The sequence below is a fragment of the Ixodes scapularis genome, unplaced genomic scaffold (genome assembly GCF_016920785.2).
Source record: "Ixodes scapularis isolate PalLabHiFi unplaced genomic scaffold, ASM1692078v2 PGA_scaffold10__122_contigs__length_95168666, whole genome shotgun sequence".
Lineage (NCBI taxonomy): Eukaryota > Metazoa > Arthropoda > Arachnida > Ixodida > Ixodidae > Ixodes > Ixodes scapularis.
The window spans coordinates 74,445,251-74,517,339 of record NW_024609836.1 but is presented as its reverse complement, the minus strand read 5'-3'; the positions used below and the strand labels follow the sequence as shown (position 1 = coordinate 74,517,339).

Genomic DNA, 72,089 nt, shown 5'->3' with positions numbered 1-72,089 from the left:
AGCCGCTCCGCGTGTCGGTCTATACACTGACCGACATTCAACTTGAATCCGTAAACTCATTCCGGCGTCTAGGTGCTACTATACATACCATCGACTTTAACCTTGAAACCTCAAATCTGTATAATAATCGCCAGCGCTAACCGAAAGTTAGGATACCTACGACGAAACTTTTATACCGGCCCCAGTTAACTTAAAACTTCTTCTTGATAACACTCTCCTACGTTCAAAATGAGAATATGCAGCCTCCATTTGGGATTCTAACCACGCCGTGATCTACATAACGCTCTCGAACTAGTTCAAAATAACGCCGTTCGTTTCATTTTGTCTAATTAGTATCGCGCAGCCAGCAAATCCTCAATAAAGTCCAGTTTGTTGTTACCCTGTTTGTCATTGCTCAGAAAGCTTTTCGGCTTTGCTTCTTTCATGAAGTGTATCATCATCAGTCGTTACAAGACCATTTATTTACATTGTGGGGACCATCAGTGCAATGTTGGATTAGCACGTTGCCATACGAACACCTTTCTTTTTCATTTGTACAGAATACATAAAACTACTGGAACCACCTCCCAGCAGATATCGCTACTAATCCGACTATTTTTCTTTTTCGCCAATCACTGTGCGCATTTCTGTTTGAAGAGCCAACATTAGACATTTCATTTTCTTTATTTTGTCGTAGCAGATGTTGCTTTCAGCTTCTGCAAATCAGTGTATTTTTGATGGTTGCATTTCTGGCCGCATCGTTTTGTTTTGTCGCTTTTTCATTATTTTTGTTTGCTTTACCCCTCCCGTCTACAAAGCCTCGGCGCTCGAGGGTATGAACAAAAAATAAATAAATAGGTAATTTTCGTGGAACCAAGAAGCGTTCATCATGTGTTCGTAAAGAGATGTGTACATATAGGCTCGATGTTAAAGATAACTATTCCACTTAGTTTTGTTGAATGACCACGCCAATGCAAAATAATTAAAGGAAAATTTGTTGATGTAAAATGAGTGAAAGCTAGCGCGCAAAATCCGTCGCCGGTTTTTCTGCCCTCCCACACTAGAAAATTACCATCAATGTTATTATCGAAATAAAATTTGCTTATCAACGCCACAGAAGAAGACGGTAAAAATTTATATATGTCAATAACTCGCCTAGCGAAACCCTAAACGCGCTCATTTCCGGTTAGCGGTCACTTTATTGCTCGGTTTACTTACAACTAAGGTATACCTATAAAATTTGACTAAACAAATTGCAACAATAATTCAACCCTCATGCGCATCATTAGAGGCGAAACTGCTTGATACGATTTAGTCCTATTTAGGCAAGGTCTGCTGAATTTGAGCTCACTAGATTTTTTTAATTGGAAGTGGAATCGGAACATTTGTGAACTGTTTTAGCTCCAAATAAGGAGTAACTTTGATACATAATGTTACAGGAAAATGTATACACACCCAATTAATGCCTTCCCAAAACAAGCACGCACCACAAGGAACGCACACGGCAGTGGCGTACGCTGGGGGGAGGGGGGGGGGGGAGTTGCTAGAGATCAATTAATATACTATTAAATTATAGTTTATTTGTATATATTAATCATCATCGTAGCACAGATCGCCGCCTTGTTTCGGAGTAAGTGGCGCAATATTTGTTCAGCGTCCTGGTATCTGGAAGAAAATTATGCGAGTAGTTAATGAAACCATGAATGCAAGTTATTAAACTATTTGATTGCTTCATTAACGAAGCTGTGTAGACCCTAGAAACCATTACACTCGATCATAACCCGTTTATCATTAGGTGCCTCTCAATTGAGCACGGAAGTAATAATTGACCGTCTTAACTCTTTTATTGATTTTATTACTCATTGGAATTGTAAAGAATGACTTTATTTAGCATTGCAGTTCAACATCTCAGTTAATTTAAGGTTGAACGCGATATTGAGAATATTTTATGAAGTTATTTTAAATCAGTTTACGAAGGTGTTTAAATTCTTCAAGGATAGTGGCGGCTCCCTTTGTTCTCTCGAAGAAATATAAAAGAGAAGGATAATTCTTGCTGGTCTGATTAATACACCTTGCTACCCTAAAGCATTTTGCTCACAATTTGCGTCTACAGCCCTTCTCCTAAAAGCTGGGGAAAGGCGTTATTTAAAATGAATGATCAACTCCTCAAACGTTGCTGAGAAGTTTCTTTAAGGCCTTAGAATCACAGCATTAAAGCGCGTTTCTAGCCGATTAACTAAAGTAAAACATAGTCTAGCAATTTGTTTATATCTTACAAAATTATCTTACGCAAAATACGTTTGTACGCACATAAAGTTGAATAGACTTGTCTACGTATCAAGAATCATACGGCCAGTTCCTACGAGAACGTCATTGGTAGTCGGTTAGGTAACATGGTCGCTTACGGTAGTCAATAGGATTAAAGCAACACTTCGAAGAAGCCCTGTTTGGCGGTGACTACAAGCGTCACATTTATGTTAAAACGTTATCTGCTATCCCCAATCTTATTTTAAATACAATTCGCAAACCGGTAACTATATAATATTACCGCCATTTCAAACCACGGTTTCAAGTTTTATGCATAAAACAATCCTAATAATGAAAGCTCGGAAATTATATTTGTGCTAATAAAAGTGTCTACTCTTTCATAAACAAATATTTTATGTAAAATTTATTTTTTTATCAACAATATTTAAATCTTAGCATATCAGGTTTAAACAGGCGACCTTGCTATAAATGATATGAATGATGTCGGCGCTATATTTTGAAGATAATCTTACCTAATTTGCAACAAGTCTCCTCCCACCTGGGTTTGTTGGTCGTCCAGGAAATGGGAATCTGAACCCTAAAGAATAAATATGGTTGTGACTTTCGTGCAGTACACCCCTTTTTAAATTTTTTTTCTTATAGTTTCACGTAGTGACATATTCACAATATATGTAGCTGCGTGTAAGCGGTAAAATAATACAATGTTGCTTTTAAACTTTCTCCTAGAAATTGCACCCCAGGCAATTCCACCAAATTTGCTTATTCTTGTTGCTTGCTTTTTTAAATCTCGAATTGTCCTGCGTAACTATCCAACAGCGGTCCAAAGAGATCGTCCACCAAATAATAAAGACAAACCAAATAAAAAAAATTTTAATTTAACGATTGTTTAGTAATCGCGAGTGAGTGACCAGCAAAATGCTACTTCGATTAAGCTTCGTCGTATATTTACCTTCAGCATCACAAACGTTATTCCTGTTCACTTCATGTTATTACTGAAGTCTTTTTCGGGCCCGATTCCACCCGGCGCTTATAAAACACACAAAATAATGGACATTTCTTACAAGTTGAAGTTCTATATGGAAATAATGTAATATTTTTCCTCTCTATAAATATTCTCGGTTGTGCTTATGCAGTGAAATCGGATACCCATTATTTGATAGGGTTACAAAAATATCAGCACCGTAACGTATCAAAACTCTCTAGACCTCTCATTATTACGTGGGGCGGTTTGATCTGAAAATAATGTTGTGTGACTTGCGTAAATGACGTTCAAAGAAGTGGATAATCACACATCTACCACCTAAAGCTCCTACAAAGAAAAAAAAAAAAGAACAAAGATAGAGGTAAACATAACAGCCGTCTCTCGCACACCGACTTAAGCTGGAAGTATAAAATGTTTTCATTGCTTAGAACGCTCCATGGCATCGCAAGCTGATGCGACTACAGTCAGAACGTCTTTTATACTGCGAGACAGCTAATGACAGGATATATTGTTTTGAGAACGCAGCAATTGGTATCGCAGCGAGTCGCCGCACTCACCGTTGCAGAATCGTTGACATTGCTCCATGGTACGATAGCCACCACCGTCAGGACCGCAGCCTCCGTAAATATACTGCAGGCAGCGACCCCCCTCGCATCTGTAGCGCCGGAACAAAGCCTTGCAAGGGCCGGGCCCTGGCATTCCTGACCAACGAAGTCCTAAAAGGCACCGGGAATAAATACGAAATTACGGAGACTGCATTAGAACTGTTTTAATGCTTCAGATTTCTTCCGGGACCCTCCATGGACCTTTCCTACCCGCCAATTGGTCTTACCGCTTAACGTTACAAATTCGTCCCGTAATTTGAGGTCGTATGGCCCCGTCACGTTACTTGACATAACGTGACTTCAGGTCAAGTGACTTCAATTTCCCTGAGAAATTTAGCGACGAAATAATTATGACGACTCGTGACCTGATATCATCACGTCATGTGACGTCAAAGTGTCTCGCTACGCTATCGTGTCGCGTGTCCCACGTCACAATCTGGCCGTTAAGTTTAATCCAGGCGATTTTTTTTATCACTGGTCCAACAGAAAAACAATGGGAAGTTTAAGTTAACTCTCTTGGTTGTAACCTCTCAGTTCTTATGAACCGGTGTCGTTCTTACTGCTCATGCCCTCAGGGATCCTCAGTTTATCTCAGTCACGGTGAGACCCTTTTGTTCAACGCTGAAGAATAAGCGTAATGCGTTGCGCTTCACTTAGCGGGTACGGAACACCATGCTCAGTAGCTTCTCTTACTTTACCAGTAGGTGGTTTTTAACTAAAACCATGTCAGCAGCCTTAAATAGTTTCGTCTGAAATAAATTGTATGGTCCAAGTGACGCCAAGGAAGCTACATCGAAATCAATTTGATTCGCAAAAAAATGCGGGACGTTCAGTAGATAGGAGGGGGAGGTAGCCTGCAGAAATGAAAACGCAATTACATTCCACAGAAGGGCCAATGACTAAAAATTGCAATGACTATAATGCCACAAAAGTATAAAAATATAAAATAACTCACAATAAACAGTAACAATGAAAGCGCGTTATTATTGAAACAGACTTTGCTTCCAGTCTTGCCCCACCATTCCACGAACACTGCAGTTGGTGTTACAGAACAAGGTTTCGAAGAGCCCGATTTTCTTTTCGGGAATAAGATTGTTGTTTTTAAAGCATGTTCTAGAAGCCTGGAGGGTTTAAAATTAGTCAAAATGTTAACAATCAGATGTCAGCTCTGATCTGAATAATGTCTACTTAAGGAGTAGTGAAGTGCCTAGTATTCTTCATTAATACAAAATCCATATTCACATGACCAAAGAACGATCATCTAAAAAAAATGCCTGAAACTTAGCGTAAATATTAAAAGTTACTGAGCCCGTCAGCCGTATTGTGATATTAGCTTAGCTCTTCATTTCTCCTAATTACCAGTTCTGAAGCACGAGAAATAATATTCCTTCACTCTAAAAAATGTTTGTGCGTCTACTTTCACGCACAACACTCAGAGAGCCAATCACCGCAACTTACGGACGCAGCTCAGCGAATGACAATGCCGAAATATATGTTTAGACCGAAAAACGCAGTCTGAGTTGTGACATTAAGCAATGCAAGCGTAACGTTTTGCATTGCTTAATGTCACAACTCAGTCTGCGTTTTTTGGTCTAAACAGATGTTTCGGCATCGTCATTCGCTGAGCTGCCTCCGAAAGTTGCGCTGATTGGTTCTCCGAGTGTTGTGCGGGAAAGCACAAGCACAGACGTTTTTTAGAGTGTTGATTGATGCACACAGTTTATATCAGCACTGGCTAAAGACAATGGCAAACGAATAAACTACGAAACCTTGAACATGCGAAAATAGTGCTTCACGAGATATTTTCTAGATTGAGAAGCTTACCTTCAGAAGCCACTACAAGAATCATTAGTGCAAATGTCAACAAGAGAACCTTCATTTTGGCTCGAGTTAAGCGAACACTGGGAGCTCTTCTCCAATTATGGCTGGATGGATTCGTGTGATGTCTATTTATTCAAGCGTGTTGCCACGGATGGAAAGAGGTTATACCAAGATTCAGAGTAATTCGCTGACGTCAAGTGCTCGTGCATTTCTATTCGAAGGAGATAAAAAGACAATTGTGTAAACCTAGAGATACATCATCTTTGCAGTTCAATATACGCGGCCGACCAGATAACAAACGCGCCTGGGAAATACCCATTATAGATATAAGGCAATAACACGACGTAAGTTTTGTGCTCTACGTTTTTGTTGGTCGAGATAAATATATAGGAAAACCATAATTGCAATAACCTCAGTGATCTTGTCCACGCTCAGTGAGAGCCGTTCTCAGAAAATGCAATTCTAAACATTAAAAAGGAAGTGCAGAAAATAAAATCATAGGCAGATGGGTTTTTAGTTGCTGTAATATGTCCCAGAAGACGCCATGTCTTGTGAGACATTATATTTTAGGAATTAAAAAGAAATGTAGGTGAGCCTAGCTAAACCTGAATAAAAATGAAAGAAACGTATAATTAACCACACCAACATGTACAGTCGCTGACCGATTTCTTGAACTTGGAGGGGACCACAAAATTTTACGAAACATCAAGCGGTAAGAAAAATCGATTTCAGTCGAAATAGCGAATTTCCGCGCGTATTCCGCTGCGTATTGACCACTTTCCAATTGCTACATGTGAATTTTAAGTCCTCGTGCATCGTCTGCTTTATATTATGCACTTTTCACTTTTTTTTCGATGTGTTTGATCACAGTGCTGCGCTTTGTCGGCGTCTTTGTTGGCACCAACAACGAAGTTAAAGTGTGTGCAATCTGGCACTATTATGAAACAACGTTTAGGCCACTGAGCTCACTTCAATACTGAGCCTATCGAAAAAAAAAAAAAAAAAAAGAAACCTTCTTGCTCAAGGACCAAGACAACGGGAGACGGCGGCCATGTTGGCTACAGCGGAACCGGAAAACCAGACAATAGCCTACAGCCGGCTTGTTTATTACGTAGGACGTGGTATCCAGGCTACAGGGCAATATTAAAACCAAAATGGCGACGACTAAGCTCAAGGCGCTATTGCGGCGGCTGTTTTGTAACTGTAAACTGCGGAAATCACGGAAATTATGTCCGAAATATTGAGCAATAAGCTTTATGGAGTCCGAGATTTTGAACAATATTATACATTAACTGTATGGGCTGGGTGACGGTTCGGCGAAAACGTCCGAATAATCGGACGTATCTGAATAATTGGCGTCTGAAAAATCGGTCGGCGACTGCATACCGGCTCTAAGCAGCCCTCAATATCTGGCATTACTTCATACGTAGCTCACTCGACACTGCGGAGCGATATCGGGAACACATGTCCGAAGGAAGGAGAAGGAGGAGGAGGAGGAAGGAACATTTATTGTCTGACGGAATTGTCATTCTCCCTCCCCCCTCGGCACCAGGCCGGGGAGGCAGGAGGCACCGCTTTAAGGCCCGTTCACACTCTTGCGACTGCTTGCGACCTCTTAAACCTTGGTTCCTTAAAACTTCTTAAACCAGAGAACACACTGGCGCCATCTATTGGGAAGCAGTGTAAACTCGGCGGTCCGGCATATTTTTTTTTTATTTCTCGCGCAATATCCTTTCTTTTTTTGCTCGAAAAACTTTTGTCAATGTTATAAACGAGCCTTTCTATGAGTATTACGCACATTTGACCTCGGAAATCCCGCAAAACCTTCGCTTTTGTGAAATGCAGTTCTAGGGTCAGCGCATAGATGGCGCCGCAATGTCAGTGTGTCCCCTCATTCTAGAAACATTTAAGAAGTTGTAAGAGATCTCGTCTCTCTCAGTCGTACTCGGTCGCAAGAGTGTGAACGGGCCTTTAGATGCTGGCCAGGAGGTCTTGTGTCCCGGCGGCCTCTTCAGCCAGCTTCAGCCTCGTAAGCATTTCTGCGTTCGAGCCAATTACGCCTTTTTTTCGAACAGTGTTTGACATTTATACAAGCAAAACACATTTAGTTGCCTCTCGGTGGTCGTAGGCAATTGAGCAGCAAACTTGGAGACAGTGAGCATTAAAGAGATTAACATTAACAAGGAAAGTTTTAAATACTACTGTACTCTTCATAATTATTTCACTGGTCATAGAAAACGTGACCCCAAAAATTTTGTCAAAATGGGCTCTGCATAAAGTTGCAACTTTTCTCTTCATACAAAAAATAGACGCATATTGAAATATAGAGAAAGAGATCCACATTCTCGCTTTAAAAAAAATAAAGAAAACGCCACACTGCTATTTAACGCGCAGAAATCTTAAATATGCTCTTAACGAAACTATATATTTTATTTACGTTCAGTAATACCCTTTTTCTTAAAAGTAGCATGAAACGGCTTTCGTTTGAGCCTTCACTGAGGGATTCCCCCGTTAAACTTTTGTCGCCGCCTTTCCGGCAGGGTTGCCAGGTTGGGCTATTAATAGCCAAATTGGGCTACTCTGTCATGCATTTGGCGTCGAAATTCGGCGGTTGGCTATGTGACTATTTTTGGGCTATTTCAAATCCTAACGCGGCACTTTTTTTTTTTTTACTTGGTTTAGAGTAGTTGTACAAAAGACACTTCAGCATGGACACAAAGCGACAGTCCACCCTTTTTGGATTCCCGCTTTCAGAGATTTTCTGCGTGAAGATTCGTGGGCGTGATGCCAGAACCTGTTAGCTCCAGTGAGTTACCATGACCTAGATTCAGCTCCGACGACATCGCTTTTGTAGTAATTATAGCTTATTTTATGCTCCTAAGTTCTTTCTGCTTCCTACTGGCGTCTCTTATTTCCTTGAGTTTCCACCATCATCCTACAGGAAGCACGTCATCTGAGGAAAAGTGATACTAAAGGCAACTCAAAACGTCCTGCACAATTTGAAGTCGCCCGAAAACGTGTGCTGTACCGGATATAACGAAGGAGGTTTTTCCATGAAACATAAATGAGCCATAACAAAAGACAACAAATATGGTACAAAGGATATTCCGAACAATGCCAAGATCAATGCGCAGGAGCAGCCCTGTTTCCGTTGGTATCCGAGCTTGCCATCGTGCTCCCGACACTACCCATGTCGAATGCCGCCATGGAAAGAGTAGAGTATTCAGTCACGTGTCCCTCACAAAGTCAGTCCTAAGGTAAAACATGTCCCTTCCAACTCTTCAAAACGTCCTCTATGTAAAGTTTGCTTTCCTTAGGAGGATCGACTTCTGTAAGGACATCAACCCTACTGAAGAAGTTTTTGCCCGTTTTAACACGGAAATCATGTATGAGTCGGGTAAGCCGGGCACGAGGGTGTGCTTCATAACTATGTGACTTCAAAAACGTGTGTGGAAAATTTTAGTACTTTTGTCTTTAAAATAAAACGTTCAATACATTTCAAGCTGCTCCTAAACCCTAGATATGTAGACGCAGTGCCATCGAATTGAGCTCGTACATTCAAGCGCAAAATATTTTGGGCTCTGCAGAATATGGCTACTTTTGGGCTACATAAATTTCTTGCATTTGGCTACTTTTGGGCTACACCGTCTGGCTTTTGGCGGTTTCACCTAGAAACTACGTGGCAACCCTGCTTTCCGGTCGCTTTTCTTCTTGCCACGCAGGAGCGCAACGTACTCGTTCTGGCAAACGCTTGCTATGGTTTCGGTGGTTCCCTCCCTTTATTCCAATCTCTCTTAATACGTGCCGTGTCTACGTTGTCTGCATCGGGTGCTTCCGTCCGTTTTGCATTTGGCGATCGGCGTGGTGTGCCTGCGCTTCGCCGCAAAGATTTGTGAAAATGGCCTACCGTTGTGTGCCCCATATGCATGTTGAAATTGTGGCATATATTGACGTAAATTACGTTTAGGGTCCAGAAAAATTTTAATGGTTTGTAAAATAATGCTTTTTTAATATTAAAATATTAATTCCCCGAATTAGCGCGAAAAAGAGCCCATGAAGCTCTGCCCGCAATGACAATTAAAAGAGTGACTTGGGTGTTTCAGTCACGACGTCAACATCTCCGCAGTCAGTCGTCGGCGAATGCAACAAGAACGTGTGGCACGTAGTAAGGACGTATAGTCTTCAGGTTTTTCAATTTGGCATGAACGACTTCTATATCTCTTTTACAGTTGTTTCTCAACGTTGTTGCCTAAACCTAAATTATTTAGAAGCGTCACTCCATACCTAGACATTATAAAGTATGTATTCTCCCTTTTACTGTGTAGAATGCTGTTGCTTCTCCTTAAATTATATTAAAAGGTTTTCATTGTGTTAAGGACCATGCTCACGTAGTACGTACTCACGTAGTACCTAGTACGTAGGTCCAGTGCAATCTGTAGTTTACCCAGCGTGTTTTTTTTTGTTGCGAATGATGTGTCATCTTTGGTGCTGTCAGTTGGTTTGTTGGTTTGACTCCATCGTTAGTGGTCCGATGTCGTGTCTTTTCTGGAGAGAGGTGTTGGTAAACAGAGCCGCTCCGCGTGTCGGTCTATACACCTTTCCGAAAATCGCTCCTAGGCCGCCGCCGTGTTGCTGATGTTGCTGATGCTGATGCGGCTTGTGCGACTCTCGCGCTCTCTAGCAGCTAGAAATTTTCTGCCACTCTCTCGGACTGTGAAGACCCGCTCAGCGCGGTAATCTGTCTACGTTTTTCCGGTTTTGCATTTGACGTTTTCTCGCCCCTCTTGAAAGTTTCCACATAATTCTTTTTATGCGTGCTGCGTACCCTTTTTGTGTTATCTTCCATTGTGAGAAATAAGGCTGAAAATGCCTACCATTCAAGTTTTTCTGCTTTACATTCACGGGAAACGAAGGAAGGGAAGGACGTCGAACGACCCTCGACGCGATTTTGCGAACATTGTTCTCCCCCCTCCCAGAGATAATCCGCGTAGAATCCTCAGTCCTCTCGAAAAATACTTGTCCGGGTTGGGGTGGGAAACGGGTCAGTCGCGTTCGTTCCTTTGCCTTGGTGCGGTTGTGAAAAAGGGAAGCTTTCCCCAAAACGTGCCCCAAAACGAAGTCATCTCGGATTCCGTCCGATCGTCAAGATGTGACTGTCGTCGACTGTGACATTTTTATTTGAGATCTTTCTCAAATAAATTCTTTTCGGATAACGCTGCATCGTCTGGTACGTACGATATATTGTTCGAATTTTAACACTTCCTCAATTGTATGTCTGTGTCCTGTCCAACGGTAAACACGTTATTTGTGAGCGTGAAAAATGCATGCCTTTCGGCTCTCTTCTGTTGCAATTTATTTTTGACAGCAAAGCGCTTTGTCGTTTCACATGCGGCGAATCTCGCGGCGCCTTCAAAACTTATCGTAAGAAACAAACACAAACAACTAGAACTATACATTTTAGTCGCTTTCGTTCTGTCGCGCGCGTACCCAACAAAAATAGTTCACAGTTTTTTAGCTTTTTTTTGTTTCTTTCAAATGTGGCACAATGCTTTCTCGAAGTCCTCGGGAAAATACATGTACCATGAAACACAAAATATAGCGGGAAAAGACGAGAATTTAGCCACCAGCAGCGTTTGACACTGAGCCTACACAGGCTGCGCCTATTGAAATCAGAGTCCAGTCGGTTAGGGTTAGGAGGGACGCCGATGAGAGTCTAGCCTCAAACTCAGTGACTGGGCTCGAATATGCTTTATTGCCACTGCGGTCGAGTATTTTTTGGAAAGGTGTATACACTGACCAACATTAAAATTGAATCCGTAAACTAATTCCGCCATCTAGGTGCTACTATATCATCGACTTAACATTGAAACCTCATATCTGTATAATAATCGCCAGCGCTAACCGAATGTTAGGATACCTACGACGGAACTTCATACCGGCCCCAGTTAACTTAAACCTTCTTGATTACACTCTCCTACAGTCAAAATGAGAATACGCAGCCTCCATTGGGGATCCTAACCACGCCGTGTTCTACATAACGCTCTCGAACTAGTTCAAAATAACGTCGTTCGTTTCATTCCGTCTAATTAGAATCGCACAGCCAGCAAATCATCAATGAAGTCCAGTTTGTTGTTACCCTGTTTGTCATCGCGCAGAAAGTTTTTTCGGCTTTGCTTGTTCTATAAATGTATCGTCATCAACCGTTACAGGACCATTTCTTTACATTGCTTATCTATTAATTTTCTCGTGGGGACCGTCAGTGTAATGTTGGATTAGCGCGTTGCCATACAAACACCTTTTTTTCTCTCATTTATACCAAATACACGAAACCACTGGAATTACCTCCCAGCAGATATGGCAACTAATCCGATTTTTTTTTTCGCCAATCAGTGCACAGTTTTGTTTAAAGAGCCAACATTAGTCATTTGCTTTTCTTTATTTTGCCGTAGCAGATGTTGCTTTCAGCTTCTCCAAATCAGAGTGTATTTTTGATGGTTGTACTTCTGGCCAAATCTTTTTGTTGTGTCGTTGTTTTATTTTTGTTTGTTTCACCCCTCCCATCTACAAAGATTCGGCGCTTGAGGGTATGAACATTAAATAAATAAATAAATAAGATTCTTGGAACCAAGGCGCGGTTATCATGTGTTCCTAAAGAGATGTTTACATATAGTGCCCGTTGTTATAGATAACTATTTCACTTAGTTTTATTGACTCACCGCGCCAAAGCAAAGTAATTAAAGAAAAAAATTTTCATTTTAAAATGTGTGAAAGCGAGCGCGCAAAATCTGTCGCCGTTTTTCTGCTCTCCAACACTAGAAACATTACCATCAAAGTTGCTATCGAAATAAAATTTGCTTATCAACGCCAACGACGAAGACGGTAAAAATTTATATATGTCAATAACCCGCCTAGCGGAACCCTAAAAGCGCTCATTTCCGGTTAGTGGTCACTTTATAGCTCGGTTTACTTACAACTAAGGTATACCTATAAAATTTGACTAAACAAATGGCAAAAATAATTTACCCCTCAAGCGCATCATTAGAGGCGAAACTGCTTGATACGATTGAGTTTTATTTAGGCAAGGTCTGTTGAATTTGAGCTCACTAGATTTTTTGAATTCAAAGTGGAAACGGAATATTCGTGTACCGTCTTAGATCTAAATAAGGAGTAACTTTGATATATATTGTTACAGAAAAATGTATACACACCCAATTAATGCCTTCCCAGAACAAGCACACACCACAACGAACGCTTACGGCAGTGCAGTACGCAGGGAGGAGGGAGGAGGGGGGGGGGGAGTAGCTAGAGATCAATCAATATACTATTCAATTATAGTTTATTTGTATTTATTAATCATCGTCGTCGTCACAGATCGCCGCCTTGTTTTGGAGTAAATGGCGCAATATTTGTTCAGCGTCCTGGTATCTGGAAAGAAATGATGCGAGTAGTTAATAAAACCATGAATGCAAGTTGTTAAAGTGTTTACTGCTTCTATAACGAAGCTGTGTGCACCTACAAACCATTACACTGGATCATGTCCTGTTTATCATTAGGTGCGTCTCAATTGAGCACGCAAGTAATAATTGACCTTTGGAATCGTAAAGAATGACCTTATTTAGTATTGCAGTTCAACATCTTAGTTAATTTAATGTCCAAGGGGATATTGACAATTTTTAATGAAGTTATTTAAAATCAGTTTACGAACGTATTTAAATCGTTCAAGGATAGTGGCGGCTCCCTTTGTTCTCTCGAAGAAGTATAAAAGAAGAGGATAATTCATGCTGGTCTGATTGATACACCTTGCTACCCTGTAGCATTTTGCTCATAATTTGCATCTACAGCCCTTCACCTCTAAAAGCTGGGGAAAGGCGTTATTTAAAATGAATGATCACCTCCTCAGACGTTTCTGAGATGTTTTTTAAGGCCTTAGCATCACAGCATTCAAACGCGTTTCTAGCCGATTAACTAAAATAAAACAGAGGCTAGCAATTTGTTCATATCTAAAAAAATCATCTTACGCAGAATGCGTTCGTACGTACATAAAATTGAATAGATTTGTCTACGAATAAAAAATTATACCGTGAGTTTCTACGAGAACGTCATTAATAGTCGGTTAGGTAACATGGTCGCTTACGGTAGTCAATAAAATTCAGGGGATACTTGGAAGGAAGCCCTTTTCGGCGGTGACTACAAGGGTCATATTTATGTTAAAACGTTACCTGCTGTGCCCAATCTTATTTTAAATACAATCCTCAAACCGGAAACTATGTAATAATACCGTCCATTTCAAACTACGGTTTCCACTTTTAATCATAAAAAAAATCCGAATATTGAAAACTCAGCAATTTTATTTGTTCGATTATATGTGTCTACTCTTTCATACACAAATATTGAATGTAAAACTACTTTTTTATCAACAAAATTTAAATCTTAGTATATCAGGTTTAAACAGGCGACCGTGCTATGAATGATATGAATGATGTAGGCGCTATATTGCGAAGATCATCTTACTTAATTTGCAACAGGTCTCCTCTCATGTGGGTTTCTTGGGCGTCCAGGAAATGGGGATCTGGACCCTAAAAAAAGAATATGGTTGTGAGTTTCGTGCAAATAGACCTTTGTTAAACTTTTCTAAATAATTTCACGTAGTGACGTATTTACAATATACAGAGCTGCGTGAAAGCGGTAAAATAATAATATATTGCGTCTAAATATTCACCCAGAAATTGCGTCCGAGGCAATTCCCCCAAACTCGCGTATTCTTGTTGCTTGTTTCTTTAAATTTCGTATTGTCCTGCGTGATTATCCAACAGCGGTCAGATAGTGCATCGGATAATTGAAACAAACCCAATGAAAACAAACACGTTTCATCTACCGATTGTTTAGTAGGCGCGAGTGTGTGAACAGCAAAATTTTATTTCGGTTAAGCTTCGTCATGTATGCATGCATGAACATCGTTTTCTAGTTGAAGTTGTACATGGAAATAAAGTAATATTTTTTCTGTCTGTATACAATTGTCTTGGTTGTGTTTGCGCAGTGCAATCAAATAAACACTATTTGATAAGGTTACAAAAATATCAGTGCCATAAAGTATCAAAACACTCTAGACCTGTCATTATTACGAGGGGTGTTTGCTTTCAAAATAATGTAGCGCGACTCGCGTAAATGACGTGGAAAGCAGTGCATAATCACATACATACAAGTTAAAGCCCATACAAAAACAACAACAACAAAAATATCGGTAAACGTTACAGCCCTCTCTTGTACACCGACTTAAGCTGAAACTATAAAATGTTTACATAAATTAGAACGCTGTCTTGCATCGCAAGCTGATGCGACTACAGTAGCAACTCTTTTTATACTTCTAGACAGCAAATAACTGGTTATATTGTTCTGAGAACGCAGCAGTTGATATTGCAGTGAGTCACCGCACCCACCGTGGCAGCGTTGCCTACATTTGGCCATGGTACGATAGCCACCACCGTCAGGACCGCAGCCTCCGTAAATGTACGGCAGGCAGCGACCCCCCACGCATTTGTAGCGCCGGAACATGGCCTTGCAAGGCCCGGGCCCTGGCATTCCTGGCCAACGACGTCCTGCAAGGCACCCGGTGATAAATACGCAATTACGGACAGTGCATTAGAGCCGTTTTAAGGTTAAGCTTTGCTCCGGATCCCTTCACGGTTTTTTATTACCCGCCTTGATCTGAACGCTTAACGTTCCAAATTCGTCCCGTAACTTGAGGTCACATGACCTGGTCACGTGACGTGAAATTATGGTGTCACGTGACCCGACATCACGTGACTTCAGGTCACGAGACGTTAATTATCCTGATAAATTTAGCAAGGTAATAATTATGATGCCACGTGACCTGATGTCATCACGTCTTGTGACGTCAAAGGGTCTCGCCACGCTATAGTGTCGCGTGTCCGACGTCACAACAGCCAGGTGATTTTTCTTTCAATCACTGGTCTTACAGAAACACGATAGTAACTTGATGTTCACTCCCTTGGTTGTAACATCTCCGTTCTTGTGAGCCGGCGTCGTTAGTACTGTTCATGCGCTCAGGGCTTGACAGCTGATCGTAGTCACGGTGACGACCCTTATGCTGAACGCTCAAGGGTAAGGCTAAACACTGCGCTTCACTTAGCGGGTACGGGACACCAGGCTCAGTAGCTTTTCTTACTTTAGCAGTACGTGGTGCTTAACTAAAACCGCGTCAGTATGCTTAAATATTTCCTTCTGGAATAAATTGTACGCTCCAGGTGATGCCAAGGAATCTACATCGAACTTAATTTGATTAGCAGATGAATTGGGACGTTCAGTAGATGGGAGGAGTAGATAACCTGCAGAAATGAATACTCAATTACATACCACAGAAGGGCCAATAACTAAAAACGGAAATACCTATAATGCCAGAAAAGTGTATCAAAATAAGATAACTCACAATTTACACCTATAATGAAAGCGAGTTATTGTTGAAACAGACTTTGCTTCCAGTCTTGCCGCACCATGCCATGAACACTGCAGTTGGTGTTACAGAACACGGTTTCGAAGAGCCTAATTTTATTTTTGGAAAATAAAATTATTATTTCTAAAGAATGTCCTAGAAGCCTAGAGGGTTTAACATTGTTCGAAGTGTTACGAATCAAATGTGAGCTCTGATCTGAATTATGTCTATTTAAGGAGTATAGTGAACTGCCGACTATTCTTTATCAATACAGAATTCATATCCACATGACAAAAAAAGAATCATTTCAAAAATGCCTGCAGCTTAGCGTGAATATTAAAATTACTGAGCCCGTCAAGCGTAGTCTCGTATTAGAATAACTTTTAACTTTTTATAATTAACAGTTCTGAGAAACAAGTAACAATATTACTTGATTTATGCACACACTTTATATCAGCACTGGCTAAAGACAATGTCAAAACAATGAACTACAAAACCTTGAACACGGGAAAATGTAGCTTCACGAGATATTTTCTAGATTGGGAAGTTTACCTTCAGAAGCCACAACAAGAATCATTACTATAAGTGCTAACACGAGAACCTTCATTTTGGCTCGAGTTAAGCGAACACTGGGAGCTGTTCGCCAATTATGGCTGGATGGATCCGTGTGTTGTCTATTTATTCAAGCGTGTTACCACGGATGGAAAAGGGTTATCTCAAGATTCAAAGTAATTTGCTGACGTCAAGTGCTCGTGCACTTCTATTCGAAGGAGATAAAAAGACAATTGTGTCGACGTAGAGATACATTATCTTTGCAGTTCAATATACGCAGCCGAGCAGATAACACACGTGTGGGAAATACGCATTTGATATATAAGGCAGAAACAATATTTAATTATTGTGCTCTACGTTTTTGTTTTACAAGAAAAATGTATAGAAAAACTATCACTACAATAACCTCTGTGATCTGGTACACGCTAAGCCAAAACCGATCTCAGAAAATGCATTCCTAAGCAGTAACAAGAAAGCGGAGAAAAAAAAATTATACGTAGAAGGGTTTTTAATTGCAAAAATGTAAGGTCTCAGAAGGCGCGATGTCTTGTAAGACATTATATTTTAGGAATAGAAAAAAAATGTAAGTGAGCCAAAATTTTGTAAATCGTACACCTCGCTAAACGTGAACAGAAATGAACGAAACGTAAAATTAAGCGCACCAACATGTACAGTCGCCGACCAATTTTTCAGACTCGGAGTGGACCCCAAATTTTTCCCAATAATCAAGCGGTCCAAACAACCGATTTCAGCCAAAATATAAATTTCCGCGCATATTCCGCTGCGCATTGGCGCCATTCAAATTGCACCATATGAATTTTAAATCCTCGTGCATCGTCCGCTTTATATTGTGCCCTTTTCAAATTTTTGTTGATCTGTTTGATCAAAGTGCTGCGCTTTTTCGGCGCCCTCGTTGGCAGAAACAGCGAAGTTGATGTTAGTGCCATGTAACACTATTATGAGTCAACGTTTAGTCCACTGAACTGGCTTCAATACTGAGCCTATCGAAAAAAAAAAAAAAACCTTCTTGCTCAAAGACCAATACAACGGCAGACGGCGGCCATGTTGGCTACAGCGGAACCGGAAAACCAGACAATAGCCTACAGCCGGCTTGTTTATTACGTAGGGCGTGGTATCCAGGCTACAGGGCAAAATTAAAACCAAAAATGGCGGCGACTAAGCTCGCGGCGCTATTGCGGCGGCTGTTTTGTGGCTGTAAACTGAGGAAATCAGGCAAATTATGTCCGAAATATCAGGCAATAAGCTTTATGGAGTCCGAGATTTCGATCAATGTTATACAGTAATCTATGGGGTGAGTGGCGGTTCGGCGAAAACGTTCGAATAATCGGACGTGTCTGAATAATGGGCGTCTGAAAAATCGGTCGTCCGCTGTACATCGCCTCTAAGCAGCCCTCAATATTTGGCTTCACTTCATATAAAATATTTTTTCAAATTCTGAAATAAATTTTATTTCTAAAATAGGTTTTGGCAAATAGTGTATTTCTAAGTACTATTTCCAGTGCGAAGGATTGGGGTACAGGTGGCAACCGTGCAGGTCCTCAGAGGTCGTTGCATGATCAGATCAAACGAACTTTAATCTCATGGGCAAGTTGCTAGAGATCAATCAATATACTATTCAATTATAGTTTATTTGTATGCATTAATCACCGTCGTCGTCACAGATCGCCGCCTTGTTTTGGAGTGAATGGCGCGATATTTATTCAGCGTCTTGGTATCTGCAAAGAAATAATGTGAGTAGTTAATGAAACCATGAATGCAGGTTGTTAAACTGTTTCTGGGTCCTTTAACAAAACTGAGCAGACCCACAGACCGTTACACTCGTTCATATCCTGTTTACCATTTGGAGCCTGTGAATTGAGCACAGTAGTAACAATTTAGCGTCAGATTTATTTTATGGAATTTATGACCGCATGGAATTATAAAGAATGACCTCATTTAGTATGGCAGTTCAACATCTTAGTTAATTTAAAGTTCGACGCGATATTGAATCTCTTTCGATGTTATTCAAAATCAGTTTGCGAAGGTGTTCAATCGTTAAAGGATAGTGGCAGCTCCCTTTGTTTTTCGAACAAGTATAAAAAATAGGATAATTCATGCCGGTCCCAATTATATAACATACCTTGCTACCCCAAAACCTTTTGTTCATAATCTCAAAATGAGACGTCTATGAGAATATTTTGGATGGCGTTGGCAGAATAACATTCATGCGCCTGTCTAGACGATTAGCTAGAGTAAAACATACGCAATCCATTTGTTCATATCTGACAGAGTCACCTTATGTAGAATACGTTTGTGTGTTGATAAATTAGAGTAGAATTGTCAATGTACCACGAATCATACCGCGACGTTCTATAAGAACGGCATTGGAGTTTGTTACGTCATAAGATCGCTTACTATAGCCAATGGGATCGAGGTGACAGCTGAGCGTCAGATTAATGTGAGAAACGTTCATCTGCTACGACCAATCTTCTCTTAATTACAATACGCAAGCACGAAACTATATATTAACACCGCCCATTTCGAACAACGTTTCAACTTCTATTCTTAAATACCTTTTAATTTTATTTGAGAATTTGATATTGGGAATTTCAGAACTCTAAGAATTTTATTTTATTATGTCAGCTTCGAGTAGGCGACCTTGCTATAAATAATATGGATGATGTCAGCGCTATATCTTGAAGATCATCTTACCTAATTTACCACAAGTGTCCTCTCACGTCTCCTCTCAGTTGGTGGTCTAGGAATAGGGAATCTGAGCCCTAAAGAATAAATGAGGTTGTGAGTTTCGTGTAAATACACCATTTTTAATTATCTTTCATAATTTCACGTAGTGACATATTCTCGATATATGACGTCGCGCGTAGGCGGCAAAATAATAAAATATTGCGACTAAATCTCGTTCCAGAAATTAAACCCGAGCGAAGTCCACCAAACTTGCTTATTCTTTTTGCTTGCATGTTCTCATTTCGAACTGTCTCGCGTGACTCTCTAACGGCGGTCTAAAGACATGGTACACCGAATAATTGAGACAAACCCACAAAAAACAAATACTTTTCATTTAACGATTATTTAGTAGGCGCAAGTGTGTGAACAACAACATGCTATTTTAGTTAAGCTTCATCACGAATCAGTGTTCAGCACCATAAAGCTGATTTCTGCTCACTTCATGCTATAACTAACACTTTCTCGTGCCCGATTACGCCCGACGCTGCTTAGAAAACGCGAGTGCATGACAATTTTTTTCCTGTTGAAACAATATATTTAAATACAGTAATATTTTTTTTTGTCTGTATACACAAAGTGGCGTCCCTAGGGCCAGCGGCAGCTGAAGCGGTGGGCCGCTGCGTAGCCCCTGTAACCGCCCTCTCATTGCCCGGCCCGCCGCGACCGGGTGGTTATCATTTGAGCCCGTTCTCGTTTCGCCCTTCTCACTTCGCCCTTCTCAAAACAACCATTCTCAAAAAGACCTTCTCTCTTGAACCTGTCGCATTTGGCCCTTTCCCGTTTCGTCCTTCGCATTTCGACCCTCCTCATTTGAGTCCGTTCTCGGTTCGCCCTTCTTACTTGGCCCTTCTCAAAACAACCGTTCTCAAAAATATCTCGCTTTGACCCGTCGCGCTTGACTCTTTTCATACCAAAATCGTTTTTAGGGTAATATTAATAAATACATTGTAATATTTTGTGTGTGTGTGTGTGTGTGTGTGTGTGTGTGTGTGTGTGTGTGTGTGTGTGTGTGTGTGCCACGCAACAGGCATACTTTCTCTGCTAAGGATTTTAGCCGTGCGTCGAGTTCGTCGTGAAAAGCTAATAGCTGACAATGAAACAGACCAACTATTTATCGCAGCCAGATCATATTCCGAAATGTCACGTTGTTTGAGGTTTCTCGACTTGGGACAATGCCACCACTTCTATAATGTAATGGTTCTCAAATGGGGGTCTGCGAAGGCATCCTAGAAGTCCGCGAAGCCCTGTCTCAACAGTCAAGCACGCCAATATTAGTTGTCCTCACGTTGAGAAGAAACGTTCCAATTTTCCGGTGAGTACTGTCGTGTGTATGTCAATGAGATAAGCTTACTTCACACTAGCAATTAGTTATATTCATTTAATAAATCATTATCATGATAACCTATACCTTTCTATGTCCCTCACCCCGAACGGGGTCCTCCATCATCTCCGCCTTTCTACAAGGGGTCCGCGAAACATCAATGTTCAAAGTTTCCAAATTAAATGCTCATCGCTTTTTTTTTTCTCGTTTGCTTGAAGGGAAGCAAGCGTCATTGTACGATTCTCAGTGCGTACCTCTACACATAACATATATCTGATGGTATGTTGGGTGTCCAAGCAAGGTAAGGCTCATCAACAAAGCCGCGAAGGCATAACGACGTTAGAAGCATGCCGAACTAGTGCTATTCAGTCGTAGCGCGAACGGGCGAAATGAGAATGGGTCCAGTAGCGAAGAATACAATTTGGATCTTATGAGGAGGTTCGAACAAGGCGGACCAAATGAGAATGGGAGGAAATGCGCACGGTCAAAATCCGAATGGGACGTTTTCAGATAACGGGAAAACTGAGAATGGGCCCAGTTGCGAAAAACACGATTCGGACCTTATGAGAAGGTTCAAACGAGAAGGACCAAATGAGAATGGGACGAAATGTGCAAGGTTCAAATGCGAATGGGACGTTTTGAGATACACCCGCCGCGACTCCCTCCCCCTCCTCCCCGCCCTCTCCCCCCTTTCACTCCCCAGCTGCACCCCCCTGTGCGCTGTACCCAGGGAGGTTCCCCCCCCCCCCCCCCGCCTTGGTGACCCCAATTTGTAGACGATTGTCCGGGTCCTGTTTAGGCAGTGAAATCGCCTACTTATTATTCGACAATGTTGCATAAATACCAGCGCCGTGACGTGTGAAAACACCCTAGAGTTTGCTTTTAAAACACTGCAATGTGACTGGCGTAAACGACGTGGAAAGTGGTGCATAATCTCATATATATTATCTAACGCCCATACAAAAAGAAGATAAACGTCACTGCCCTCTCTCCTACACCGAGTTAAGACGAAAACATAAAATGCTTTCATTAATTAGAACGCGTTCTTGCATGGAAAGCTAAGTCGACTGCATTAAGAACGCCTGTTATGCTTCGAGACACCAAGTAACTGGATCCATTGTTTTCATAACGTAGCGAGCCGTACCCACCTTTGCAGCGTCGTTTACATTCGGCCATGGAACGGTAGCCCCCACCGTCACGTCCGCAGCCTCCGTAAATATACTCCAGGCAGCGACCCTCTACGCATTTGTAGCGCGGAAACGCAGCCTTGCAAGGCCCGGGACCTGGCATTCCTGGCCAACGACGTCCTGTAAGGCACCCGGCAATAAATAGACACAATTACAGAGACTGCATTAAAGCCGTTTTAAGGCTGTAGCTTTGTTCGGGAACCCTACACGGGCATTTCTTGCCCGCCTTGGTCTGATCGCCTAATGATACAAATTCGTCACATAATTTGAGGTTGCACGACCTGGTCACGCGACTTGAAATCAGGGTGTCACGTGACCTGACATGACGTGACTTTACATGACGTCACGTCAATTTTTCCGTTGAATTTAGAGAGGAAATCATTATTATGTCACGTGACCTGATGTTATTGAGTCATGTGACGCAAAGCATCTCGCGAAGCCATAGTGTGGCGTGTCTGATATCACAATTTGAACTTTAAATTTAGCCAGGCGATCATTTGCTTTCAATCACTGGTCCCACAGGAACACGAGAGGAAGTTTAGGTTGACTCTCTTGGTTGTAACCTCTCGGTTCTTGTGAACCGGCGTCGTTCGTACTGCTCATGCGCTCGGCGCACGACAGTTAAGCGCAGTCATGGTGACGACCCAGATCTTCAGCGCTCAAGAATAAGTCTAAACCGTTGCGCTTAATTTAGCGGTAACGGGTCACTACGCTCAATAGCTTCTTTAACTCTACCAATACGTGGTTTTTAACTAAAACCATGTCAGCAGGCTTCAATGATGTTTATGAAATGAATTGTACGCTCAAAGCGGTGCTAAGGAAAATACATCGAAATTAATTTGATTCGCCGATGAAGCGGGATGTTAAGTTGGGGCGAGGAGGTGGTAGCCTGAAAAAATAAAATCAATTATATACCAGAAAAGGATCAATAACTAAAACTCGAGATACCCATAGTGCCCCACATGTAGAGTAAAAATGAGATTACTCAAAATTAACCGCAATACTAAAAGCTCATTATTTTTTAAACAAAATTGGCTCCCTGTCTTGCCGCACGTACCACTCAACAAACACTGCAGGTAAGGTTACAGAACAAGGTATCCAAGAACCTAATTTTCTTTTCAGGAAATAAAGTTTGTATTTTTAAAGCATGTTCTAGAGGCGTAGAGCGTTTAAGATTAGGCAAAAAGTTACCAATCAAATATAAACCCGAATTTTAATGTCTAGTTAAGGATCAGTGAAATAGAAAGTATTCTATAACAATCCAAAATTGAAATCCCCATGATCAAAAAAGAAACATTTAGAAAAAAATGCCTCAAGCTTAGCGTGAATATTACAAGCTACTAAGCCCATAAACCGTAGTCTCATATTAGCTACACTTGTAACTACCAGTTCTGAAAGACGAGAAACAAAATTGATTGATTAATGCAAACAGTTTATATCAGCACTACGTAAAGAGAATGCCAAACAAATAAACTACGAAACCTTGAACACGCGAACATATTGCTTCACGAGATATTTTCTAGGTTGGAAGGCTTACCTTCAGAAGCCGCTACAAGAATCATTACTACAACTGTGAACACGAGAACCTTCATTTTGGCTCGAGTTAACCGAACACCGGGAGTGCGTCGCCAATTATGGCTGGATGGATCCGTGCGACGTCTATTTATTGAAGCATGTTGATGCGGACGGCAAAAGGTTATCTCAAGATTCGGATTAATGAACTGACGTCAGGTGCTCATGTATTTCTTGTCGAAAGAGATAAAAAGACAATCGCGTCTACCTAGCCCTATATCATCTTCTCAGTTCAATATGCGCGATCGAGCAGATAATACACGCGCCTGGGAAATACCGATGATAGACCTTTCGATCGCTTATCACCCGGGCAAAAAAATGCTGAGTCAGTGAGATGTGAACGGATGCGCAGCGTCTGATGTACCGCACAGAAGAGCAGCCGCGCATGCTCAGAAGGCGTTCCTTAGCCCAGCAGACGATGATGTCAGCGCGCGGAAAATTATTTTTGCAAAGGCCTATATATACGGTGCAATAACACTACGCAAGTTTTGTGCTACACGTTTTCGTTGTACGAGATAAATGTATAGTAAAACTATCATTACAATGGCCCCAGTGACGTGGTTTACCCTCAGCCAGAACTGTTTTTAGAAAATTCCCTCCTTAACATTAAAAAAATGTTCAACAAAAAAAAAATCGTGAAGAGAAGTGTTTTTTTTTTTTTTTTTAAGCTTTAAATAATACTTCACAAGACAATGTATATCTTCTGAGACATCATATTTTGGAAACTGAAAATAAAATTAATTGAGCAGATAAGAGGGTAACTGGCACACTTAGCTAAACCTGAAGAGAAAAGAGCAACAAAAACAAACAACAAATAAAAGAAAACAATGGAAACAATCGTAAAATCGTAAAATGCCGCCTGTAAGCAGCCCTTAATATTCTTGCTTCACTTCATAAAAAAACTTTTGGAATTCTGAAATAAATTTTATCTCCTAAATAGTTTTTGGTGATCACTGTATTCATAAGTATTATATGTTCATTTCGAAGCATTGCGGTACAGATACGTGACATCCGTAAAGGGCCCTCGGAGGTCGTCTCGTGATCAGACCAAACGATCATTAATCTCATAAGATATTATCTCAGTGTTTCGTTATTAGCCTAAACTTTAACTGTTATTTTCATAAAGACCCCAAGGCATTATATTTTGGGCAGCCGCTAGCAGTAGCACCAATGCGTAAAAACCAACCGATCTCGTGAATGACACTGAAGCACTTAGAAACGAAATGAGCACACAACTTGAAAGTTGAAAAGAAAAACCCATAAGAACAGCTGCTTAGCTAAACTAATGCTTACCCAACAAGTTAGCTCCTTCAAATTCATATTAAAACAAAATATATAAAATAAGATTTAAGGAGAGTTTGAAGCTATGAATGACCACACCTTGCGAAACGTACGCAGTTCACTGGCTGATAAACCCAGAGATGTACGTCTTGGTCGAGAGACTAACCCAAATAGATCTCATGAATATTATATCATGGTGGAATATACCTTCGCTGATTTATTTATTTAGAAATATTTATCACTATCACTTGCATTACTCTGTGGCTCAGAAATTCAATTGCGAGTAACAAATTAAGGAAGCATGAAGATCTCGCGGACCGTGGCTACGTTGCAAAGTTTATATACCAAAAGAACCTACAAGTGGCACGTACGGAGCACTTCTTACGTTTGCGTCCCAACTAAGCCCTCGCTCGGCAAGGACAACTGCTAAAGACAAACCTACGAGCTCGGGCTTCTAACCTTCGGATAATACCATCATTAAAATAGTATTTCCTCAAAACTGCTCATGTAAAAACTTATAAAGAAATCTGCAGTTTTTTTCCTATTTTTATTTTTGCGTTGGACAAAATGCTGGCGGTTATCGGAGTATTCTTAGAAAGAAACAAGCCCTGGCCATGGTATTTTCCATTACTAAAACATCCGTGTGATTCGAGTACCTGGAGAGCGCCCAAGCAGAGGTTAGAAAAGAGAACGAGATAAGGAGCCTATTTCCAGGAAAAAATAAACAACTTGATGACAGAACAACGCAAAAACTGTGTCCCGTATCAACCAAAATGCAAATGTAGGTCAATCGTTCAATCCGAAAAGCTCAGATGTTTCTTATTTGGGGGAAGTTCCGAGTCGGCGTTTTTTCGGCTTCTCTTGAGTTTAAACAAACCTACTTGAAGGTTGTTTTTCACATATTATCAGTATGCACCATAAACATGAAACCTTAGTTATAATATAGCGGGAAATTTAGTGTCCTATAAGAATCAGTGGCTAATATTGCCGTGCGCTTGCTTAGCCGAGTTGGCAGCGCGCTTGGTTAACACGCAGATTGCTCGGGTTCCATTCCCTGCACTGCATGTGCTTTTACCTTTCTTTATATAAATGGAAGTTTCGAGAAGGTCCGAGAACCGTCTAGCTTGCTCATGTTCACGAAGAGAATTTATGCAGAATATACACAGTTTCACTGAAAGAGGACAATCGAGAATAGGGAGAGGGCTACTGTACCGGTTTCCTCGTCGCTGAACTGTGTGAAGCGAGGAAAGCCCTCAGAAGTGCGCCTTCCTCTCCATCCTTGCTTTCCCAAATCTAATTAAAGCTGCTGAATTCGATGACAATCCCAACCCGGTCATCAGGGCACCATTGCTCGGTTGTCGTTTGCGCGAACAACCAACGAAAGCGTAAAATAATTAACAGGGCAAGGCCTGTGTGGCTACAATGTCTTCAATTTGCATCGCTCCCCAGATGGGCCGGACCTTATACATGGCTTTGGGTGACGGCAGTGGGTTGCTCGAATAAACAGAAAAGACTTTAGCTTTTAGAGCGCAGCTCTTATAGGCGCCCGTTTCCGGGTTGAGCGGGAAACCTTTCCTGCTAAAACCACTAAATTTAGCGGGGAACCTTTCGCGCAAAATTTAGCGGGAAAATTCAGCCGCTACATTTAGCGGAAATATTTCCCCGCTAAATTTAGCGGGTAAAGTTTCCCCGCTAAATTTAGCAGGGAAACCTTCTTTCCTTGGCTTTGGATAAAGCCTTCCTGCCTTGGTGTGGGTTGGCAACGTCGCCCCGCAGCTTGCATTGAATTTAAATTTAACGTTAAGTTTGCCCATTATATGGGAGTACTCCTCCACGTCTGTGAAGTGTCTAGTGCTGAAGCAAGAAAAAGAGACGAAGCATACGCCGCGACTCTTCCCTCTCAAGGAAGTCGTCAGTTTAAATTTAGCGTTGCACAAGAGTCCTCAAACAAACCAACTCCAGATAAGGACAGTCGTTAAAGAAAGGCAGAATGCGGGAATAACACTTTTCCCCAAATTCCTAAATAATTAAAAAAAAAACTATTTTTTTATGAATTCAGATTAATCCGCTGCCGCTGCTGCGTGCGGTTTCGACTGTTGTGGACTACGGAGTTACCGGAGGGTGCCCGGCGAATTTCTTCAAGGGCAGGGACGGCGTTTGGCATGAGACGAGGAAAAAACGAAACCGGGCCCTGCGGTTTCCCACAGGTCCCCCCATCAGCGTCTCAACCTCGCTTACAATGTAGACGCGTCGTCCTCCTTCTCTGTGTTCTCACTACTTGGACGGAGACCTCAGTCGGAGAAATGTCCAAAATTGAACCCCGTAAATATCCAGTGAATTGTCGAGCTAAGCCGCCAGGCTTTTCTGTCGGACCGCCGTTACTGAACGGCGCGACGCGCAGCCCGTCCGTCGGCTTCTGAACGAACGACAACGTGGCTGGTTAAGAACTTGGTGACTTTGCATGCATGAAATTCATAACCAAAGTCACTAGAACGATTCCGAATATATTTAAAATTTGTGTGTGTGCGTTTTTTTTTTTGGCCCAATCCAACTTTGTCAGGTGAGAAAAGCGTAGATTGTGTTCTTTTTCCCTTGTTTTGTTTTGATTCGTCGAAATTGAAACGATTAACAATATTGATAGCGATTAAAGCATTAACAGATTAATCGAATAGGTGATTGATCAATAACCCAGCCCTACTTCTGAGATTTGAGATTTGTAACTGTTTTTATGCCCACTTCTTTCTTCATGTAATAAAGTTAGAGTATTCAAACATATTGCTGTTCTAGCCTTCTTTTTTTCTGGTCCTATAGACCGTTCCATTAGGGTCATAGCAGAGAGGGTAAAAAAGAAAAAAATGCGCTCCCCCTCTCACCCCGCATGCCGTCCGCTCCGCCGAGTGGGTTGTAGCCAGCGTCCGGCTGGCGTGCAAACTCTGTTTAAAATCGCGTCATTTTGGAACTTTCAAGCGCAGATACGCAGATTTGTGGTATGCCAGTTGTCGTGTTATACTATGCTAGATTAAAAGACTCACAGGGTCCAATTGCGCTGTTACCTGCGTGCAAATAAAAAAAAAATAGAGAAAACTGTGTCAGATTGGCCGGTCTCTTTGGCGAAAAGTAAATCCGGTTGCTGCACCTTTTTTTACTATACAAAGTTCGCACTGGTGTAGGCCTTTAGCGACCATGAGTGGAAGTCTGAAATAATAAATAAAACGTGCTCTCCTGCCCCAATACACGCAGTCGTTGAGGGTAGTACTGCCGGCTGACTCAACTGCTATTTAAGTAACGGGAAAAAGATATGCTAGTTGATCATTTAGCAAAATAGAACAACAGAGAGCTATAGGCTGATTTTGGAGTAGCCACAGCTATTCGAAGAACGCGAACCACTTCACAACGGCAGCCACGAGCGAGAGTTCGATGTTCGGTAAAGCCCGCCGATACAGCCCAAAGATGGAGAACGGCAACGTCCCGGTTTGTCGTCTGCTAGCGGAGTCGGGCGCGTGCCCTCTCTCTCGTTTTACCCCGCCGAACCCGCTGAACTTCCCGGATGTGTGGAGAGGGCGCTGCGGTCGAACAAAATGGTGCCGCCCAAAGAGCGCTAAATGGAATGGTCTATAGACTAAATTTTATGGTGAGTGATGTCCAAAACTATAATTTATTCTGAAAAGCATGAACGTGTTAATGAATTGAATTTTTCCTATTTTATCAATAATAAAAAAGAAGTGTGGCAGCTGAGACAATCTGGTTGTTCGGTGAGCGAGTGGTCAGATACTGAGCCAATGGGCGCGTTCAGTTGCGGCCCCTGAGTCAAGGACTCACTGACTCCTTCCACTGGACGGCCAAAAGTCACTTCCGGTGCACGTAACTCCGGGGCTTCGGAGTCAAGCTCCGAAGCACCGAGTCCGAAGACGGTGCACGTAGAGTCAAAGGAGCTAAAATGACGTCATTTCCTGACTAGTGAGGATTTCCGGCGCTAAAAGAAAAAAACAAACAAACAAAATGGCGGGATAAGCTGCGCCAGTTCTGTCGTGGGTGTACGGTTTGCTCGCTTTTGTTAATGAAAAGTGCTCAAGTTAAGACGAATAACGCGTTCGAATTTCTTTTTAAGGTAAGGCACTTTGGGAAAATGCATTGGACCGTATTTTGTTTGGTTTGAATATGCTAATAAACAACGTAAACGTTCATTTGACGTCGTGTCTTGATCACCGTTGCACGGAAACTCGGTGATTATCGACGATAGTCCTGTCCGCGCTGAACAGAGCAAGGCAGGGTATGAACGCGAATTCGGTCGCTGGTTGGACACTGACGCAGAGCATGCTCCCGATTTAAGTTTTGTTTGCGTAGCTAAATCGGGGTGCACGTTGCCTGACGCTCGCTTCGGCCGACAAAACCTTGATCGCCGAGCGCGGCCGAACTTCCCGTGTGTATACGAATACATTTTATAGGAAGTTCGTTACAAAGGGCAGAACAAACGTTTGGCCGTATAAAAGTATCGCAACCGGCGGCGTAGATTCGCTTTTTTGTCGGTTTTTATAACAGTAGCTGCCTTTGCACCGCCAAGCGAAAAGCGCGATCGCGTTGCATCGCTTCGAACAGCAGCGCTGTTGTGTACAGTCACTGGCTTTTTCTTCAACGACCTCGTCAAGACTTCTTCAATACCGGCGTCAAATAAAAGCGATCGTGCTCGCCATCGTCTGCTTCCAGTTTATTTGGAGACCGCCTGGCACAGGGGAGGAAGCGGAAATCGCGTAGAAGCAGGTTTGAAGCGGTTTTTTTTTTTTTTCGCCGTGCCCAATGCAACGTAGATGGGTCGTGTCACTGTTGGCATTGCGTCGTGCTTAACTGAGCAAACTCAACCACGAATCAATTTTTTATTTGTCGCTTCCCAGTAGTGTTATCTTCACCAGTAACTAACATTAAATGAGGTTCATTACTTTTATTGATTTGGTAGTTTGTGCTTTAAACCACGCAAAATTAAACCGGGTAATTATTTTTTGTGGCAAGATGAATTGGGAGATCTTTTCTTCATTAACAATACGTCTTAAATTTCGAGAATGACTCGATCTGCTAGAGCGGAGAAACTTAGAAACGGCTTAGGATTCTTTGCATTTGGTGATAATACACAAATGCCAGCTCTACCGTCCGCGCCAACGAAATTTCGACGAACATGTATTTTGTAGCTGTCAGAGAAGCACGATTTCATCCTATCTCTGCATGCACCTGCCGAATTTCATACAATAGTGCTTTGAATATTTCACCATTTGTATATCGTGTATCTACCAACCAGCTTATTGAGAAACCTATCTCTGAATATATCGAAGTGAAAGCGCGATACGTTCGTTGTTCGGGCGTTTAGGTAATTGAAGCGATTTTGGCCGTGAATCATTCATGGATAGACGAGAAGGGCCAACTAACAAAAGAACTCCCACTTCTCGCATCAAACGTCGTATAACGTTGCTTTATTTGATATAAAGCTCAGAAGTGCTCTCGCATTTACGGCTGCAAATTCTTTTCAGGATGTCAATGCTTCTGGTGTGTTCTATCACTGTTTCCTTGGCAAGCCTATTAGCTACTTGTCCCAGCTCCTAAAATCAGGAAACGCCTGACCATTGTATTTGCTGAAGGTAAGAATAGATTTCAAGAATTTCACTCTTGTGGTGTTGTATGTTTTGTCCTTGGTAATTTGTATCTTTCGGCTTCTAACCAAGCTACTCCATTTAAAAAACGACGCTAGAAGTGGATGGTTTCCGCAGAAATTTTGAAGTCTGGAGTTTATAGATCAATACATTTTTTTTTCATCTGCTTTTTCTTTTCGGTGGCATAGAAAACGCAGGAAATCGCAAAGCTAGTTGAATTTCATGCATGGAACGTAGAAAACGCAAATTGACGAGCCTGCACGATACACAAAAAAATACGCGTGCCTAAATTGCTAGACTTCATATCATGCAGTGCAATGCATGATATTCAAATCTACAGCGTTTCGTCGTGATATGCCTATATATTTTGGTGCTCTTAACGATACTAGAGGGCTCTTAGAAAGACGCAGGTTCACATAGGTCGCAAAGTAGTGAACAAATAAGCCTAAACGCGGCGGAGCTAAAGAGTCGTGGTCTTTCACTGGATGCCTTCGCATGGTGGGTTGTTTCTGCGTGCCACCACACCACGATAATGCCGCTCAGTCTCTACCCTTCTTACAGCGCTTCAACGCCTTCTGAGGAAGCGAGCCGACCTCTTTGTCTCGTCGACAAAAAAACTCATAGACGTATTTCGGACAGGATAAACTGCTGCTTAACTTGCTTTTATTTCGTTCGGAGTTGCCCCGACGGTAACTATACCAGAGCTGCATCAACCGCCGACGGGTCGAAATTTTTTTTTTTTTTTTTTTTTTGCATTAGCCGCCGACGGGGCGAAAATGTGGCCCAGTTTTGCCCGTTTTCGGTTCTTGGCGCCATAGAGCTCCGTGTATTCGGAAGCTTCTTAGGCCGCCACCTTCCCTTTGAAATTTTCAGAAAATCACTCATAACTTTAGAATAAAACAGCGGTTAGTGCAGCAAATTTGCCATCCGGTTCGGAAATGCTACATTTGGGTAGAGAATGAGCGTTCGGAGGTGCGTATTTCTTTTTTGGCAAAAAAAGAAAAAACAACAAAACAACAACATGTAAACGCTCTTGTTTTGTGTGTTTTGTTTAGGGGGGGGGGCATTGTGTATTTGACACAAGGGCTGCTTGAACGTTCGGGGGTAAACTTGGCTCAGCGCGTGTCCGAAACAAGCGCAGCTAATGTGTTTGGCGAAGACTCCGGTTCGATCACACGCTTCGTGACCCCCCCCCCCCCCCCCCCCCCCCCCGCAATATAAAAAAAAAAAAAGAAGTGGCGCTTGTTATTGCTACTTGCTTGGGTTTTTGAAAAAGTTTTCATTGTGAATTTCACGCACGTCAACAGACGTCGATGTGGATAGGGCAAAGTTTATCGCCCAAGTTTATCGTTTTTATATTTGCAGTCAACGCACAGAACGTTCAAGGGCGTATTCAATTGACATCAAAACTCGGACAGTTCATGATGAAGCTGATTACATTGTTGGCTTGCCTTTACCTAATGCCCGAAAAGAGTAAGTCTCAACTTTAATATACCATTAATATATATACCGGAAAATATTTTAGGTTACGTGATTTTGTATTTTACGAGCTTTACGGTTTCTACAAATTGAGTGCCGGGTTTCCTTTTGCCCCGAAAGCCGAACGCAAATTTTGGGTCTGAGTAACAATGGGGCATGCTTTCTGAAGAATATTTATTCATAAATAAAACTCAAGTGGCACAAGAATATTAGGCGAGTATCTACAGAATATTGTTGGCAAATACTCTGAATATACGGTTCTTTCCATCCACACGATGTCTGGACAATATCGTTTGAATAACGGGGCAGTACCACCAGAATATCACTGGAGTACTGCCAGCGTCGGCTGAGCATCCGCCAAGAATCGCGTGTCAATCGAGTACCGTCAGTGCCGTCCGAGTACCGGCCAGATATCACCCGTGGATCCACAGAGTAGTTAGAGAGTCTGCTGAGTATCCGTCGGGCATCGCGTGTGTCAATCGAGTACCGGCAGTGTCGTCTGAGCACCCGCCAGATATCGCAGGTCTATCTACAGAGTACTTGGAGCGTCGGCGGTATAGTCCGTTGCAACTCAAGAAGGTAGGGCGAGGGTAAGACGGGCCGGAAAGGAGGAAGCAGACGGAACGCCTGAGAATAGGGGGGGGGGGGGGGGGGGGACCTCCTTCTCCTTTTAGCGTTCCGTCTGCTTCCTCCTTCCCGGCCCTTCTTACCCTCGCCTACGTTCTTGAGTTGCAAACGACTACAGACACCGCCCAATTTATGTGGTACGAAAATATTTTTATTTGCTCACGCCCCTTTCGAGCCGTTTTGGCACCTTTATTATAAACACATGTAGATGCATTACGCATACCACAAGCATCAGCGGAACAGATACATTGAGCGCATGCACATACATGGCACATACAAACATGAACCCGACAGCACAGTAACCGATCACTACTTATGAGAGGAAGAGAGAGAGAAGACTTGCGAAAGAGGAAATACTAACGCGGGAGTTACAGCCAAGTGCCGAACGGTCATTGTTAGTTAGGGGGCGGAGGGGGAGGGGGGATAACATCTCATAGAAGAGAAAATTGTTAAAGAGAGGAGGGTTGTGTTTCGCCAAAGCCGACAAGCGGGGCGCAAGGAGCCAGAAACCGCGGCTGCAGGGAGGTGGTAGAACCAAGGAAGGAAACCTTTGTAGAATTCCGTCGAGCACACGGTCGTTGAGGCCTCACCACAAACACGGCGCACAGAACGCGCACACACAGAGCGCACCAGCGCAGTGTCCAGGGTTGGACGCGTCGAGAAGGTTCGGGCAAACAATGTCCGAGCTGCCCAAGCATTGCGACCAGCGCCAAGCATATCTATATTCCGACCCAAAGTGCAATGGGTCGGTAACTCCTTACAGTATGAAAGGATTGGGGGGAACATATAATAGGGGATTGCGTACCCTCAACTGGGACGATGGAGCCTATTGTATGCATAAGCGGCATTCCGCGGAGTGCTACGAAGTGTCATTGTTTTCTTGTTGTTTGGCTGAACTAACCACGCGATCTGCGCGTTGTATACCAAGCACAAAGGTAGAAATTAAGTGTATGGCATCTACTGAAATGCCAGGCCCTCGGCATGCCTTGGGTTTGCGAGTTTCCGAATCCATCATTCGGATACTTAGGATAAATGTAGGAATGAATCGCGGAGGTAAGCGCCTCCACGATTCATTCCATCAGGTAAGCGACTACGCGATTCATTCCACGATGCAAGTCACGTATACGTGGCTTGCACATAACGTCATTTCCTATGCCCTCCAGAGAAAAGGGGAAGAAGGAGCTTTCCTCTTATCAGGATCCTCTTTTGTGCCTCCCGGATAAGCAAAGACGTCGCTGTTCTCCTCCCAGAAGAATATAGAAGATAAACCTGTTACTCAAAATTCTTACAAAAGCAGCTTCCCTCTCCTCCTTTTACTTGGTGGTCAAAAGTATGCGATGTGACGTCAGTGCAAGAAACTTATTGTTTCGGAATTCATTGAACTAAAAAAGTGAAAGCCGTTTACAACTCCCTGTAACACCGAATTAGAGCGCAGCTCTTGAGGAGGAGGAGGGAAGGGTACTGGGGGGTGAAGTGACCTGGGGGGGTCACGTGACCTTGGGGGGTCACGTGACGATGCCGATGATGTCATCAGTGACGTCACTGATGACGTCATCAGTGACGATGACGATGCGGACTCCGATGACGTCATCAGCGATGATGACGATGACGATGCGGATGTTGGTGACGTCATCAGTGACGTCACTGATGACGTCATCTGTGATGATGACGATGAGGATGCCCCCGAAGTCCCCCCAGGTCACGTGACCACCCCCAGGGTCACGTGACCCCCGCCGAGGTCACATGACCTCCCCGATGACGTCATCGACACAGATGACGTCACCGGCATCCGCATCGTCATCGTAATCATCACTGATGACGTCATCAGTGACGTCACTGATGACCTCACCGGCATCCACATCGTCATCATCACTGATGACGTCATCAGTGACGTCACTGATGACGTCACCGGCATCCGCATCGTCATCATCACTGATGACGTCATCAGTGACGTCACTGATGACGTCACCGGCATCCGCATCGTCATCATCACTGATGACGTCATCAGTGACGATGACGTCATCGGGGAGGTCACGTGACCTCGGCAGGAGTCACGTGACCCTGCGGGTGGTCACGTGACTCCGGGGGGCGGGTCACGTGACCTCGGGGGTCACGTGACTTTGAGTGTCACGTGACCTTGGGGGTCACGTGACCCTGGGGGAGGGGTCACGTGACCTTGGGATGACCTTGGGGGGGCCACGTGACCTTGGGATGACCTTGGTTACGCCGACGGCGACGCCGACGCCGCTCAAGCCGGGAACGGGCCCCTAAGAGCTGCGCTCTAAAAGGTTGCGTTCACTCTCCCTCTTATTATGCCTCCTCTCTCGCTCGGGTCGTTCCCTCCCTTCCCTCTCCCTTGCCAATTTCTCTTTTTGGGAGGAAAAAGAAATAAACAATCGGTGTCAATCGTATGGAGGTTACCCAGTTTGTGTACGCTATATATCAGGATGGCGTCGGTGCAATATAGCAGATATTTTGTGCCGCCTAGGCTGTTTTATGAGAGCAAAACGGTAATTTATGTCTGCATGTCTCCAACCTATGACATATTTCTCGTATTGTATATTCGAGACATGGTACTATGCAGTTGCACACTCGCATTAAAAGAAAATGTATATTCTTACATCCCTTGACTCATATAAGACACCCCAAAACCTCACTCTAAAAAGGCCCGTGCATCTACTTTCCCGCATAACAAATGGTGATGCTAATCACCGCAACTTACGGAGACAGCTCTGCGAATGGCGATGCCGAAAGTTATGCTTAAACCAAAAAACGCGGTCTGAGCTGTGCCATTAGGCAATGCAAAACGTCACGCTTGCATTGCTTAATGTCACAACTCAGACTGGGTTTTTTTTCTGTCTAAGCTATGTTTCGGCATCGTCATTCGCTGCGCTCGCCCATCGGCGCTCGCTCGTCCAAGTTGCATGCATTTTCGGAGGTTCAGGAAAAAAAAGAAACGCGTTAAAGCTTCTTTTTTTTTTTTTTTGCAATTGTTAAGTTTGTTTTACGCAAACTAGCGCTTTTTCGTAAAGAAAGCCGAAGGGGGTCACTGAACCCGGTGCACCCCGTAAAGGCAAGAGCTAGGCTCCAACTGCTGACCTGCGACTCCTCATTTAGGAATGCCCGATGCTACAAGAGCACCTGCACGCCGCGTGGGCTCAGCTCCTCAGAAACGTAAAAAAACTTAGAAGTCTGTGAACCATGGTTCGACTTACCTTACTCCACGACACCGTGAAGCGGTCTCGGAATAACTTCTCGTGTACATGCGGATGGCGGCCTACCGTGATTGCGTTTAGCGCCCTTCCCCTTCTACTAAATGGCCATCAAAAGTCACATTTTCATTCAACTGTACATTTCATCGATTTGGTAGTTTTCGCTAACGCCCAAAAGGTTTCAATAGAAATTTTTTTTTTTTTACATCCACAGCTTCAAGAGATGTTTTAATATTTTAGTTAAACATTTTTGTGGTTATTATCCCTTTGCATCATGAACCCCTGACCGCCGAACTTACCTAAAAAAACAAAAAAAAAAAACACAAAAAAACACATAAAGAAGCTTTTACGTCTTTGCTTAAGAGAGAAAATGAAAGAGAAAATTATGGGGCCTAAATGAGAAGAAGCCTTCTGGGACGTACTCTGAAATAAAAATTTCTGTTTACCTTTGCCGTATAGGTTGGAGTGCAATGTATCCTGATCCCGATTGCGGTAAAACTATCAAACTTCGCATTCCCAAGTTTATTACTGGTGGGGCAGCGGCAAGCCAGGGACGATATCCTTGGGTGGTAAGCAAGAAAACAACAACAAAAAAACACATTTGCAAGACTTTTCTTTTAATGTTAAGCTGAACCAAAGCGGTTGTAGAAAAAAATTTACATTTCCTATGGGGACAAAACGGCGACACCAGAACAAGATTCCACAAAATACGAGCGATAAAACAGCAAGTACTCTGCCACCTGCCTAAAACAATCGTTCCAACAGCACGTGAAAGCACAGTGACAAAAATTCGCAGATAATTGATAATAGTATTTAAGAAAAAAAGTTCATTAATATTATTCATGTTAATATTATTATTATTATTAACATTCTTAAACCTGCCTTAAATTAATACCTGTCTGAAACCGGCGCGTTTTCACGATGTTATCCATAGGTGGTAGTGACAAATACTCCACGGTATTTTTCCTTTCACCGAGTGCCTCCGTAACTTATTTATACATTGAGGGTCTACGATTGGATCTGAATACGCCCTACAACATGTAACGTTTCGAGACGCAATTCAGTTGAGTTAATTCGCATGACCAGATTTGTTTATATTGGTGGTTTCATTTGAATTTAACCGAAATTGTCAGGCAGGGGGAGGGAAGGGTGAAGGAGGAGAGGTGGAAGAGGAAGGGGGGGGGGGGGAGGGGGTTGGAGCTTATAAAATGAATATTTATAATAACTCAAATCCCAGAATAAACAAAACCGAGCTTTAAAAAAATTATACCTCGAATGTTGAATAGAAAAAAAAAAAAAAAAAAGAAAAGCTAGAATGGAGCCTTGTTGATTGCCTCGAGGAGTCAATTTGATTTTGTTTTCGAAAACTAGGTCGTTGTTTCGAAATTACGAAGAAGGTTTTTCACTGTAATAATATTCTTTTATATGCTAAAAAAATAAACGACAAAAAAAATAAAAGGTTCTTTTCTAGCTTTTATGATTCTCTTTTTACAAAATCGCTTAGGTGCTGTTTCGAGCAATTTTTCCTCAAATTCAGAGTATCGTAGGAAACGAACCGGTAAAAACTAAGACATGAATCGACCACCAGTGTTTAGCTTCGAACATAAGCTATTTGATGATATATTTTGTGAGAATTAGTGATCTTCATTTTCTCTTCCTCACGGTCTGCAAGTTTGCCGCTCATTCTGCTTACAACCACCGATAGGCAAGGATATATGTCGCGCTAGTTCTTAAAGAATACCCTTCGAAACAAAGGCGCGACGGCAAGCTTTAAGTGAGAAACGGTTACGTGGCCGAAAAGGCGTTCTGTCGCTCACCTTCCTTCCGACCTGAGTTCCCGGTACTTCTCCACAGCGGGAACAGAGACAAGTGTTTGTGTGAGATAGCACCCTCATCTTCATAATTTCAACGCTGTTGAAAGTGTTTCGTTCACTTTGCGTTGGTTGGATTCGGCGTATCTGTAGGTGCACCGGTTCCTGTCACATTGTTGATCGAAATAAAGGTCACCTTCACAATTCTCTATTTCGCAATTACAGGTGTCCATCCAGTGGAAACCGTTCAGATTGCATAATTGTAGCGGGTCTATAATTGCTGCCGACGTTATCCTGACCTCTGCACATTGCCTTAAAGGGTGAGTATTGGCATGAAAAAAGAATTGCAGTATTTGTGTAAATAAAAAAGAATAATCATATCAGCAACAGAGCTAATTTCATTTTTCATTTCAGACGAAGAGCGTCTCACGCCGTTGTTAGAGCTGGACTGGTAGATCTGAGGACAGTCGGAGGTTATGCTCAAACACGACATGTGAGTAGAAATCTGGAGAAAAACCTTCCATGATTATCAGTCATTACATTGGTTGCATATTTTCGCTGCGTTAGTCATAAAGTTTGATTTCGCTGATCCGGAATCCCGATATAAAGGGTCTCTATTTTTCAAGTTTTTTTCTTTTTAAATATTATATACAAATAAAATGTGCGACTGAATAATGGAACTCAATACGTGCGTGAAATCTTACCTTGATTTCTCAAATCCTTCGAAAAGCGATTGAATTTACAACCTTAAAATGTTTTTGTTTAATTTTCGTTTATTCGTTTCAGGCGAAAAAATTTATAATTCACGAACATTTTGACGACAATTTAAACAATGATATAGGTCTCATCAAGCTAAAACGCCCATTTTATTTTAAAAAGAGCAAAGGGCGCATTGGAGCGATATGCATTAGCAAATTGTTGCCAGCCGCAGAGGGACAAGAAGTTGAAGTCGCCGGATGGGGCTGGAAAGGACCTGGTAAGAATCACATAATCATTTGGAACATTTTCTTTTTGTTTATTGAAAGACGGCGAGAATTTCGTTGTGGGAAGTAGGTTCCGTCACGTTCCATGCTATGTCTAGTGTTATTACACCGAGCACTCTTGCTAAAAGTGTATTCCTTTGATAATTTGAATATCTAACCTAGATAGTCAAGAACGTGCTATGTTATGCATTGATTAGATCCTCCTATTCGCAAAATAATGGGCCCGGAAACTACTTTATTATTATTATCCAAAATACCTCTAAAAGCCCTCCAAGCGAGTGTATACTGCCCTTCCTCCCTTTCCCTAAGTCTGCGCAGGGGATCATACGTTCGCACCCCATGGAATAAACTTTGTTGTGAGTTGAAAGAATGTAGTCCTCTGCGTGTTTCGTCCTCTCTCTGTTTTATACTTTCTGTTATCTAGTACATCTTCCCAACACGCTCGCTAAGAATCTAAGAGGGAGGGAGGTTTAGGGAGGTAGGTGTAGAATACCCGCCCTCCCCTAGGAGGGTATTCTAGGGTGAAACGGAGTATAGCGGCCAGCTAGTAATTAAACAAAGAAATGCAGATGCCGCGCCTTCTTTCTTACCGACTTCCCCGATCTTGACGATACCCTTCCCTTTGACCTTCGGACTTGAAATACCGACAATGCCGTGGACGCTACGTGCTCATCGGAACAGTCACGGGCGGCCATCTCAATGGCGAAGGAAGAAATAATTTTCAGGGGGGGTAAGGCGCAGATGTCTGTGAGTTGCAGTGCGGAGGGGGGGGGGGGGGGGGGGGAGATCAAAATGCATCGTTTTCGGTGCGCGTTTCTTTCTTTTGTGTTTTTGTGTCCGTGCACTTGAGGTCACAGTGGTGCAGTAATGCCGATGTGCGCGATGTTCCTTTGTCCCCGTATGTTAAGTAACCAAGGATTTTGTTAGAAATAAGTAAGATTTGTTTTAGAAAAGTCTATCTTTCTACAGTTGCGTCGGCATCGTTTTATTTTTTTTTAGCTTTCTTTGTGAGTGTCGGCGTTTTGGAGGGAGCATTTGCGGGGGCAGAGCGGCCGGGAGTGGGGAGCGGCTTCCCCGCGGTCGTTAAGAAACGTCTCGGGTTTCGGTAGTCTGCTCGGACAGATCCCTTCTTGCAGCTGGTTGTGGCTTTTAGCCGAATGTGCCTGTATATAGAGGGTTTCGCCGCTTAGTGTAAAATTGTCGCTTTTTGCCCGATGCAATAACTCAGCGGTTGGCGCCAGTCAGACTGGAAAAATTGCAGAGAACAACCCTACGAGGAATTTAGATTTGGCGGTTACAGCGACAGGATTACAGCTCGCCGACCATTGGACGACAGTGTACCACGTGGGAATGGTGAAATTTGAAGTGATTGGTCCATCTCTGGAGGGAAAGGAGGCATCTACGAGGCTAGAAAAGGGCTGCCGAGAGGGTTCTCGGGGGATTCGGCTCTTGAAACTGGGGACTAAAGTATGGGGTTTTAATTTTGGAAGTTTTGGTATTACCGTTGACTTGTCGTTTTGTTTTGAAAATAAACGTGGCCACACTGGCCACCGTAAACCTACCGACGTCGTAATGTGTCCAGCGGGATCGAACAACTTTTAGTTTTTTTTTTCTTATTCGACTTCCCGGGGGACTACCATCGGGCGAACACCATCATCGGTCGTCACCATCCTGACCGGGCCCCTTCCCCCTCGGAAAGTTGACTGGCGCAGTCGACAGGATCCTGCTGACTTCCTCCGACGGTCGGTGAGCGAAAACGACGGCATCAACGGAGGCAGGCGGAGCGTACCTGGGCTCTATGCGACAAGTGTTTCGTCTGCTGGATTGCGGACAAGGGTCGCGTCTGCTGGACTGCAGACAAGGGTCCCGTCTGCTGGACTGCTGACAAGGATCGCTCCTGCCGGAGTGAGGACCGTGGCAATATCTACGTGAGAAGCCCGGGGGGGTACAGTTACCCAAAAAAGTTGTCTGCTGGACTGCGGACAAGGCTCGCTCCTGCCGGAGTGAGGACCGTGGCAATATCTACGCGAGAAGCCCGGGGGGGTACAGTTACCCAAAAGGAGTGGTGGCAGCTGACAGGTGGTCCTGGGCGTCTTCTACGTCGGAGAACAGGACGACCTGTAGCTTCACCTGCGGACCCGCGAAGCATCTTCAGCGAGCGGCGACAGAATATCGGGGCAAGCCTCAAGAGAAGAGACGAGATCGTCGCTGCAGTGCTGAACTTCGTTGTGGTGCCAGAAAATTGTCGTTTTTTTTTTTTTTTTTTTTTTTTTTTTTTTTTTTTTTTTTTTTTTCTTTTTTTCGGTGAACGAAGAAGGAGCTGAGACTTCCAGACGACGGGCATGATCGCCAGGCCGAGTGGGGACACTGCGGCAAGTGGGTGGCGGCGGCTGGAGGAGCAGCTAATTGGATTTTGCTAAACAACAGTGGGTGAGTCCCATTCCCGTTTTCTCCGAGGCTCACCATGACCGGAGAGACTAGATCGAAGACCCCAGGGTCTTCCCTCAGCGGCGCCAACTCAGAACCAGACGCTGGCACCGGTGAGGGAGGGCAGCCAACAGATTCGAATGACCTTAGTGCTGAGATAACACTCATGAGACTAAAGATAGAACTCGAGAAAATAAAACTAGAGCAGCTCAAAATAACGGGGCAGCCTCATGAAGAGAACTCTCGGGGTACGGGGGGAGTCGGACGGTATGCAAAGGAGCTACGTGCGGTGCTGGCGCCAATGCCCGTGACAGACACATTGGTGCCTGCATGGTTTAAAAGCGCTGAAACAATGTTGGCGAGTTGTGAGGTGCCACAGGACCTACACGGGGCAATCCTCTTGCCTTTTCTAAATGAGAAAGCGAGCGCCGTTGTGGCAAACAGAGCAGAGGGACGGGTATTGAAGTACAAGGAGCTACGAGACATTATCCTCGACGAGCTCAGGATGACTCCGGATGAGTACAAGCGGAGGTTTAATGTCGCGCGCAAACAAGAGAACGAGTCGTGGGCACAGTTCTCTACAAGTCTTAATACTATGTATGGATACTACATGGAGAGCCGCAAGGTAGAGACACTAGATGATCTTCGGCAGCTGACCATCTCAGAACGCCTAAAGCATGCCATGCCGGATGATGTACGCGTGTGATGGAAAAAAAATATAATAATTAAAAGGACTCGGAATTCCAGTGCGGTGAATATAAGAAGGTAGGTATTATTTACAGTCGTTTAAACAAGAAGTTAGAAAACAATGGTGTGGCTATATATACAGAGTTCAGTTCGCCGCATCCGCTTACGGCCCGGTGGTGCACGTCGACGTAGGCAGGGCGTTCGTCTTGTCCAGGAATGTTCAGCTGCTCGCTAGGCACAGGCGGAGGCTTCTCAGCGAGCTTGGGTGAAAGCCCCACGGGCCTGGACTCGTCCGTCCGGGCTCCTCCTTGGCTGCCGAGACCACCGCTGTCGAGCCGGGTTCAGTGTCGTGCCCGCCCTTCTCTCACGAGTCACGAGCTTGTGTCCCCTCTTCCCTTCTCGTCGTCGTCTTCGTTTTTTCTGTATATCCAACTCTTGCCTTGAACTTCTTTGCCTTTTAACCGTTTCCATCTTCCCCACGTTCACCGCATCTTCTTCATCGTCCTTCGCTCAGTCCACAGTGTTGCTCAGTCCAACTCTCAGTTTTCACGCTCGTCGTTTTCCTCATCGTTGGTTCTCCCACATCATCACAATTACCCCCCTTTTCAGACAATTGTTTCCGAAAACTTTTAAGCAAAAGAATTAAGACCTGTAGTCAAAACAAACAATTGTTACCAACCCACACGACAACGACGAAGCGTGTTTCATACGTAGGTAAACTATTACCTTCCCCCAAAACAAATCCAGTAACCGCTGTGGGCGCATTACATACGACTTAAATAGTCAGCTCCAACATTCTGGCAGCCCTTAATGTACGTCACTTTAAAATCGTACTCGGCGAGTAACAAACTCCATCTCAATACGCGACTATTCAGATGCCTAGCAGAGTGAATGTATTCAAGCGGCTGGTGGTCGCTCTGTACAGTGAAGCGTTTGCCAAACAAGAATATGTGGAATTTTCGCACTGCCCACACGAGGGCTAGGCATTCACGCTCAATGGTGGAATACGCGACTTCTCGTGGCAGTAACTTCCGGCTTGCGTACGCAACCGGATGCAAGACCCCTTCATGTTCTTGCATTAGTACGGCGCCCAGACACCTTTCCGACGCGTCTGTTCTTAAAATAAACTCCTTCGACAGATCTGGAGATTTCAAAATCGGCTTATCGGAGAGGAGTTTCTTCAGTAGCTCGAACGCTCTCTCCTGTCTTTCCCCCCAGATAACCTTGTTGGCCGCTCTTTTCCTTGTCAGCTCCGTCAGAGCGAGCGTTGTCTCGGCGTAATTGGGAATGAATTCCCGGTAATAGCCGGTCAGCCCCAGGAAGGATCGGACTTCTGGTTTAGTCTTTGGTCTTGTTGCGCCTTGAATTTTATCTAGCGTCTCTGTTAGGGGCTCGAAAGTCCCCTGCCCGACTTTGTGGCCAAGAAAAGTTATTCTTGAATACCCGATCTCTGTTCTCTTTGGCTTGATGGTGAGTCCAGCCTCCCTCACCTTAGTCAAGAATAGGCTCATTGTCCTCATATGCTCCTCCCAAGTGTCGGTTGATATTAGGACGTCGTCAAGTAATGATGTACGTTTGGCACACCTTCGAGAACTTTCCTCATTAATCGTGTGAACATTGCTGGGGCTGTTTTTATGCCGAACGGCATGAACCTAAACCGATACAGTCCCGACATAGTTGAAAAAGTGGTCGCATCCTCTGATCCTTCGGCCATAGGTACTTGCCAATATCCCTTGGCGAAGTCAAATTTAGAAAAGTATCGTTTAGTGCTTAGTTCAGCGAACATCATGTCGACTCGAGGAATCGGCTCGCAATCGGTTTCCAGAACCTTATTCAATTGGCGGAAATCTATGCATAACCGTGTTGATTTATCCTTCTTCCTTACTACCACACCGGGCGAGTTGTAGGCTGAGTCGCACTTCTCGATTATGCCTTGGCGTAACATATCGCCGATCTCCTTTTCTACCTCTTCCTGTAGCGCAAAGGGAATGGGGTATTGTCGCACTTGGATTGGCGTATCTGTCTTCAGTTTCAACCGGCATTTTATAAGCCTAGTCTGACCTGGAAGATCTGAAAATACGTCCTGGAACTCTTCCAGCAGCTTCCTTGCATCGTTAGTTTGGAACTCAGTCATCTCTTCTGAGAACTGTACGTCTTTGTGATCTTGAAGTTTGTGCAGACCGACATGAGGGACCTCCTGTTCTTCGGGATCCTCTTCCACAGCCATACCAGCCAAGACTTGCCTGGGAGCTCCAAGAACTTCTCTCTCCTCGTATCTCTTCAACATATTAATGTGAAACACGGTCGTTTTCTGACCAAGGTCTATGACGTAATCCACGTCATTCCTCTTCTCAACTACCCGGAATGGACCCTTCCATTGTAGCACCAACTTGTTTCTGTCTGTCGGTAACAAGATCAGTACTCTGTCCCCTTCTCGTAGTTGGCGCGCTCGACTCTTCTTGTCGTAGTGTTCTTTTTGTGTCAGTTGGGCCTTCTTGAGTTCCTCGTGGGCGGCTTTACAGGTCTCTTCAAGTCTCTTGCGCAGATCAACCATATATTCGTATGTTGTCTTGGTCTCCGGGTCGATGTTCTCGTTGGTCCAGAGTTCCCTCAGAACCGCCATAGGACCGCGAACATACCTTCCATAAAGAAGGTCAAACGGGGAGAACCCCAGGCTGCTCTGCGGCACTTCCCTGTATGCGAAAAGCAACGGGGTGAGATATCTATCCCAACATCGCGGTTTCTCCTGGCACATTCTCTTGATCATTTGTTTTAGAGTCCCATTAAATCGTTCAACCAGCCCATTACACATTGGATGGTAGGGGGTTGTCGTCAGCAGTCTGAGCGACAATATGCGACTGATCTCCTTCATGAGAGCCGACGTGAAGCATGATCCCCGGTCACTGACGATTTCTCGTGGCAGGCCTACTCGAGAAAACATTTGCAGTAAGCCCTCCGCTACCTCGACTGTGTCGATGCTTTTCAGAGCGACAGCATCTGGGTATCTGGTAGCGAAGTCAACCATTGTCAGTATATACCTGTTGCCCGTCTCTGAACTGGGCGCGATAGGTCCGACAATGTCAATGCCGACTCTTTGGAAGGGAGTGTCGATGATCGGCATGGTTCCAAGGGGTGCTCTCGGCACCATGTGCCTATGAATGGTTCTCTGGCACATGTCGCACGACTTCACGAATCGCTTGATGTCCATTGCAATTCCAGGCCAGTAGAATTCCTCCTGGATGCGATCAGTGGTCTTCTTAGTTCCCTGATGTCCGGACATGATTCCTTCGTGCGCCAATTTCAGTACGATGGTTTGGAAATCTCTCGGAACAATCAGTTGTTCCCATTGCTTGTGTGCCGGCGTCTTGTACCTCCTGTAGAGGATTTCATTACGCAACACGAATTCAGACTCGTGCGATTTTCCCGAGATATACTTTTTGCCGACGGCAGCAAAGCATTTCTTCAACGATTCGTCATTACGTTGAGATAGTTTCAACTTGTTGTGGTCAATTCCCGTCGGTTCGAGCGTCATAACCGGTAGTTGGGAATTGTTTTCCTTGCCAGCTACTCTCTTCAGCGCTCCCGCAGAATTAATCTCCGGCACCAAGACGTCACAGCCTTCTTTTCCACTCTCGTCAAGAACGAGTCCTTCACCAGTCTCACTTTTTCCTGACGTCCCCTTGGGTGTCTGTCTCTCTTCGTTCAGTTGAGACCCGCTTAGTCTTCCCTCGTCATTCCATTCTTCATCGAGATCATCAATTCCTCTCACCCCATGAACATTTCCTAACACCAAATCGTACAACGGGTTGTCCATGCACTTGGCTATTAGACTGCCCGTAAAAAACGGAGTTCTCACCTCTATCTCTGCCTCTGGCAGGTACTTTACAGTCCTATCAAGTAGGAAAACCGGACTAGAGACACCGGTTAACTTATCATCGGGAACCAGATCTCTTTTTACCACAACCGTGTTGCAGCCGCTGTCTCTCAGTACGGTGACCGGACGACCGCACACTTCTCCCCTCACCACTGGCATATTATCAACCAGGAACCGTGGAGCCTTTCCGAGTGCCGCATTTACTATCGGTATCTGTTCTCCGTTTCTCAGTACAATGTATGTCTCTTCTGGATTTTCGCTGTCGGCGACTGTCAACATACAGGATGCCTGAGGAGTCTTGCTACCTTTATCTTCTGGCTTCCAGTTACACGCATCTGATTTGTGTCCTGGCTTGCCGCACCTCCAGCACGCAGATCCGTGTTGAGCTCTGGAACTGGTCCAGCATTCTGCGGCTTTATGTCCAGACTTGTTGCAGAGGAAACACCGGCTCACTCCCTTGGTGGGAACTTTCAGCCGACTACCCTCTTTATTACGACCTCCACTCTTATGGCTTAGGTCGTCTTCTTTCGAGCTAAACAAGCTAGTTTGGCCCTGCGCTTCTAAAAAGTGGTCTGCAGTTACTGCCAAACTCTCAAGGGTTTTGCAGTCTCTTTCCTTCAAAGATATAGACAGTTTTGTGCTACATCTTCTTAAAAACTGCTCTGCGACCATGCGATCTCTGAGCCCTTCAAATGTCTTAATGGTGTCACCCGTCTCTAGCCATCGGTCGAAATAACCGAGGAGCCGAGCTGCGAATTGTCTCCCGGTCTCTGACTCTTCTGGCTTGCTTTGCCGAAATTTTTCCCGGTATCCTTCTGCGGTGTAGCGAAACCGCTGAAGCAGGCTAAGCTTTACTTTTGAATAGTCCAATGACTCTTCGGGTGTCATCCTTCCAACGACCGTTAAGGCCTCACCGGTGAGGCAGAGACTCAAAGACATCGCCCACTTTTCTTGGGGCCATTCCTGACTGGTCGCCACTCGCTCGAAACGTCGGATGTAAGCGTCCAGGTCGTCTCTTTTCTCATTAAATCGTGGGATTAATTTATGAGGGCTACGATAGCATGTTTGCCTCCCTGGGTTTTCTCCACCGCCAGTATCCTGCGGATCCTCATCTCGAGGTGAACTGTTGTTTCCTCGCAACTGAAGACGCATCTGCAGCACCGCCTGCTCTTGTTGGAATCTGTGAGCTTCTCTGTCAGTCGTCTCTTGCGCCTCCTTAGCTGCCTCTCTTGCATCTTCTCTCATTCTGACCCGTTCTTCTTTCTGTCTGACTATTTCTTTTTCGACCCATTCGCGGAGTTCTATGCCCGCATACCCCAGCTCTCTCCCAACCGATAGCAATTTATCGGGATTCATACTGTAACTCTTCTTACAGCACCGTCTGGAATTCTGCTCTCTATAAGATGTTAAAAAGAGAGAGTCCTGTCGCGGACGCCAGATTGTCATGGAAAAAAAATATAATAATTAAAAGGACTCGGAATTCCAGTGCGGTGAATATAAGAAGGTAGGTATTATTTACAGTCGTTTAAACAAGAAGTTAGAAAACAATGGTGTGGCTATATATACAGAGTTCAGTTCGCCGCATCCGCTTACGGCCCGGTGGTGCACGTCGACGTAGGCAGGGCGTTCGTCTTGTCCAGGAATGTTCAGCTGCTCGCTAGGCACAGGCGGAGGCTTCTCAGCGAGCTTGGGTGAAAGCCCCACGGGCCTGGACTCGTCCGTCCGGGCTCCTCCTTGGCTGCCGAGACCACCGCTGTCGAGCCGGGTTCAGTGTCGTGCCCGCCCTTCTCTCACGAGTCACGAGCTTGTGTCCCCTCTTCCCTTCTCGTCGTCGTCTTCGTTTTTTTCGTATATCCAACTCTTGCCTTGAACTTCTTTGCCTTTTAACCGTTTCCATCTTCCCCACGTTCACCGCATCTTCTTCATCGTCCTTCGCTCAGTCCACAGTGTTGCTCAGTCCAACTCTCAGTTTTCACGCTCGTCGTTTTCCTCATCGTTGGTTCTCCCACATCATCACAACGCACCTACGTCCTTCAGAACGAAACCAAAGAATGGCTAAGGCCAAAGGAAGTGGCGGGACTTGCGGAAAAATTTGAGGAGAGTAGACACAATCGAAACTGGAGGCCCCAGAGACTGGCTGAGAAGCCACAGGTGAACTTGCGGGGTGGGCCTGCGAAAGTTGGGGGCGACCAGCGAAGGATTGAGAAACCCCGACCACAGGGGCGCTTTGCGTGTGGGAAGCTGGGGCATTTTAGGCAGAACTGTCCTGGATTAGCGCATAGAGCCGTGGACTCCGGGAATAAATCGGCCTCCGCGGGTCTGAGTGCAAGGGCAGCGCTTTTGCCGCAGTCACGCGAGACGCTTGAGACGGCGGGGACGCGCAGGCATGGGGAAACAGGTTCGGGTATAAGCTGGGTACAGCTTACGGCAGGGGGCACACCCTTCTCTGCCTGTTTGGACTCGGGCGCTGACTTAACTGTCGTGAGGCGGGAGGTGGTGCCCGAGGAGTCACGCAGGCGGGGAGGGGGAGAAATCATGCTCAGAGGTGCATTCGGCCAGACGGTGACGGCAGAGCTGAGGTATGTGCCGTTGGGGCTGTGCACCGCAGACGGCGGGACTGGCCAACATGTCGCCGTGCTGTGTGCGGTAACGGAAAGACTCGCGCAGGGGGTGGACGCGCTGCTGACGCCCGACGCATTTGAGGAGCTTACGCGAGCAAACGCTGAGTCTGCTGAGCAGGCAGAACAGGTGCAAAGGCTGGAGGCAGAAATCAGAGCGGAACAGGACCAGGTCTCCGGCGATCCCCCTTTGGAGTTCGAGGAAGTGGTAGAGGGTATTGAATCGGCCGGGAGCACGTCTGATGTAGACTTGGTCGAGACAGTTACGGAACGGAGCGCTACCGAAACGGGGTTCGTAAGCGAACAGCGAGACGACGGCTCTTTGCAGGGCTCGTGGGAACAGGCCCGAAGCGGCACGCATGGCATGTTGATTGAAGGTAATTTGTTGTATCACACGGAACAAATTGACGGGAAAGAATGCAAACAGCTGGTGCTCCCGAAGCCCCGTAGGGAAGAGGTGTTACAATTGGCGCACGACATGCCATGTGGAGGGACTTCTCACAAAAGAAAACAAAACAGAGGATTAGAAATTCGTTCTTTTGGCCAACCATGGCGGCGGATGTCAAGAGATATTGTCAGTCTTGTCATGGGTGTCAGATTTTCGCGCGGGAAATGGCGACGGACCGAGTCCCAATAACTCCGTTGACGAGACCTGAGCGACCTTTCGAGACTGTCTTTATGGACTGCATCGGTCCCATGGAGCCATGCTCAGCTCGCGGGCATAGGTACGCTCTGGCCGTCGTAGATCTGTGCACGCGATGGCCCGAGGTAATTCCTCTCCGCTCGCTCACAGCAAAGTCCACGACAGCAAAGTCCACGTGCCAGGCACTGGTTGATGTGTTCTCGCGACACGGGGTGCCCGAACTGATCTGTTGTGATCAAGGGACGAATTTCACGTCTCAGCTCACCAAGGAGCTCCTCAGCCGATTGGGCGTGGAAATTCGGTTTTCTACGCCTGATCACCCCCAGAGTAATGGTATCGTGGAGCGTTGGAATGGCACCTTTAAGGCAATGCTTCGCCACGTGGTGAGTGAGAGGGGAGGGTGTTGGGACCAGTACGTGCCGTGCCTTCTTTGGGCGTATCGGGAGGTCCCGAATGAGGTCACGGGGAGGTCCCCATTCGAATTGATGTATGGTAGAGAGCCTCAGGGCCCGCTGTCTATACTGAAAAGAACATGGACGGGGCAATGGACGCCGCCTTTAGGACTAAACAAGCCAGCGGCCAAGTACCTGAAAGATTTGAGAGAAAGAATGGTAGACTCAGCCCGCGTTGTTGACGAGCATGCTAAGGCGAAACAACAGGCATATACCCACCGGTACAATTTTTGAGGGCACGCCCGAAAGAGTTCACGGTGGGCGAGAGGGTGCTTGTTCTCGAGACGGGGCTTTCCGGTAAACTCCAGCCGAAATGGTCGGGGCCCGCAGTGATCAAGGAGCGAAAACGCGCGGACAGTTACATCGTTGACTGTCCGGAGAGGGGTGACAGGTGGGTACACGCTAACAAGTTGCGCAGGTATGTCGCACGGGCACAGAATGTTGGGGTTATCTTTGAATCCGATGAAGAATTCGGAGATGTAGAGAGCGTTCCGGCAAACAATGCGCATCACGCGACCATCGAGGAGATCACCCATGACTCGCCACATCTTGGTGCGGACCAGCGGGTGGAACTCGCGACATTGCTGAGGAAGTTCAGGAAAGTATTCTCTGAAAAACCAGGGAGAAGTGTGGTAGGGGTAAGTTAAGTATTTAGGAGTCCTGCTTATTAATTAACGTGTTTTCTTTTGGTTAGGAAAGTTTATCTCTCCAGAGTTGCGTCGGCATTGTGTTTTTTTAGCTTTCTACGTTTGGGTCGGCGGGGCCAGAGCGGCCGCGACGCGGGAGCGGTCCCCCCCGCGGTCGTTAAGAAGCGTCTCGGGTTTCGGGGGTCTGCTCGGACCGGGACCGAAAGAGCCCGCGCTGGAAGATGCTTGTGGCTTATAACCGAATGTGCGTGTATGCAGAGGGTTTTGCCGCTTTGTATAAAATTGTCGCTTTTTGCCCGATGCAATAACTTAGCGGTTGGCGCCAGTCAGGCTGGGAAAATTGCAGAGAACAACTCTACGAGGAATTTAGGTTTGACGGTTGGGGTGTCAGGATGACAGCTCGCCGACCATTGGAGAACAGTGTACCACGTGTGAGTGGCGGAGTTTGAAGAGATTGGTCGGTTCCTGAGGGGAAAGGAGGCCCCTACGGGCCTACAAAAAGAGCGCGGAGAGGATTTTGAGGGATTCGGACTTTGGATTTGATGAAGAGAAATTGGGGACGGGGGTCGAGACTTTGAACGAGGCGGGATGGTCTCCCAAGTTGGGAATTGTAACTAGTGTGTAAATAAATGCACATAGTTCTATTCAAGCAGTGAGTCTACCCGTCACTCATCGACGTTCGTGCCACCACGCTCCAGACCATCGAAGCGGAACCTGCCTCCCACACCCACCGGGAGGAACAACTTTAACTGGCGCAGTCGACAGGATGGTGGCGCGATTTCCGGTGAGACGACGTGGCGGCGACCTGCGGGCAAGTACGTGAGCTTCGGCTCAACGGTGGACGAGGCAGCATCCCTGTGAGAAGCTTCGTGGGCTCCGGCCCGAAGTGACCAAGACGGCATCTACGTGAGAGGTCTTGGGGGTTTCGACCCGACGTCAACGGTGGATGAGGCAACATCCACGTGAGAAGCCTCGTGGGCTCCGGCCCGAAGTGACCAGGACGACATCCACGTGAGAGGTCCTGGTGGGTTTCGACCCGAAGAGAAGAAGGCGACATCCCCGTGAGAGGCCTCGTGGGTTTCGACCCGATGTGAACAAGGCAACATCCTCGTGAGAGGCCTTGTGGGTTACGACCCGAAGAGAACGAGCGGACGGAGCTACATCTGCGCGAGAAGCTTCGTTTGCGGCGGTCCAAAGTGCAGCGACGACGCAGCATCGTCTACGTGAAAAGTTGCGGGGGTTGCGACACGAAGGACGGACCAGCCGGTACCCAAACCCAGGACCGACTCCGGTGGGTGACGTCCAGCGACACCGGAGAGTCATCGACTGAGGAGCGGCGCACTGACACAGGTGGGACTCATTTCTGTTTCCTCCGGGTTTCGCATGTCAGTGGTGTCGCGGTCGACGACTAAAGGAGCTCGAGTTATAATGAGCGAGAACGGGGATTAGAGCCCGGCGATGTTGGACGACGTATTAAAAGGGGGAGGGAGTGAAAGGGAGAACGCTCTCCAGCTAAAAATTGCATCTTTAAGACTCAAACTCGAGATAGCCAAATTTTACGCTAATCAGGACGAGGAGAATTGGCGCCGCGGTGGGAAAGATGAGGGCCAGGTTGGAGCGAACGGAAAATTCGAGGTGGTCGCCAAGACGGGCGAACAACACCTAGTGGAGTGGGAAAGTATCCTGCTGCCGTGGACGACATGCCCGGAACAGGTGAACATCGAGGCCCGCTGCGAAAGCGTGAGCGATGGTGACAGCGGCGGAGGGAGTGAGGGCGATAACGCGTTTGAGCTAAAAATTGCATCTCTAAAAGCCAGGCTCGAGATCGCCCAATTTAATCTGAAGCAAGCAGAAGAGAAGTCGCGCCACGATAGGAAAGACGAGGGCCGGGTCGGAGCGGGCGGCGCATCCGATGCGGTTGTCAAAACGGACAACGGACACTCCAAACCCACCGAGAAGATAGACGCGGACAGCGATGACTGCGGCGACATCGAGGTCGAGCCGGCGGTCCGGACGGGCAAGGGGCACCAGAAGCCCACCGGGAAAACGGACGACGACGACCGGTTACCCGAAATCTTGAACGAGCGGCAGAAGCTTGAAAATCCGGAAGAAGACCGCGAGGAGAACGCATACGGCGATGACTGCGGCAGCCGTTTTAGTGTTTCTGGTTTTGGAATTGTAACCATTTTCTTATTTTTATCGGTGCCGTTTGATTGTGTTCACATTTACAGATGATCAGTTGGTGAACTTTTAGATGTTGACGTTGTTGCTTTTGGTTAACTGTGGGCCAAGTAGTTGGTTCGAATATTTGCCAGTGCGATATTCGGGGAAGGAATTTATGTTGCGCTTACATCAAGTGTCAACGCAACAGTCTTGGTGGGGAGGAGTTAAGTATTTAGGAGTCCTGCTTATTAATTAACGTGTTTTCTTTTGGTTAGGAAAGTTTATCTCTCCAGAGTTGCGTCGGCATTGTGTTTTTTTAGCTTTCTACGTTTGGGTCGGCGGGGCCAGAGCGGCCGCGACGCGGGAGCGGTCCCCCCCGCGGTCGTTAAGAAGCGTCTCGGGTTTCGGGGGTCTGCTCGGACCGGGACCGAAAGAGCCCGCGCTGGAAGATGCTTGTGGCTTATAACCGAATGTGCGTGTATGCAGAGGGTTTTGCCGCTTTGTATAAAATTGTCGCTTTTTGCCCGATGCAATAACTTAGCGGTTGGCGCCAGTCAGGCTGGGAAAATTGCAGAGAACAACTCTACGAGGAATTTAGGTTTGACGGTTGGGGTGTCAGGATGACAGCTCGCCGACCATTGGAGAACAGTGTACCACGTGTGAGTGGCGGAGTTTGAAGAGATTGGTCGGTTCCTGAGGGGAAAGGAGGCCCCTACGGGCCTACAAAAAGAGCGCGGAGAGGATTTTGAGGGATTCGGACTTTGGATTTGATGAAGAGAAACTGGGGACGGGGGTCGAGACTTTGAACGAGGCGGGATGGTCTCCCAAGTTGGGAATTGTAACTAGTGTGTAAATAAATGCACATAGTTCTATTCAAGCAGTGAGTCTACCCGTCACTCATCGACGTTCGTGCCACCACGCTCCAGACCATCGAAGCGGAACCTGCCTCCCACACCCACCGGGAGGAACAACTTTAACTGGGTACATAAGATAGCGCTGGTTGCCGAAGCGAAACCCGTGAAGTCATATCCGTACAGGGTGCCGATCGCCCTCAGAAAAGCGGTCGAAGATCAGGTAGCACAGCTGCTCGAGTGGGACTTTATCTACCCCGTGGACAGCAGCTTCGCGCACCCTGTCGTGTGTGTCGCCAAGAAAGACGGGTCGATCCGAATGTGTACAGACTACAGACGTTTGAACGCAATATCAGAGGCAGACAGCTTCCCGATGGGGAATGTCACAGAACTTCTTTACGACGTGGCAAAAGCCAGATACATATCGGTGTTGGACATGACGCGAGGCTATTGACAGGTACCGTAGACGAGGACTCGCAGAGGTACACAGCCTTTGCGACCCCGCGCGGGCTGTATGCGTGGAAAGTGATGCCGTATGGGCTCAAAAATTCCGCTGCGACATTTCAACGCGTCATGAATGAGGTACTAAAAGAACACCAGGGGTACGCTTCTGCGTACATTGATGATGTGGCGGTATATTTGGAGACTTGGGAGGAGCACTTGGAACATCTCCAGAAGGTTCTGGAGACAATTCAGGTAGTGGGGCTTACTCTAAACCCGACAAAGTGTAGGTTCGCACAGCCGAAGGTAAAGTATCTAGGCCACGTGGTGGGGTCATCGTCACATGCTCCAGACCCGGAGAGGATGAGCGCCATTGCAGCACTTAAGGCACCTAAGGCAAAGAGGGAACTAAGAAGTGTCCTGGGCTTATTCAACTATTATCGGGAATACGTTCCAGGATATTCGGAAGTAGTGCGCCCATTGACTGACCTCACGAACCGCCGGGTTCCCAACACGATACCGTGGAGCACAGAAGCAGAACGGGCGTTTAACTCGGTAAAGGAAACGCTGGCTACTGTGCCGACTCTGGCCGCCCCGGACATGAGCAAGGAGTTTATCCTCACGACCGACGCATCCGAACACGCCGTGGGGGCATGTCTCTCCCAGGAGTCGCAGGAAGGGGAGAAACCAATAGCGTTTTTGAGCAAGAAGCTTACTGCCGCTCAGTCGAAATGGTCAGCTGTCGAGAGAGAAGCGTTCGCTGTGGTGTGGGCATTGGGACGTTTGGACACGTGGCTGTTCGGTTCAAAGGTAAAGGTGAGGACAGATCATAACCCGCTAACCTATTTGACTTACTCGGCCCCCTCGAGTGCTCGTCTGACGAGGTGGACTCTGGCGTTACAGAAATACGATGTTGAAATATCCCACATCAAAGGGTCTCTGAATACTTGCGCAGATGCCTTGTCGAGGCTCGACCGCATCGAGTAAGGCGAATTCTGACTTTTCAGTGTTGTAAAGGTATTGTGGATTTTTGTTTTTCGGTTAGCGGTCCCGAATTGGCTGCCTGCGTCTACGGTTTCCTTTAGGTAAATACTGGTCACGGTGGAATCTGGAACGTACGGGTTTGGGTCTCACCGGACTGTGTTTGCTTGTGTTTTTTTTTTTTTTTTTGTGTGTTGTTGGTTTTCCCTGTCGCCCAACAGATTATTTTTTTTTTTTGTCAGGGAGTATAGCTCCTCTGTTGTTGTTTTGTTTTCGTATGCTACGCGTCTGTCTCGAGAAGGGGGACAGATGTTGCGCGAACAGCAAGTGTACTTGCAACATTCTTGGTGGGGAGGTGTTAAGTAACGAAGGATTTTGTTAGAAATAAGTAAGATTTGTTTTAGGAAAGTCTATCTTTCTACAGTTGCGTCGGCATCGTTTTATTTTTTTTTAGCTTTCTTTGTGAGTGTCGGCGTTTTGGAGGGAGCATTTGCGGGGGCAGAGCGGCCGGGAGTGGGGAGCGGCTTCCCCGCGGTCGTTAAGAAACGTCTCGGGTTTCGGTGGTCTGCTCGGACAGATCCCTTCTTGCAGCTGGTTGTGGCTTTTAGCCGAATGTGCCTGTATATAGAGGGTTTCGCCGCTTAGTGTAAAATTGTCGCTTTTTGCCCGATGCAATAACTCAGCGGTTGGCGCCAGTCAGACTGGAAACATTGCAGAGAACCCTACAAGGAATTTAGGTTTGGCGGTTACAGCGACAGGATTACAGCTCGCCGACCATTGGACGACAGTGTACCACGTGGGAGTGGTGAAATTTGAAGTGATTGGTCCATCTCTGGAGGGAAAGGAGGCATCTACGAGGCTAGAAAAGGGCTGCCGAGAGGGTTCTCGGGGGATTCGGCTCTTGAGACTGGGGACTAAAGTATGGGGTTTTAATTTTGGAAGTTTTGGTATTACCGTTGACTTGTCGTTTTGTTTTGAAAATAAACGTGGCCACACTGGCCACCGTAAACCTACCGACGTCGCAATGTGTCCAGCGGGATCGAAGAACTTTTAGTTTTTTTTTCTTATTCGACTTCCCGGGGGACTACCATCGGGCGAACACCATCATCGGTCGTCACCATCCTGACCGGGCCCCTTCCCCCTCGGAAAGCTGACTCCGTACGAGCAAGTCCTCTGCAAATTCCAAGCGCCAGATCGCGGCGAAATGCCACGCAGTGCACTCTGGGAACCAGTAGGCCATTCAGATTAGGTTTCAATTCAGAAGCTTCAGTTGATGCTATCGCACCGTTACCGAATGCGCTGCTTGCGTCTTCGATTATCTGACTTCCCACGTTTGTACAATACTTTCATTCTCGAGCGATATAGAAGGATGACCCTGGCACTTTTCTTAATTTACGACATGCCGGATTTTGATCGTGCGTACGTGAACGTTTTAAGACGTGGCTTAATTAGTACCTCGTCCCACAATTGTACATTTGGAGCAATTTCAATAATCTTGTCCAGTACCAGTGAACCAGGACTGAAATATGGTTACTTTGAGCCCTACGCGTGTTTCGTTGGCCGAACGTCTGGTACTTGTTACTTCATTGGGCGAAAAAAACGACCGCACCCTTAAGGAATCTCGAAGTTGAGTCCAACCTTGGCGCATAAACTTTTAGGAAAGGAATAAATCCGACCTCACTACTGCACAAAAGTTCCTATTAAGTCTTTCTCATGTCATCATATATATCCCAATCAAATGTTATGCTGATTGGAGATTAAGCTTTCACAAACGCTGAGATTGGTTAGTTACGGTGAAGACACTAACAAGCGTCCCCTACTCCTCGTTAAGCATTTTTGGACGAGTTTTTACCGACGCCCAAGATCCTCTATCTGAACGGTGTGTATGAAATTATGTCGGCATGCTCAGTCAGGACCAAAGCAAACACATAGCAAATTTAATGGCCATTAGCAACCCTCAAATGCGCTGCGAACACTTAAAAACGATTAACGCACCGCATGGGGGTTTGCGCCCGTATTGGCGCCGTCCCTCGAACGGTGCGACATTTGTCACACAAGTGCTCGACTGTTGCTTTCTTAAAAACAGTTCGTATATGCGAATGTGCCTATATGATTGCAGGGTAACTTCATCCGCATACACGATGTTGAATTCGTAGAATGCAAACGGGTGGATTCGAGCGTTGTTGCGGGTCAGTATAGATAAGAGATAAGAAGTATGTTCGATTTTGGCTTTTCAATAGAGTCTCCGAGTTTTACCTCGCGTACTCAGACGTATTAAGAGAAACAGTTATTTTCAAAAAGGTAGTTTCGTCAATGGACAAACAAAACAAGTAACAAACTTCCTGACCAGCAACACTAATGTAAAGCTGCGAGCTTGGTGTACGCGTACTTATTGGCAGTTACATGGTGTTGACTCGTCACGAGCACGATCTCCGAGCTTCGTAGCGTCGTGATTCCCAGCACTGGCTCGTCCACGTGCCTCAAAACGATAACAGTAAGGCTCGAGTACAAAAATACAATAAGAATGTGTTAAGACAATTTTAACGTGTTGTTAGGGTTTGTGTTAAAGCTTCGTTGTCTGACCATCTAGGTTAGTTTAGACACCAAAAACGATGTGCTCAGGACCAGGAAACATGAAATAACGGCTGTTAATAGTCGACACTTTGTGTATGAGTGTATGATCTCTTGTCGACGTGTCGATCGAAACCGAAACCATGCCACTCTCCTCCCTGACCAACCAGTTCCCAGAGTGCAACGCGAGCAGTGTTGTAGGCAGTGATTTATGTATGTAGTCTATTCCAAACATAAAGCTATATTGTTTGACAAAAATGATAATCCGACAGTTTGAGTGAACAAAACTGCTGTGCGAGAAACACCGCAGCCTCTGACTTGCTGCTACCCACCAGACGGATTTGAAGAACCTCGACAACAACCGTGTCTGTGGTTTGTGCTTCATCACCTGTAAGGAATACACGTCTGATCCGTAATATTTAATATATTGCTGAAACCTTACGTTCGTACTTTGTGCATTGTATCACAGTGGCCAAGGCACCTTTACAGAGTCTGGTAATGTCACGCTGCGTAGAGTGACAAACCTTCTACTTGAGTACGGACAGCCGCTGTTGCTCTTTTTGCTTTTACCTTCGTCACCGACCTTTTTTATCTCTGGTGCTCGTAGCTCACTTGTGTTGATAGTTGCGTCGGGTGCGGCGCTAGTTTGTACAGCTTAGACTGGCACGCGTTTTATTATGCATGCGAACGTTTGTCTCCCATAGACGATACGAACCTCGACGGGGCGCCTACCCAGCGTCTGGGCTAAGAATGCGATGAACAACCTCCACCTTTTACGAGCCTCGTCGTTTCGCATAAAGGATTTTATGAATCTCAAGTTCAAATGTTCAGTTCAGTTGTCCTGCATTTCGGAAGAAAATTTCGTGTTGTATTCATGCTTGCGAAGGCTCTAACATATGCACGCTACGCACACCCTAGCCATGTTGTAGTCGAGCAGGGCACGAGCGGAGGAGGCGCCCGCTTCTCAGCACCTTGTAATGGCGGCCGGCGGGCGGGGATAGGCGAAGTGCCGTCGCGTCAAAGTTATGTATCCTAAATGTCTCGCATGACGAAAATAATCTCTGGAGAAGGGAACAAGAGGGGCAAAGGACAAACACAAGTCTCTAAACACGACTAGGTGACCGGTGCGCGACCAAAAAAATCCGCCTGGTCCGGGTATCGAACCCGGGACCTCTGGGTTTCCAGTGGAGCGCTCTACCAACACTTGGCTGTCCGTGTTACTAGAAATGTTACAATAAATGACGCGGTAATTTGCAAATAGAGCATCTCTGGAAGAAACAGAGGTGGGTGAGTCGTTATTATAGATAACAAAAAGAAGGGACCAAGCACGCTGTCCTGGGAAACTCCAGGCGTAACTTGAACAAAGGAAGAGTTGAAATTTTTAGCAGAAGGGAACTGAAGTCTAGGTGAGTGGAAGTCTTTTATCCGTGAACTCAGTCAAAGGCCTTAGAGAAGTGGAGAAAAATTGCCTCAAATTTAATGCCAGCATCTAAAGGGAAGATAAGTGTAATAACAAAAACGGCTTGACATAACAAAAATAACAATTTAATTAAACGTTTCGCCTCCCATGCGGGAAGCATCTTCAATAGAGCACAGAGCGAACTGAAGATGCCTCCCGCATGGGAGGCGAAACGTTTAATTAAATTGTTATTTTTGTTATGTCAAGCCGTTTTTGTTATTACACTTATCATGTCTTCACCCGGCTTCTGGAGTATTTTTGCATCTAAAGGGAAGCGCAAGTCCTGAACAAATCCGGCAAGCTGGGTGTCACACGAGTAACCCCTGCGAAAATCGTGCTGCTGTTTGAAGACAATGTAATAATAATCAAGGTAGTTTATGATTTGGGAATGTATGAGGTGTTTCTGGAGCTTGCAGATGGTTTGTAACTATGATAGGTCGATAGTTTAGTGGAAAAGAGCGATCACCGGACTTCAAGATGGGTATTACTTTAGCTATTTGCCACTCTTGCGCGATTAAACCAGTTGATAATGATTGCTAAAAAAAAAGACTCTTACAACCCTAGAGATACTTTGACATGCATGTTTCAGTATCTTGTTCCTAAAAGCCACAGGATTGGATATAGAAGAAATCGCATGCTCATTTAGTAAAGAAAAGAATTCCAGCCTCTTCAGTGGCTGTCTCAAGCATGAAAATGAGAGAACATTTATTTTACTTGGGCCAGAAGTAATTACCTCACAGGTAAATACTGATGGATACTGATAGTCAGAATCACTTATAAGGTAAGAGCTCTCTGACTCGGGAACCATAAGTCAATTAGTGTTGATGAGAGCTAATTAAAGACGATTACTGGGGTTGAATACATGCTAGAAGTGAAGAGGGTTACACACTAGCATTGATAAAATATCATGACTAAAATTGTCAAGGATTGGATATTTAAGAAGAGATTGGTAGTAATCGTAACAATTTTGTATCGGAGCCATAACTGATAGCCTGTTCTTTCTTGCAGGCCTGAAGTGTCTTTTCTTTTAAGCCTCCGAAGTTGCTTGTTAAACGACGGCGCACTGCGCTTTTTATGGAGGATACGGGAAAAGATTATTAATCATATTATTCAGAGTATTTTTAAACAAACTACAATTGTATTGAAATGAGCGTGACAAGGATGTTTTTGGGATTGCCTAAATATGGCGATACCTCACTCTGCTGGGTTCAAGCGCCCTAGAAATCTCTAGCGATACGCGGTTGATTTTCTTATTAAAAACGTTCAGACTTTCCACTCTCGTGAAGAAGGAAGACCAGCGGAGCTGTACTCGATAGATTACCGCAAAGCGCACGTGCCCGTTTCCCGCTTTTTCTCGTCCGACATGCTGCCGATCGTGGATACGTCTCCGGTGAACCAGAGTCGGTCGCACACGGCGCACGTGACGCCAAACGGGTAATCCACGAACTCCCTCCGGAACCTCACCGTCGCGCCCGGGAACTGTTCAGCCGGCGTGGTGTACAGTCGTCGCCGGACTTCGCGCTTGCGCTTGGCCTCCGTGGCACGATCGTCGTCCGTGGCGTTGGCCCGCCGGCGCCCTTTACATCGCTGGTCCTGTTCTCGGCGGAGGCTTTCCAGGCGAGCGATGTGCGCTTGTTTGACAAGGGAATCTGAAGCGCTCGATGCAGTGGAAGTCGAGGCGACAGCGGCTTTGCGGTGGTTGCGGACCCATTCGCGCTGGTGCGTACGTCGCCACTCTTTCCGCAGCCAGTCTTCTTTCCCCGAAATGGTGCGCGACCGACCCATCCTAAGTCCAAACCGAAACTGATAAGAGAGTAGGAAACAGCGCGCAAAACAGACGAAGACGAGGTAACACTCGTGACGAGCGCTGCGCTCGCGTTACGTGTGCTTCTTCTTTGCCGTCGTCTGTTTTTCGCGCTGTTTCCTACGATGAATTCCCATCAACGCGCTCAACTATCCATTCTTCTATGATAGCTGGAAAGGTTGGCGCCATCTACGAGGGACGGCGGTAACCGACTGGTTGTGTGCTTGCCGCCGTCGCTTATAGATGGCGGTAGCTGTCCAGGTAGGTTTTTGTCGACATGCCGGACACGATCCTGGGGAACCTAGCCCTTAAAGGGGTCATGAAACGATTTTCCTACTTCTTCCTCCTTAGCTTTAATCCTCAACTCAAATGCGAATTGTGAAATCACGTCGCTGTGATATTCTTCGGCACCGGTGCGATGACTCCTAGCTTCCAGCGTGCTTTTTATGCACACCTTAGAACTTGTCATTCCCCAGTGACGATAAGTTCCGTCAGGGCACTCATTGGCCACGAACGCGAACCCGAATATTCGTCGACGGATTGATTGTTGACGAGCGCATACGTCCGAGTGACGCAGTTCTCGTGTCCAATGCGAGAGCTGGGCTCGGCTGACGTCAGTTTGGCACCGCTGACGCGCATTGGGAACCGGGGATGTATCATAGTGAAAAGGCGGAGAGCTTTCGAAGGAAAGAAAGTACAAAATAGTCCGCTATATCTTTAAATGTTCGTACCGAAAAGCTGGCTGTTGACTTTCTACCCTCTTTCTTCTGGCCAATCAAACGATATGCGATTAGTAAAGTCCCAATTTCCAAATCATTTATCCCAGCCCAAAATTCGTTTCATGGCCCCTTTAACAGCTCCGTTGTAAAAGCCATAAAAGATCTCAGCACACCGAGATCATCTTCGGCGATGGGAAAAGCATGTTCCGAAACCAGGACCACTGTCAGCCAACAGCAAGCGAAGGATACTCGCGCCTCCGAGCGGGGGAACCGCGGAGTGATATCTCGAATGCCCGCGGTTCCTTCGTCATACAGCCCGGAGTACGATTCAACCCAGCGAGAGCGCGCTCGAGAGCTGACGACCGGACACATCACTCCCTCTAAAAAAAAAAAAAAAAAAAAAAAAAAAAAAAAAAACTTTAGGGCAAAACGAGAAAAGAGTCAAAGTACAGGCTAGCTGGTGGAAGTCAACCATTTCGTCGTTTACCCTGAGACTGAGGTTTTTTTAGAAGAGCAGAAGTAACAGAAAAGACCTGTCTGTTTTTTCTGTTACTTCTGCTCTTCTAAAAAAAACCCAGTCTCAGGGTAAACGACGAAATGGTTAACAATAGGGCGTTGTTTTTGAGACGATTATTGCAGTATTGTGTTCCCTCTCCCCGAAAAATATTACATTTTTAGTCTAATCTTTTTTGCTTTTATCATCTGCAAAATAATACACATTTTGCAGTAATAGCGTTTGCAATCTCAACGAAATGTCGCGTTTTCATTGGTCACACACACATATGTCGTCCTGCCATAACGAAACAACCCTCCTTCCATCGCCTGAGATCGCCTGAGATGACGTCGGCCTGTTCGATCTTCGCTTGTTTAATAAGGAAATCGGCCGGGCATCGGTATGTTTAAAAGGGTTTCTAGGATGTTTAGAGCGTGCAGAGTGAGTTATCGTCATATTTAGGCAATCTCAACATCGCCTTTTCTTTCGCCATGCAAGCGTGCCTCGTGTAGCGTCTCTGGTTCACAATGGACCTTTCCGAGAAGCGTTCTGCGCACGCGCGAGCGCCCGATGCCAAGCGGTGGAAGTCGGCAGGAAAAAATCGAGGAAATTCGGAATGAGGCTGTAAATCGACGAGTAGAACACGTAATTGTAGCATATATATAATTGTGTTACACAAAAAAAGAAAGTGGACGGCAAGAAAAACACGACGTTTGGGTGGACGCTACGGATTTCCTTCTTTAAAGTCGCGTTGGGCCTACCTCGTTGCGTTGGGCACGCGACGCTGCTCGGAGAGCGAAGCAACTGGTAACGTAGCTCCCATTATCGATGGTAGCGCAGGTAGGTCTCTTCCTTGATTTTTGGTTCGTGCAGCCAACGCCTGGTGCCGTCGGTATTTGGAAAAGGTCCATTGAAGAGTGGTGGGTTTCATTCCCGCCAAAATTCTTCAAATTATTCTTAAAGCAATTTAATTATTTTATAAAGTGAAATCATTTGATGCTTCGGCAACCTTTAATTTGCATTACACATGTCGTTTCTTATAATCCCGTTCATTCCACGCTTGACGTCACGTTCTACGTGAACGTTGTGGGTTGTTCGAAATTCCCGCGCGAGGTCATCTGACTGTGACGTGTCAAGCCACCGACACCGGCTTTTCTGCCACGCCACAGAGGCCGGCACCACACAAGCTCCTTAATGCTATCGCGTTAAGCATTTTTGGAAACAAGCTATATTCAAAATTCGCTATGCTGCAACACATTATCTTCTTACTAGCAGTCGTTTTGTTAATCGAAAAAAAAAATGCGTACAGTGATAGCGTCATGTTCGGAAAGTCCGTTTAGACAAATTATGTCAGAACAAGCGTCAGGATCGTTCGTTGAATGAAATCAGGTATGCTTGAAGAAGTAAGAGAGGAGCGTGTGAAGTTGAGTTAATGAGAATTCGAGGCAGGACTGAAGACAGGCATACGCCTCTTAATCATTGCCTTCGGCAGATAATAGTCCAGTTTGTGCCAGAAAAAGCTAAAATCACACAATATAATTATTTGTATGAATTATCCTCAAAAATGTGCTGCCCTCTACGCTGCATCGTTTTGTTTCAAGTTATTGCAAATTTTGCCTCCGCTTTCACCAGCTTTTAGCAAAAAGCAGCTGCATCTCCTGTATTGGTAATCTTGCCGAGCACATTATCGTACACCAAGATTGTGTACTATTGCTACAGACAGTATGGGGACGACAGGGAGGAGCTTTCGTAGGCCCTGTGGATAGATACGACGATTCGAGGCAGGCGATGCGTGCGAGGCGACCTAGATCGTAGACTAAATACAGTAGTCCAGAGGTTGGCAGACAAACTCGATGCACAAATAGTTTGATCAGAAAGGAAACAGTTTAATAATACTCTAGATTTTTTTAAACGCCAGCCAGGGGGTATTTAGATATAGAACCAGGCTATTTTATGACAAATTTCAAAATATCGCGCCTTCTATACAGGCCCCTTGACGATTGGCTAGCAGACTCTTTACCTACTCCGCAAGGGTCACAACATGTGACTTTCTAAACGCGCGGAAATTCGCACACGTCATAAAGCTGGAACTGGTCAAAGCATGAGGACACGGCATTCATGTGGTTATCAAATACAATTGCTAAACAGAACCTTTATACGTTTCTGAGCTCAAACTTTCCATTGAACAAACATTTAAAAAGGTGTCGGTGTTGTCTCGCGGTGGGGTGTGTGGAAAGGGCAAAATGTGTCATAACGTGCTTCTTTCGTTTTCTCTGTTGGTTTACACAAAAACAAAGAACTATTTAAAATGTGTCGCTGACTTCCTTCATCCTAATTTAGAGTTATGGAATATCTGCACTGCGCTTTATACTATCGAAAAAGACAATAATAGTCGAATGTACTATTAATGTACTTGGGTCATCCAACCATCCAACAAAGAATTGCCATTCATGTTGGGTGGAGAATACAGTTTTGTGTGTACTGTTGTATATAAAAAACACTACACAATCCTATATAATGTTGAGTCTGCCAATGGGTGCCTCAATCGACGGTGTTTGGGCGTATCTTGGGCTATGCCCTGCCATTATTTTTATATTAGTAGGTATAAATATTGAATCCTCGGTGTGATAGTATCTTGAGTTCTCGCAGCTCCTACGCAATGCCTACTTCTATATAATATCTCATATGATGAATCAACGAGCGCTTTGGGTGTGCAAGCTGTTTGGGTTTTAATAAGTTTATTTATATTCGCGTAAGATTTTGAAAGAACGTGACTTGGGATTGCGGTAAATCATGAAACTTTGCTTTCGAACTTCGGCGAGTCTTGAAGTGTAGGTTGAAACAATGGATTTTATTTAAAGAGCAGCAAGGATGGGCGCAGCATAATAAGAGGAAAAATAATTTCTCATAAAAAGTTAATTTCTCATGACCTACGCTATATTGTGTAATGAACAAAATACATAAAATATACATTTAACAATTTAAACGGAGTTAAATACATGCCTTCTTTTTTACACAAAGGAGTAGGGTGTTACAAATAAAGTTGTTTTTATGTACAACCCAGCTTAGAATCATTCCTTCGATATGTGTTTATGAGCGGCGTTATATCTATGCATTTTTGGTAATAAGATATTGAGTTGAAAAATGCAAGAATGAGAGTAGAAAAACCTCGCTTTGTACTGCATTATTTTTGAAGCCCCAATCATTAACAGCGGATTTTATGCGGACCGTTTTTATCTAGACTTTTTGGAGACCTAAGAAAAATGGAAAAACTAGGTCAGTTTTATGATTACAACAAAATAAAATGACCTGTAGGGACTGCAGACTCTAACTTGATAGTTTGCCATATCCTTCTATTTTTCTCTGTTGACAGATGAAACATCCTCTTCCCTTCTGATGGCAGTTAAAGTTCCTATCCAAAGCGATTCTAACTGTAGTATTCACGACCAGGATTACGATGCAAAAATGATGTTTTGTGCTGGTGAAGAAGGAAAAAACGTTTGTAAGGTATGTTGCTTTCAAAATTCAAGCCTCCCGTGTTCGAACGAAATTTGCATATCAGACCTTTTTAACGAAATCATTCTTTAGAAGTCTGAGCGTTTTTAGTTGCGGCACCAATGTTGCACTTATTTCAACCTAACCTTTGTGCCACAAGCCTGGAGGCAACTTTGGTTTTATGTGTTGTGTTGGGGCGGATTGAGGGGGGGCGGGGGGGGGGGGCGCTGTGACTTGAATAATTGAGTTGTATAGCTCATTAATATTAATTCTGTTAAAGGGACACTAACCGGGTATTTATGCTCGCCAATGTTTTTATTTGTACGTGAAATAGCAAAGCCCAACTACCCAAAAAACACTTAGCGGCTCCAAATTTCCCTTCTTTCTCCCCAAAAACCGGCGATCGAGAACTGCCTGGTTTGAGTCGCGATCACTCTCTTCTCTGTGGTCACGTGCCGTTTGTATGGTTTAGACAAAAAACACCAAATGAAATCAACGTCGTGGGTCATCGAAGGCAGAGACACAACATTAAAACAAAAAAGAAATATCATACCCATTTTTTGTGGCTTCTAACAAACAGCAAATACGTTAAAAAAAAAAATTGCACAGCCACGTGATTTTTGCCAACTCTCTTCACCTCTTAATTTCTTCTTTCACCCCAGTCTAGCTTTAGTTCCGGTTTCGAGCAGTTGCGTTTTTTTTTTTTTTTTTTTTACTTTATTGAAAATATACGCCATGCTGCAGCACAAAATGGATTGGGTAGTTTCCTGACACCATGATAAATCGCGTAACAGAAAAAACAAAAACATGTTGGGGGGGGGGGGGGGGGTGTCAGTGTCCCTTGATGTTCTTTATTGTTTCATGACATATGAAGTTTCGGGCAATGTTTGCACAAAGTTTATTCGGCTGGTGGAAGGCTAGCCGCCTCACTGTGTGAATACAATACCATATGAAGATTGTTTAGTTGAGGAGTAGCTCATGCTTCGAAGAAACATTGTTTTGCATCTTGTATAAATCAGATGCCCAGATTACCATATTAAACAAGCAATACTATACAAGACAGCTAGTAAATAAACAAAAAAATGTAATCAAAATGCGCGTTCATATTTGGAATGATATTGATAATAGCTAGAATAATGACCTGGGTAGTTTTCACAGCAGCATAAATTTGTCAGATTTAAAAAAAAGGCCGACACGCCGGTAGCGGAATCTTACGTTGCAACCAAAAATGAACGAGCCGGGGACTTTAGACGCCTGGTACTCCTGGCGCCACTGCTGTTTGAACTTGTAAAACGGTCAATTTCATTGTTTGCCACTTCAGCACATATATGCCTTTAGTTTTCTTGTGCTTGCTAGCTCAGCCCCCCCCCCCCCTTTTTTTTTAGTCTACCAAATAACCTAAAAACTTTGATAACCAGATATCACCAGTGAATTGTAAATTTCTACGATGCTTATCTGGTGAAATCTGGCCAGTTTATGCCGATGCTAGTTTTCGAAGATTTTTAACGTCAAGGTTTCTGATACTAGGGTGACTCTGGAGGCGCAGCTGTTCAGAAAACGGAAATGGGCCTGACTTTCCAGCTTGGAATTGTTTCATTCGGCGACGAGTGCCAAACATTGCCTAGTTACTACGTCAGGTTGACTTTCTACTACGACTGGATAGATTCGTGGATGTACATTCTCAAAGAATGAAATTCATGATTGTAATCCAAGTTCATTAAACTCGAAACTGCATAGTTTATGGTACATTGTATTGGTCCCTCTACTTATGTTTTTCTAAATAGGCATCACAGTTAAGTTACGCATGGACATAAAAATATTTTTGCGAGTGTTCTCTATGGGCATGATGAGCCTTGGACTTTATTCACACGGGAAGAGTATATTATCTTCAATAAATTAAATTCTGATGAGCACGCATGAGCAACGAACACCGAAAAATGCTTTGATAATTGCTAAATGGTCTTCTCAGAAATTAATGGAGAGCTTTAGCGAGGCTCATGGAAACCGTGTGCGAAATTAAGCGTGCCTTGAATCGGAGAACTATGGTGCCCGGAAGGCGTCTCCGACTGGTGTGTTTAGCGTCCAATGCGGAGTGCAAGTTGTCTGCTTGTTTCTCAGGGCTGTGGTGACGTCAGAACGCCGAGCTCTGATTGGCTCTGATTCAAGGATAGTAGGTAGACGTCGAGGCAGCTTGCTTTGAGGTTTACCCACTATCCTTCAATCGGAGCCAATCAAAGCTCGGCGTTCGGACCCCTGCAAAGAAAAGCAGGCGAACTTACGCTCCACATTCCGCCCATGCATTGAAAGTGGTCCCAAAGTGAGAACAAAATGACGTCCCAAAAGACGGGGTGTCATTCGGTCGGATGGCGCGATCTTGGCGGTCGGTTGTGAAAATCAGGGTGTAAGATAGACAGGTGGGGAAACGAGAGCCAAATGAGCGACCGGATTGTGTCCCCCTCAGTTTTCTTTTTTTCTGTGGCGCCATCTATGTGGAGCACCGCGAACTCTCACTCCGGGTGGGCGAACGGTGGCGACCGGCTAAACTGACGGAGAAGGTTTGTCATGGATTTTCAATGGAGGACTGTCGTGCTCTCGGTTTATTTTGCGCACTCTTCCATTAAGTTCCATGCAAATTCGATTCCAATTTATTTCTTCTCGCCGCAGCGCCATCTGTCGCAAATCGGGGGTACCCGCAAGCAGACGAGTACACAATCCGGTCACGATGCTGCGGTAGGTTTCTATGGGCCGTTTCCCCACCTGTCTATCTTACACCCCGGTAAAAATGCTGGCGAAAAAGACGAGCGAACGTGGGCGTCACTGTCCTCACGGCGTCCAAACTCCCGGCTGCCGAAGCTTCTGCGGACTTTCAAGCAAGCTGGAGAGCACCTGCAGCAGACCAGGCGTCTGCCACATTAGGCACGTGCCGCCAGAATAGTCCCGCCATGACACTTGTGTGCCGTCATGACACCATGACACTTGTGTGCCGTCATCATGGCATGTCATGGTCAACGCCATGACACTTGTGTGCCGTCATCGGGCAGGAAACGAGGTACTACTTGTAGGACGAGGGAAACACATCGATGGGAGACGCGTTTCAGAAACCATAGTAACGCTGGCGAAAGAGTGGAAACGATGACAATAATAGCGTTTTATAGGCAATTAACAAACGTCGCGAGTTGGAACAGCCTGAGAGGTCCACACGCAATCAGGGTCACCAGGCGCGCGAGAAATCGAAACTCCGCGTGAAATGGCTTATCTCCGCGTCGGGATCAAACGTCAGTGTCGCCGTCGGTTTACTCGCATTTTGTACTTGCTTTTGCCATCAGACTTCTAGGCTCCTTTTCATTCTTTCCTTTTTTGTATGCAACAGTCTTTCGTTCTGCATACTGTCATCTTCTGTGTATTAGGCCCCTACAATGTAAATAATGTTATGCTGTAAGAAAATAGAAGTTCCATGCTAGCTTAGACGGTAAAGCACTTAGTTCAAAATCTCGGAAGTATTTTTATATGGTTTCCTACGTAACACTTTCGGATTTTGTTACACCCAAAACCTTACAGATCTCCATGAATATCGGCTGATAGAACACATTCTGCGAACATACTGGCTCTACCTATAAAATATTTTAAATTGTGACCTCTCTGGAAGGGAAGTTGGTCTTGGCAATGAAGGGCTGAATTAAATAACCCGCTATCTTGTCTGTGAAGGTAAAATACTGCTCGCTTTGGTTTTGATTGCATATACCACTGTACACTTTTCCATCTCGCCGCGACGTTTGACATTTCGCAGAAGGAAGCTCAGAACCCGTTTCACAGAGCAGTTGACGAAGATGACGGAACGTAGAAGGTTATTCTTGGAATCGTCTAGAACAAAACGTTTGTAAGTGCAAAGCATAAAAAATACACTATAGTGCCCAAGTTCTGGAAACAAAACCTAGAGGTTTCGGTACTTTGAGAACATCTCCTGGCTCTCGTAGGCACGTGCAGTCATTTGCTACTGGGGTCGTAAAACTCCTCTGATTTCGACTAGCTTCCCTTGTTCCACCAGCTGTCTACGCGGGAAAACGTGCTGAAGACCTAAAGGGGCCCTCCGGAGCTTTCTGCGATCCTCTGTTTATGTTGTTATATTGCGTAGTAGGTGCAAGTTAATATGCATACAAAGTTTTAGATTACAAAACCGTTTATTAAGCAGATCGCAGAAGAAATATATAGGGACTATTTTCTCTTGGAAGACAATCCCCCATTCCCTGCCCATCGCTAAAACTTGACCAATGGAAATACTGCATCTCGCGGTGAATGCGAACGTTATTATTGCTACACTTTTTAAGCTTGTTGTAAATTAGAGTTTGAGAAAAACGTGAACTGATTGTGGTGCGGGAAACATAGTCCGCAATTATCGCTTCAAAACCAGCGAACTAGGTTTTCTCACCGCAAGCTTGTTGCTAGGGGGTGACGCGTCGGCGCGTCGGCTCGTCTGCTTCCCGGGGCGTCTGCAGGCGTGCGTTTGCGGGACACATGTTCCTTCTTCCAGTGGATCCCAACTCCGAAGCCAGCTTTGCGATCCTTCCACGTCAACGAGTCAAACGTTTCCTTGTCATCTGTGGGATGCGAACGCATATCGCAGTAGCAGCGCGACGGTGCGGTGCGACGAACAACGACTGCCGAGCAGAAAGTCCGGGTCCCTTGACGACGGTCCGCGCGTGTTCGAGAGATTCCTCCGCGGGTCGGCGGCCGGCCGCGTTGGTGACGCGCAGTGACGCCGGAATCCTTCGCTTGCTATTGGCTGACGCGTAAAGAGATGCCCCTCCCGTTTTCCGGGGTCATCTCAGAAAGGGGGGCGTGCCGGGGACTTTGATAGCAATTTTAATAGGGAAATCCGCCACGCATGACCGTAATTTTATGATTTTTAGGATCCTTATGGCCTGTAGATTGAGTTACCGCCATAAATAGACCATCGCAGAACGCTCCGGAGGGCCCCTTTAAGTGTTAATTATGAAAATATGTCAAGCCAGTTTTACATGCTAACAAGCCTTCTGAATTTTTATCCTGATTGCAACATAATTACTGGTCGACTCACTCAACAAACTAGCACCCCAAAAACGAATTCGTTACATTAGGACACGTCAGGTGATTTTCGGACCGGGCAGTCCGAAAGCTGGCGCACAATAGAGCCCCTGTATATGTTCTCCTCAAGGGGCAGAGTATTGCAATGGTCTCGATTGTTTTAAGTAACTGGGGAACAAGCGATCGTCGATTTTGCAGGGGGAGCAACGGGCACGACAAATTCACCGGGCATGCGCCGGTGGCTTCGCGTATGCACCGTAGTACATCTCTCGGAGCCCCTTGACAAGATCTGTACGGTCCTCATTACAAGAAATAAAATTATGTGTAATCGCTTACTTTTTGGAGAAACTTTGTAATAATTTGATTACTTCGACTATATAGTAATCACCAGAACAATTTGAATAATTTAGAAGTAATAAAAGTACTTGGAAACAATACCCCCTGTAAGCTATTTGACAAAAAATAAACGTCTAAAAAGCTAAAAACTATGGGTAAGCAAGATGTCTTCTCTGGCTGCCTTAATGTGTACGCTTTGTCTTGCACATATACATATATTTATTACCAGCATCGCACTTAGTTGGCGTTCGATCGGATGGCCCTCAATTTGCAAAAAGGTAAAAAAAGGACATTAATTATTTTATGGCTTTCGCTGAAAAGTTATATGTGTTAAACGCTTCTTTTAAATATAACAATAAAAAAGGGAAATACTGCTACTACCGTTACTACCACGGTACCGAGAACGAAGGAGTCAACTCCCTTCGACCTCGAGTGGGGGTGGGTGTCCTGGTTTGGATGGTGACGACCGATGACTGTGCTACCCGATGACAGCCCCCGGGAAACTGAAATGAAAAAAAAAACAAAAAAAAAAAAGTTCTTCGATCCCGCTGACAACATTGCGACATTGGTTGGCTTTACGGTGGCCAGTGTGGCCCCGTTTATTATGGAGAAAAACATCTCAGCAGTGAGTTAAAATCCCAAAATCAAACCCCACACTTTTGTCCCCAGTCTCCCAAAATTGAATCGAAGCCAATCCCCGAGAATCCTCTCGGCAGTCTTTTTGTAGACTCGTAGGGTCCTCCTTTCCCCCCAGGGACCGACCAATTCCTTCAAATTTCACCACACCCACACTCTAAGAAAAAATGGAGGAAAAAAGTAGCAACGGCGCGTCTTCCTCCCTTCTACTGACGCGCCCCCAAGCGGACACGAGAAAGGGGAGGAACGAAACGTTTTTCTCCTTCTTCAGGCAGACGGGAGGAAGCTTTCGCCCTCCCGACACATCTTCTTTCGGTTTCGTTTTTCGAGCAGGTCGCGCACGTTGTTTAATAAATAGCTGTTGACTTGATTGAGCTTCAGCGGCAGCGACGGCCGCCTGTAATTCCGTCTTCTAGTCTAAACGTGCAGAACATTTCGGTTGCATGGACGTTTTTATCACTAATTTTATCAAACGAGCAAACGAAGCCGCTAGGAACTGTGTCGACGTTTTCGACGTTATGGAAACCGCAGGAACTGCGTCCAAGAAAGGCAGGTTTTGCTGCCGGCTGCCTGGGTGCCTTCCGTGCTTAGTTCGGTTCTGTTTTCCGATGCCGAGTGCAACCGGCGTTCAACGTGGTTCTGTATTTGTTCGTGTCAGCAACATAGCTGCAACATCGTGATGGCAGTGTTGTGGGTTGTGAACAGAAGACTAGAATTATCGCCGATGTGACCGTGTGTTCGCGTGTCAGTGGTGTAACAACAAGATGAGACGGCGTAAACTTTCGGGCATTGATGCCGCTGGTCGAGCCGTGATCGGAGGGGGCGGGGTGTCGCAGGTTGACATTTTGCTTTACATTAAAAAGTTTAATACCACTTGAGGAGTTAAGTGCAATCGATCAATGTGCGGATAGTCATGTTGGAACGCTGGTCTGAACAGTAAGCTCCTATCGTACAGTGGCCAATGTGACTGTCGGTTGTCTCGTCCCCGAGAGCGATTGCGCTCTGGGGAAAGTACTGATCAGTAAAAAATTATGACGGAAAGTACGTATATTTACAGTGTGGAATTTTAGCGTTAAAATTCCACACTGTAAATACCCTTTATTTTGCTGTTTAAATATACTACGGTTCCTGGAGAAACTGCCCTTCAAGTGGCGCGCTTTGATGAGCGCTAGAAGTTTTCGGGCTCGCCACGGCGTAGCTCCGTACACTTAACACCTGCC

The 72,089-nt window shown here is 45.2% G+C and overlaps 2 protein-coding genes across 2 annotated transcripts; both read right to left on the bottom strand.

The window, feature by feature from the left end:
• Positions 1-18,098: 18,098 nt before the first annotated feature.
• LOC8027654 (kunitz-type serine protease inhibitor PPTI) lies at positions 18,099-23,540 on the bottom strand. The gene is made up of 3 exons (XM_040215488.3): positions 23,448-23,540; positions 21,872-22,030; positions 18,099-19,437 (listed from the first exon to the last, which is right to left on the bottom strand). Exons 1-3 carry the CDS (start codon positions 23,500-23,502, stop codon positions 19,370-19,372), a joined length of 282 nt encoding a protein of 93 aa, XP_040071422.1. The 5' UTR covers positions 23,503-23,540; the 3' UTR covers positions 18,099-19,369.
• A 14,207-nt stretch (positions 23,541-37,747) lies between these two features.
• LOC120843961 lies at positions 37,748-46,438 on the bottom strand. Its single transcript, XM_040215483.1, has 4 exons — positions 46,355-46,438; positions 43,511-46,114; positions 37,959-38,033; positions 37,748-37,840 (listed from the first exon to the last, which is right to left on the bottom strand). Exons 1-4 carry the CDS (start codon positions 46,436-46,438, stop codon positions 37,748-37,750), a joined length of 2,856 nt encoding a protein of 951 aa, XP_040071417.1.
• Positions 46,439-72,089: the final 25,651 nt, after the last annotated feature.

Bases quoted from the DNA above. Each gene is read 5' to 3' on its own strand.
- LOC8027654 (XM_040215488.3), bottom strand. From the start codon at position 23,502: ATGAAGGTTCTCGTGTTCACAGTTGTAGTAATGATTCTTGTAGCGGCT. The intron at 22,031-23,447 runs GTAAGCCTTCCA...GGTGCCTTACAG, and splicing joins TCTTGTAGCGGCTTCTGAAG to GACGTCGTTGGCCAGGAATG. The intron at 19,438-21,871 runs GTGGGTACGGCT...TTTATTCTTTAG, and splicing joins ATGTAAACGACGCTGCAAAG to GGCTCAGATTCCCTATTCCT.
- LOC120843961 (XM_040215483.1), bottom strand. From the start codon at position 46,438: ATGTCTTTGAGTCTCTGCCTCACCGGTGAGGCCTTAACGGTCGTTGGA. The intron at 46,115-46,354 runs GTAAAGCTTAGC...ATATCTTTGAAG, and splicing joins AGTCATTGGACTATTCAAAA to GAAAGAGACTGCAAAACCCT. The intron at 38,034-43,510 runs GTAAGGAAGAAG...GTTTTTCTCCAG, and splicing joins ACAACTCGCCCGGTGTGGTA to ATTTCTACTCACATGTCGTG.